The sequence below is a fragment of the Chanodichthys erythropterus genome, chromosome 20 (genome assembly GCF_024489055.1).
Source record: "Chanodichthys erythropterus isolate Z2021 chromosome 20, ASM2448905v1, whole genome shotgun sequence".
In the NCBI taxonomy this organism is placed as follows: Eukaryota; Metazoa; Chordata; class Actinopteri; order Cypriniformes; family Xenocyprididae; genus Chanodichthys; species Chanodichthys erythropterus.
Genome location: NC_090240.1, coordinates 18,070,283 through 18,142,371, shown reverse-complemented (window position 1 = coordinate 18,142,371; position 72,089 = coordinate 18,070,283). Strand labels below are relative to the sequence as shown.

The window sequence follows — 72,089 nt, the reverse complement described above, 5'->3', positions numbered from 1 at the left end:
AGGTGCAGATGCAGTGAGAGGTGCAGGAGCAGTGAGAGGTGCAGGGCCAAGGAGAGGGCAAGGTAGAGGTGTAAGAGGTGTAAGAAGGGCTGCAAGAACAGTAGTCAGTGATGAAATTCGTGCCACTATCATTGACCATGTAATCAACCATGGTCTTTCACTAAGAGAGGCTGGTGAAAGAGTGCAGCCCAATTTGAGGCGGTCAACGGTTGCCTCCATTATACGCATCTTTCAACAAACCAACAGGTAAGTATTGCATTTTACATGGATTGTTTCTATTCTCACTTGACATGTCAATAGGGTCATACAGTAATGCATATGTCAAATTTTTTGTCCCTCTAAAGAATGCAACGTCTTCCACCCTCTGGGGGAAGAGGAAAGCTCCTAAATAATGATCAAGAGCTTGCCATTGTAGAAATGGTTGTTGCAAATAATGCAATAAAACTGCATGAAATTCAAACTAGAATTGTAGAGGACCATGAGATATTTGACAATATCGATAGCATCAGCCTCACAACGATTACGCGGACATTGTCCAAACACAGAGTGCGGATGAAGCAGCTCTACACTGTTCCCTTTGAGAAGAACAGTGAGAGAGTCAAGGAGCTACGACAACAATATGTCCAGGTATAGTGTATATTCAATTCAATGTCCAGTTCTATAAGCTTTGCACTTTGCAAGTAGGTAACCTATACAGTAATAGGCTACAGTACAGTATGGTATATAGTAATGACATGATTTACATAAACTTTGTTTCAGAGAGTTATGGAATTGGAGGCCAACCAGGCCCCTCATGAATTCATATACATAGATGAGGCAGGATTCAATCTGGCCAAAAGGCGTCGACGTGGATGAAATGTAATTGGAAAAAGGGCCACAGTTGATGTGCCAGGACAGAGAGGGGCAAACATTACCATGTGTGCAGCAATTGCAAATGCAGGATTACTCCTTCACAGATGTCAGGTTGGACCCTATAATACCGAGCGCCTCCTTGCCTTTCTCAATGATCTCCACCAGCGCCTGGTTCCAGAGCAGGATCAGGAGGGTGAAAACATGAGGACCTTTGTAATTACCTGGGACAATGTGGCTTTCCATCATTCGCAAGCAATAACAACATGGTTTGAAGTCCACCCAAGACTGATATGTGTCTTCCTTCCACCCTATTCACCTTTCCTCAACCCCATAGAGGAGTTCTTTTCTTCATGGAGGTGGAAGGTTTATGACTATCAGCCACATGACCAGATGTCCCTCCTTGAAGCCATGGATGCTGGCTGCAGGGACATCACCGTTCATGATTGCCAAGGGTGGATCCGACATACCAAGCGGTTTTATCCCAGGTGCATCGCCTTGGATAATATCAGATGTGATGTTGATGAAAACATGTGGCCTAACCCTGAAGATCGCAGAGATTAGATACAGTAATTTTGTGATTTATTATTATTATTTTTTTTAGTTCCCCCCTTTTTATCTGGGCTTTTTGCTGTTGTTTTTTTGTGCAGAATGCTCTTATGTGTTTCATGGATATTTTGTTCACTGTAAGCAATACTGTAAAACTTTTTCTGTTCTATCATACCGTGTTTCTACTGTACCTCCTGTAGTAAACAGTAAAGGAATAAAAACTGATTTGCTTTTTACTGGAATGCTTATGAATGTGAACAGTACTGTACATGTGGACATACAGTTCCCAACCAAGAATTTAGTGTAAAACGGTGGATGTTTTGCATGCAAATACCTGTAAAACTGAAACCTAAAAGTCTATGCAGTTTTTGTAATGTCAACAATAGCCAGTATTTTGAAACCTGGTGTACTTTGATTGACTGCATGTACCTTGTGAGGTGAAAACAAGTGTTATTCTTTGACAGAATAATTTAATTTTGAGTCAGATTTCCAGTGTTTTGGTAAAGTTAGTGTGTGCAGAGAAAGATGTGTTCTATTTTGAAATGAAGATTTAGTATATATTTAACAAAATGTATTTTTGAGAAGAAAATTATCCATTTGGCCAATTGTGTTTTGTAGGTGTGAGTCTGTGTTAAGAGTTTAGAAAAAGTATCTGATGTATGGTTTAGTGTTTATTAGCGATTGAAAAAAAATGTAATATATATATATATATATATATATATATATAGCTTTTCGGAAAAAATAAAAAGTAAAAAAATACAAAAGTTACAGTTTTTTACAGACGCTAGGACACATTTCTCAATACTTAGGTCACTTTTGCAAAACTCTTCACACAGTTCTCCTAACCAACTTTCAGTTTGGCAAAGCAGTTCATTTCACATTCAAAATGCACTACAACTACCAAAACACTTTATTCAGATCTCAAATCAACTCATTCTTCCAGAACACTAGCAAACGTTGACAGCCGACAAACACACTTTGTCACCCACAAAACAATGACCTAAAAAACACTAACAACATGTAGCATTATATTATACAATGTTTTCTTATGTAAAACAAGGACACATTTCTGTTTATAATTCACTGCAATATATGTTACTGGAATGAATCAGACATGATGCAGAAATTGTCAATATTTTATGTTGTTTATTTATTTATTTATTTTTTTGTACTGAGTAATTCCAAAATACAAGAATTTGTATACACTGATACAGATACAATTCAGTTGTTTTTATAGCATTTAATTTTAAGATTTAAAATATATTTTATTAAAATATTACTGTAGGTATTTAACAAATTGCTGTCTTATTCAGTTTTTTATTAGGTTATTGTTTTGAACATAAGTTTAACAGTTTTGAAAACAGTATGTAAGCATGTTCAAATTGGCCTGTACGTACAAAGAGTTTTGGCAGTTGTTGTGTCTGAGTGAGAAAAGAATTCATGAAATTTGAGAGATGTAGTCATTGAATGCATTTTGTGTCAACGCAATGATAACTGATCCTCAGTTTAGCCCACAGAGACTTCTGTTGCGCTCACTGTGTGAAGAGTTTTGCAAAAGTGACCTAAGTATTGAGAAATGTGTCCTAGCGTCTGTAAAAAACTGTAAATATTACTTAAATTTTTTTAATTGTATTTACAGTTTTTTTTTCAGTTGCTAACAAGCATTGTTCAATACCGAAACCACATTTTCAACACTCTTCACACAGTCTGCATTACCAGCATGAATGTTGGCCAAACACTTCATCTCACCTACAAAACTCACTCAGACCAACATAACACTCATTCAGAAAACACACATTTCATTCACAACACACTGACCTAAAAAACACTAACAACAGGAAGCATTACATCATTGATGAACTTTTCTTTTTTAAAGTTTCAATAATTTTCCACATAAATCAGTTCTTCATATAGAATACTGTTCTTCATTATTGAAAGCATTTGTAACACGAATGAATCAGAAATTAATCAAAATTTCATTTTTTTATATGAATATAGTACTTGAAAATTATAACCAAAAGGTGAAAAAAGAGGGAAAAAACTCCAGGGCTGCAATGATAACACAGTTTTTTTCGATTGCTAAATGACAGCGAGCACAACTGGAGCTACATGTGCAAAACTCTAACTACAGTCTGCACTACCAACAGTCCCCTGAGCTAAACAGTTAACACATGGCTCAAAACAGGCTCAGTGCAGCCAAACACTAACACAACCCTCACTGAGATAACACACACACTTACACACACACACACACACACACACACACACACACTGAGATACACACACTGTCACTCAGAACACACTGAGAGTAAAAACACTAAACACCAACACAGAAAATACAAACTTTTCATCTTTACAGTTTGAACAATTTCAGTGACTTCATACAAAGTAATATTGAGAGTGACATTCTTTCACATTATTTATTAAAATTTTTAGAACATAACAGTTCTTTAAGGTAAATGAAAATGAGCAGTTTGCTTCAATAGTCTTTAGTAATTTACGGAATTACAGTAATGAGAAAAAAAAGGTAGAAACTAAACGTACATACTGTAATTCGAACAAATAATTGAAGGACTAATCCTGCAAAATTGCAATCAGCAGTGTTTACAGTTTTTTCCAATTGCTAACACACAATTTTTCAAACTAGTCTGGTTTTATCAAAACACTTAACACAATTCACAAAACCACACACCCAAACTGCAAAATACCTCATATCCTGCAAAATGAAGCACTGCAACCGAAACTACACAGAGCATTATCAAAATCAAACTTTTGCATGAAATGGCACACACTTCAGTCATATTACCAGATTTTTGCCTAACCACCTACACACTGTTGGGCATAATGAAAAGCACCCCCATCTTTAGTATGCTTTGCCATAATACTAAAATATGTATCAGATTGTTCACATGCACAGAAATATTTGCAGATACACACACATGCTGTTGCAACATTTTTATTTTTTTTCCTTCACTACAGTAAACAAGTCAGTACAACATAAGCACAGCAGATATATTTACATGGGACTGAACAAAAATATTCTTACAAAAAAAGTAAACTGAAAAAGAAAATTTCTGAAAAAAATATATTACAGTAAAAAAAAAAAAAAAAAAGGCAAGAAAAATAATTAGGCAGCATCTTGCCGCACAGCCGGGTCTGGCCACAACGCCTCGTCAACATCACAGGCAATATCTTCCCTTGCCAGACATCGAGGGAAGAAGCGCCTTGAGTGCCTTATCCATCCCTGAATTGCACCCACATCAATCTCATCACATGCCTCTTCCATGGCCTGCACAAGAGGCATGCGCACAAAGGGCTGCCGGTCGTATACCTTCCACCGCCATGCCGAAAAGAATTCTTCTATGGGGTTCAGAAATGGTGAGTATGGTGGGAGGTATTGCACGAGAAATGTTGGGTGGTCAGCAAACCAGTTTTGGACTGGGGCTGCACGATGAAAGCTCACGTTGTCCCATACTACAACGTACCGGTTTCTTTGATGGTCTGCATCATTCATACGCTCTGGTGGTATGAGAATGTTGTGAAGTCTGTCCAGAAATGTGAGAATATGGGCTGTGTTGTATGGTCCAAGTTTGGCATGACGGTGGAGGACACCATGCATATTGGAGATGGCAGCGCACATTGTGATGTTCCCACCACGTTGGCCAGGAACATCTATAATGGCTCTGTGGCCAATGAGGTTTCTCCCTCTTCTTCTGGTCTTTGCTAGGTTGAACCCAGCCTCATCTATAAAGATGAACTCATGTGGGATTGCATGAGCATCCATTTCCAGTACTCCCTGAAAACAAAGAACAAAAATCACTCAATATGGTGTTATCCAGTACACTGGGAAACAATGTTGTGTGTAGTGTACTGCAGTCAATATAGTACTTACATCCACATATGCTCGTCTGAACTCTTTGTTTCTTTGAGAGTTTCTCTCAAACGGCACCTTATAAAGTTGTTTCATTCTGATTTGCTTTCGCTTGAGAATGCGAGCCAATGTGGACAGACTAACTCGTTGAATGTTGTTGAATAAGGTGTTGTCTTGGATGATGTGGCTTTGAATTTCTCGTAATCTGATTTCATTATTTTCCAAAACCAAGTTTACAATGGCAGCTTCCTGTACCCCGGTGAACATTTGGCCCCTTCCTCCACCATGGTGTCGTCTCTCAGTCCTTTAGAAAAAATAAAATAAAAATATATATAGGGCTTGGACAATGCAGCCTAAATATTTTCCCCCACAGTAGAGTACATTGTACAGGAAACTTGTACAGTTCATGAATGGCTGATGTCATACACTAAGTAAACAGGTGTCACCCAACTGATACACTATGACATGGGGTATACTACATGTGTACTACATGAAATTTTGGTTACATACCTGTTCTCCAGTCTAAAGGTCCGGATGACAGAGGCGACAGTAAAACGGCTCAAGTTTGGCTGCACTCTCTGTCCAGCCTCACGCATTGTCAACCCATGGTTGATGACATGATCTACTAAGGTTGCTCTGATTTCATTTGAAAGTGTTTGTCTTCTTTGGCCATGAACTCCTCTACCTGCTCTACCCCTACCTCTCACTCTTCCTCCCCCTCTTATTCTCAACCTCCCTCTTCCTCTTCCTCTTCCTCTTCCTCTCTCTGCAATGTCTTCCATTGTTGTTGTAAAAAAAAAAGGTTCTCACCTGTGGTCTTTTCATAGTGCTTACATCCTGATTGAAGTGTTAACAATTAACCACTGAGGCGTTTGGCCAGGTGGCACATGTAATTGGCCAATTAGCTCATGTAGTGTCATTTTGAATGGCAGTGTTTTGAAATGGCAAACATGTGACTTTATGTCAGATTGTTGTGTCTTATGCAGAGAACTGTATTTAGTGAATTTAAAAAGTGCTATTTTGAAATGCAAAATGTGTGTAAAACAGAAAAGGTGTTTAGACTTTTGGAGACTTGAGAAGAAGTTTTGCTCTCTGTGTGTCAGTTTAAATAATTGTGCTGTGCATGTCATTTTAGTGTGTTAGCAATTGGAAAAAACTGTAAAAAGGCACAAGGCTGAAATCTATTCTGTTTTGAATGTGTGGTTCACAGTTTTGACAGCAGTGTGTTAGCATTTGAACAAAGTGCTGTAAATCCACAGTGTTGTGCAGGTTGTGGTTAAAGTCATGGGATAAGTGTGTAGAGTTTTGAAAACTGTGTTCAAGCAATGAAAAACGAACTAGAGTTTGGTCCACATGAACCAAACAGACTGTAGTTAGAGTTTTGCACATGAGACTCCAGTTGTGCCCACTGTCGTTTAGCAATCGAAAAAAAACTGTAAAAAAAAGTATAAATAAAATACATTCGACACATTACTGTAACAACATGTGTAGTTGTTCATTATAGTAAATTACAGTGATGGTTCTAGTCTGCTCTCTCTTGCTTTGGAGTGGGTGGAATTTCAGCTAAAATTGCAATTAGCTTGTAATGATTATTTTTAATTTTTTGGCTATAAAATTGAGAATATTTTAAAATAATTACTGTATAAATGCTTGGAATTTTCTGTTTTGAATGTGTTTTTAATCATTTTGAATGCAGTGTTAGCATTAGAAAAATGTGCTGAAAATACATAGTATTTTGCATGTTGTGGAGTACGAATGGGAGAAGAGTTCCTGAATTTTGAAAAGTGTGGTCACTGAATGCATTTTGTTTGAAAGCAATGAAAAACGACACAGTTTGGTCTGCATTGACTTCTGTTTCGCAGACTGTGTGAAGAGTTTTGAAAATGTGGTTTCAGTATTGAACAATGCTTGTTAGCAACTGAAAAAAACTGTAAATAATACATATAAAAATAAATGTATAAATATAAAATAATGTTAGAAATATAAAATATAAATTATATTTTCCAACAAGATTATAAAACAGATTAATTACAATAAGGATTTATATTTAACATTTTTATTTATTTAACACGTTTTTGCTTTGAAAAACGCTAACACGGGCAGTGGAATGGGGGAAACCAAGGTCTCGAGACGTTTTTTAAAACTTTTTTTTTAACTGATTTTAACTTAGCCAAACTGATTCATGGCTTTAGAACGCCATGTCATGCGCGAGATGCTGCAAGACGCGAGCGCAACGGTTCTGCACGTCCTTCTAGCGCATGCTTACATAGAAAAACAAAGTAGCGCATTGGGATGGAAAAACGCGTTCTGTGTGAACAGCCCCAAAGAAAACAATGTGTCTGAATTTTAAAGACGTGGTGCGGCGCTGTGCTTCTCGACCAATGTGCGACCCTTCACCCACTGAACCCTGCAGTCGTCAGTAGTCCAATAAAAATACAAATCATACAAAAATACAGTTTCTGAAAACGTTCAATGAGGTACTGTACTTAAAATGTTGAAATTAACAATGAACAATACTTTTTTAACCTTATAGATGGAATCTTATTATAAAGTGTCATTTCATATAAATCCAAACAGTCATGCTTAAAGATGACCATCTTTAAATATCTACACAAAGGCCATAGCATTGACATTAGATATTGTATATATGTATACGTTATTTGCTTCCATTTTAGAACACTGATTATTATTTAAATAAGATTTGTATTGTATTACAGTGATGATAAAAGAGAACTGAAATCAAATGCATTTCTGATTTGTTTCTATATGTCTGCTGCATGACGATACAGTTTGCTTTCTCATGACACTAGTTTTAATTATGCAACTTTGCTGCATAACGAATCGATAAAAGCGACCGGCTGGATATAAACTAATACAAATACTAATGGTACTAATGGCAACAATCATGACATTAAACATTTGGGTCGAACTTGCGTGTGTTTTTGTCACATTGTTTTAAAGACCAAAGTGCAGGATAAAAAAGTCATTTTTGCCTTAAAGAATGAATTGATTCTGAACTGCCGAAAAGAGTCTTCAGCAATTCACTTCCTGTTACAGACTTACATAACAATGTAAAAATCTGTGTAATGGCAGCCGGTAGCTCACGGACAACATCTATTTTGACCTGCCTTCAAAAACTGAGACTGGAAGAGTTTAGTTTGTGTTGTTGACATGACATCTTTACGATATGAAAGCAAATCCACTTGCATGCAGTTCCAACAGACAAGGACTCGCGCTGGAATTGATACGGTAAAACTGACGCCTTTGTTACTGTTCGAATCTGCATCTCATTTCAGAGGCTGCGTCCTCCGGAGCTCGCATTTGAAGGCTGCATGCATCATTAAGGATGTCTTATTTAAGAAAAGTAACCATAATAAAATTGATGGTTATTCCTCGTGAGGTGCAAAATGCTGTTTTTTTTTTTTTTTTTTCTTACTTTGCAATCCAACGGTTGTTTTTCTTAAATGAGCCAGCCTCAATGACGTATACAGCCTTCAAATGCGACCTCCGGAGGATGCAGCCTTCGAAATGAGTAGCCTGTACAAATAGTTCAGACTATGTGCCAATATGTAGTTCATGCAGTGATATTTATATTTTATAACAGACCTATAGGTTCGGATGTTTTGGTAATGGCATTTATTCATGCAAAATAAAAGGCTGATAACTTTCACTTTGTGATTAAGAAGATTGAGTGAATGTAGGTAATAGTTCTGGTGGATGAAGGGCCCCCTCAAGAGGCAAAGCCCAGGGGCCCCTTGTAGTCGTGCAGCCCTGAACACGTGACACAAAAGATTTTACAGCAACATTTCAATTTCTAACAGGTGTTTGAAACCAACATACAAAATCTGCAAGAGAAAAACAAGATTTTACTCAATTGATCATTTGACTCTAAACCTGAGATCTTTATGAAAACTTTCTTGTTTGAAAACCTGCCCCATCTCCCCAATTAAGTGAACTGACAGTTGTGCTAAGATGCTTATGAGCAGGGTTGGGGAGTAACGAAATACATGTAACTTAGTTACGTATTTAAAACACAAAAATTGAGTAACTGTATTTCAATAGTTACATTTTAAATGTGTGGTAATCAAATTACAGTTACATCAGAAAAGTATTTTAGATTGCCAAAGTGATTACTTTGAATTTTAATGTCATTTAAACATCAATGTAAACTGTGGCAGGCAATTAATGTAAACAGCAATTGGTGATTCTCCGACTCTGACAGTCTGCAAAAGCATCCTAAGCTATAGTTCTGCTTAAAGGCTTCTTACCCCTTGCAGAATATGTAACATTTTAACAAAATAAGAGGGATCATAAAAATTGCATGTTATTTTTATTTAGTCCTGTCTTGAATAAGCTATTTCTGTTACAATAGCTGGTTGTGAGCATTAACACGCACAACAAGGAGAACAGAAGTACAACTCTCTTTAACAAATCCACAAAGAAGGTAATCCACAGACAGGTAAAACAAGGAGACAACCACACTACACATGAACGATACCAGACAACACTGGACTGAAAACACAGGGCTTATCAGGCACGTGCACAGGTAGGGCTCAACCTGTGCAGTGCACATGCCCTTTTTGTCCTTACACTCCGAAGTGCCCTTTTTTGGAGGCGTTTTATTTTATTTATTTATTTTCTTCAATAAATCAATGATATCGGTCACCCTTTACGTCTGTCTGTCTGATTTGTAAATATATTTAGCCTAATAAAGGTATTAAAAAGAGCTTGTGACAAAATGGTTTTGGTTCCGCTCAAACTGTCAGTCAAACCTCTTAACTCCGCCCCCTGGATGCAGCGAACTGAAGTTCCACAGCGGAGCAGCTGAATGTCTTGCAATGGTAAATAAATATCTTGTTTTTTTGAATAAGTACAACGTTTTCTTTATGAAAGAAACACTAGTATGTCTATAAAGTTTTATATTTTATGCATTTGAGGCCTGAGACGGGCGGCGGAGAGAGAGGGGGGGCTCGCATTTGCCATCTAAGTTAGTCATAGCCAATACCAATAGCCTTAAATAGCCTGTGCCTGTCCCTTTTTCAGTTTCAGCACATGCCCCTCAAAAGGTTGAACACAGCTGGAGGTGATAATGAGGTGATCAGTAACTATGGGAACAAACTAGTGGTGGGAAATGGCACAACACAAGTCCAAAACAGAGTGCACATGTAACAATTTCCCTTAACAGATGTTTACATTCACTCAAGACAAAATAACTGAATTTATAAAAATTGCCCCATTCAAAAATGTACATACTCTTGAATCTTGACTGTCCTGTCATTACTGGATAACCCATGACTGTTTTCATGTTTTGCAGTAGTATTTTGTGAGTCCCTTGTAATTGTAAAAAAGGTAACTGTGACTTTTTATCTCACAATTCTGGCTTTTTTTCTCAAAATTGAGATAAACTCACAACTGCAAATTATAAAGTCAGAATTGCATGATTTAAAACTTGCAAGTCCTACTTATTTCTCACAATTGCGAGTTTAAATCTCATAATTATGACTTCTTTTCTTGCAATTCAGAATTTTTCTGAAAAATTACGAGTTTATCTCACAATTATGACTTTCTCAAAATTGATTTTATATATCAGAATTCTTATATTAGACTTTTCTCAATATTGTGAGTTTATATCTCACATTTCTGACTTTACAACTCGCAATTGCAACTTTATAACACACAATTCTGAGAAAAAAGTCAGAATTGTGAGATAAAAATTTTTATGTTACATATTTATTAGTATTCCAAAGTATTCTAAAGTATTTAGATTAAGTTACAGATCTTGGGTAATCTAACGAAATACGTTACAAATTACTTTTTAAAGCATGTATTTTGTAATCTGTATGAAATACATTTTACAAGTAACCTACCCAGCCCTGCATATGAGCAATATAGCACTGTATTATAGTTAGATTATAAATACCTACCTTACATCCAGTGCTCATATTTGGTGTCATTTCATTAAATTCATGCATCACATTAGTTGCCCATATAAACTCATTAAAGCATTTCAAGTTGAATTTGCATGCTTATGTAACCGGTCCTCTGCTGACCGCCGTTACCACTATCTGCGTTGTGTGTAAGAAGACTCAGGACACTTCTGATGTCGTTCACCAAAAAGGGATTTAATGTCAGCCAGAGCCAGCATTAACTTCACTCCATCTGTTGATTAATATGAATAAAGTTCATATCTCTCTCTCTTGTGGGTGTTTCATAAGACAAACCTCTCCCCAGCATAACCAATGTGAACTCATTTTGTGTTACAATAGAAAAAATAAACATTAACATTGGAACATTACAGTATTAACACAGTACAAAAGAATAAAAGGACATCAAAAGACAATAAAGTGAAATACCTGTTGATTAATATGAATAAAGTTCATATCTCTCTCTCTTGTGGGTGTTTCATAAGACAAACCTGTATAATATAACATTTGTTAGCTGATTGATAACTCTAAACCATGCAAATAGATATCATACGGCCCACACGATATAACTTTATATTCTCAATTCACTCACATATAAAACATACATCAGAACACTGCAAATAGTCTCAGTACTATTTACAATAAGATATTTGGTCGATTTATAAACTTAGTCAACTTATTTCACTCGTAAAATGCAGAGCTCAGAAAAACGCTTACCTCTCCCCAGCATAACCAATGTGAACTGGCGAGAGGCGCGGAGTCACTCGAAAATGGCGTCAGCAAAGCGCCAGAAGACAATATCAAAATAAAAGTCTCAAAATAGTGAACAGTAGAATCAACATATTACTCAAAGAAAACGGGAATAAATAAATATAAAATACATTAGAAAGATTTTAGTGAAAAGCAATGTGTAACATTCAAATTGTATTTACTTTAACTCGTTACACTTACTGCAAATCTCTCTGGCCGCTTCCTCTGAGATGCTCATTTCGGCTTTTCCTTCATGAAGCTGGAAGAGTCACAAGCTCATTGCCCTTACAGAATGTGTAATTAAGCACATGTGCATATAAAGATATGATGATGTCTTTCTGTTTGGGCAGAGTTGGGAAATGCCGGGGGGTCTGAATTATTGGCTACTCGCGCCTCTTAATTTGCACTGGCTCGCGTTCCCGATAGCAATGAATCTTAGCTGTTAAGAACTTCTCTACGTGGTGCAATCATTCATAACTTTTTTTTTATGACATTTTAATAAACCAATACGTACAATATATATTTCCAGTTTTCATGCATGGCAGCTAGTCATTGACATGTTTTTATTAGCATTCACATTTCCCCCTCAAATATAACATCTCCACTTCCTCTTTCCTCTTCCTCTTAATTTCTGTCATTAATTACTCACTCTCATTACTTGTCTTCTTCTACACCTGTAAGACCTTATTTCATCTTCACAACACAAAGTAGGATATTTTTGATGAAATCCAGTACTAAAGACATTGTTAAAACCATCATGTGACTACAGTGGTTCAACCTTAATTTTACAAAGTGGCGAGAGTACTTTTTGTGTGCAAAAACAAAACAAAAATCCCTTCATAACATTAAGGTTGAAACACTGCAGTCATGTCGACTGTTTTAACGATGTCTTTAGTTCCTTTCTGGACCTTGAAAGTGTTGATTGTATTGCTGTCTATGGACGAGTCATATACCTCTCGGATTTCATCAAAAATATCTTAATTTGTGTTCTGAAGATGAATGAAGGTCTTGCGGGTGTGGAACGACATGAGGGTGAATAATTAATGACTGAATTTTCATTTTTGGGTGAACTAACCTTTTAATATGTCTACTTTTTTCATTTATTTATTCATAGATGTATTGTAATATTACAGTCATTATTAAGTTTAGATGTAATTTTGCAGTTGTCATTTAGTTGACTGCACGTGTATCTGTCTCCTTGCAATGCACTTTTGCACACATTACTCCAGAGTACCCGTAGATCTATAACAATATTCTAAGATGATTTGTACGACCTTTTTTACGATCTACTTAGGCCTGCAATGCTTTTGGGAAACGCGGCTCTAGCCTTTCTATTATCTTCGAGTCCAGTATCATCCAGTTCCCCACTGGGGTCAATTTGACCCCAGCAATTAAAAACCTCCAGAATATGATTTTATTTTCAAAATTTTATCTATCAGGTACTTTATGTTTCTTCATTGAATACTCAAATAGCTCTTTAAATAAAAGCAAATGAAAGTTGTTTGAAGATTATAAAATTGCATTTTATAATGACCTTAGTATTATCCAAAACAAATATGTGTAAAATTTTGATATTTCTAATATCTTTTATACAGATAAATGAGCCTGGGGTCACCGATGTGTATAGGACTGTGTACAGGACACTGAAAATATGTCATCGTGAAAAATTTATGTTTACCTAGTTGTCCCCGTTAAATGACGAAAATGTCAGGTATGGAAGGACGAGGACTCAATAATGCAGGGAAGGAAGGGCTTTTTATTTATAATAAAAATAAAAACAAAAACACAACAGAAACAACCCCGTGGGGGAAAACAGACAAGAATAAGACTTGACTAGACTGGGACTTGACTTGACTTGACACACAAGGGAAAATACGACATTAAATGACAAATTACGACAACGAACCAGCACAGGACTGCAAACACAAGGAGAATAAATAGGAGAGCAAACAAGGCAGGTAATGAGGGAGGACAGGTGGGGCAAATCAACCAATAATGAGGTAACAAGGTGGGCGGGGTCAAGACAATAGACATGAGAGCACATGGCACAAAGAAACACATGACAAGCCATGTGCTCACACCAAAACAAAACAAAGACACAAGCACATGGCCAATGAAGACAAAATCACAAGCCATGTGCTTACACAAGACGAGACATGAACACGTGACTATGAAAACTCATAAGCCACGTGTTCACACAAAACAAGACAACATGAGAGCACGAAGCCCGTGAAACACAGACTGCGTGCTAACACAACACAAGACAAAAACATGAAAGCACGCGGCAGGTGGAAATAACCGCGTGCTACACAAAACATGAGACAAGAGCGCACGGCAAGTGAACATACACACAAACCGTGCGCTCACAATAAAGACAGGACTGGGAGCGCGAGTGTCCGAATCCCGACACGAAACCGAAACCAAACTAGACACGAGTGCCGGGATCCGAACGCCACGCTCCCAACATGAAACAAGGCACGCAGACAAGAGAGCACACAGCCCCGAGAACACTCGAGACCGTACGCTCACACAAAAACACGACAAGAACGGGAGTGTCAGAGCTCTGTCACAAAACCAAGAAATAAACAAGACCGAAGTGACAGAACCCTGACAGAAAAGTCATCAAATATGAAGCAAAAAAAAAAGTCAACCATATTTTTAGAGGCGTTAAACATTGCGTGGGGTCAGATAGACCCCAAAGATAATACGAGGGCTAGTCATTAAAGAAACAAATTGTCATCCTCAAATGTGCCTTTAGTAGTTATTATTAATGTACAGTGAATCTTCGGGCTATTTCTCTTTCTGCTCAGAGTTTTCTTGTTTTTATTAATTATGTAGTTGCAGGGAGTATCATTACAGTGGTGAAACTGTGCCAGTGTAAACTGTGAACAATAATAAGGTTTCATGGGATGCAAATGTCAGAGAAAAAGTCTGATGTGTCTTTGAATGTGAGAAACGTTTTCCCTGGCTCACTCTGTGCCCTAGGCAGCATAAACAAAGAAAAATACACTTAAAACAACAATTTTTATTTTATACAATTTTAACTAAAACAGTTTTACATGTCCAAGGTAAAAGATTAATAGATGCTTTGAATGTGTTAAGATACCTAAGCACAGGGGCGCCGCTAGCAATTTTGGGCCCTATGAAAGAAAATGAGGTTGGGCTCCTTACCTCACCCATTCCGCACCAAACATACAAGCCAACCAAACGTCTTTGTCTACATTTACTAATACTAATTGTAAAAACTGTAAAATACTAAAACTATTACTGTTGCTTTTTTGGTTTTTAGTCAGAGACCTACACTGGCTCTTGCTAGCAGATAAAGAAAATTATTAAAATGTAAATGTATTTAGACAAATACAATACAGATATTCATAGAAAATTTAACATTCTTAAACAATGGTTAAACATACATTATATTAAACATGAACAAAGTGCAATATGAAATACACTGAAACAGTGACTTGTAATAATCAATTAGACACTATAGTGCTAACATTACAGCAAAGGAAGCTTTCTCTCTCTCTCTCTCTCTCGTGCGCATGCGTGGGCTTTTGCTGAGTGAGTGCGAAGAGTGTGTGGTGAGTTTGAATGATTTTTCTGCCCGCTGTGGCTCTTTCCCTTTACTTTTTTTTCTTGTATGAATATTGCTTTTTCTGACGTTTAATCTGCATTGAGTAGATAAAACATTGTATTGTTTTGGGCGTCTTTTTCGCCAGTGTTTTCACTGGAGGCATGGCGGCCCAAAGTGTTGACTCGTTCGGTTCATTAACGCGGCGCCATGGAGTTAAAGTAGTGGCTGCTGCAAGTGTGGAAGATTGTATTTTGGCGATCGGAGAGGTTGTTGGACATAAAAGTGTTTTAGCGGCATCAAGGATGAGTAATGCAGTTGTTTGTTTTTTGAACACTGTAGAAAATGCCAATGATGTGGTAGAAAGAGGAGTTGTAATTCGTGGCCTTTTTACACCTGTGCTTCCTCTTTCAACCCCTGCGAAAAAAGTTATTCTGTCAAATATCCCACCTTTCATTAAAGATGAGGTTTTGGTTAAAGAATTGTCACGTTTTGGAAAATTGGTTTCTCCAGTGAAAAAGATCACGATTGGAAGCAAATCTGAGTTGATCAAACATGTGGTGTCTTTTAGGAGATTCACATATATGATTTTGAGTGAAAACAGATCAGAACTGAATTTAAATCTGAAGTTCAGATTTGAAGACTTCGACTATACTGTATATGTTTCTACTGACACAATGAAGTGTTTTGGATGTGGCAAAACCGGACATTTGGCTCGTGCCTGTCCTGAGAATGGGGGTACACACGCGAAGCCAAACGTGATTAATGAGAGAGTGGTGCAAGATGAGGAAAGCGCTGCTGGTACATCTGTGTCGGTACCCACGAGTCCAGTTCAGAGTGTAAAGTGCACAACGAGCAAGGTGCCTTGTGAGCAAAGTGTTGAAACTGGTGAAGCCATGGTTGAAATCATGGATAGTTCGGTTGGTGAAGATCAAGCAAGATCAAAAGTAAGCTTGATTAAAGAATCTGTTGTTACAGAATTGGAGACACGAAACAGTTCAATGAGCTGTTTATCTGACATAGAGTCTACATCAGATAATGTAAATTTGTGTGAAGTAGACATGGATCAAGCTGTGTTTAAAACTCCTCTTAAAAGGAAAAAGAAAAACAGGGAAGAAGGATTAAAACAAGCAAGAAAAGAACAAAAGAATGATACAGATAATATTGAAAGTGAAAGTGACTTTTCTGACTCTAGTACTTCAAGTTGTTCACAAAGTGAATGGAAATGTGAGGATTACAGTGCTGATGAAATTAAGAAGTTTTTAAAAGTGACAAAAAATCAGCGAGGAGTACAGATTGCTGATTTCTTCCCAGACCTGAAACGGTTTGTGGAAAGCACTAAGAGTCTAATGAGTGAAGGTTGCTTTCTGGATAAAGAAGTCTATCGACTGAAAAAATTTGTTTCAAAAATCCAAAACCAGCTGAATAACAATGATAACCAAGTGGCATAATTCTTTTATCCTTAATGGTTGTGTGTCTCTATATGGCTTAATTTTTCTTTACTCATGGCAAATATCCGTATTGCATCTTTAAATGTAAACGGAGCCAGGGATGATGTAAAGAGGATGCAAGTGTACGAAATAATGAAACAAAAACAACTTGATGTTCTTTTATTACAAGAAACACATAGTGATAATAAAAATATTACAGATTGGATAAAAGAATGGAATGGTCATATTTTTCTAAGTCATAAAACTTCACGTAGTGGAGGAGTAGCTATTCTGTTTGCCAAAAATTTTATTCCATGCTCTTTTAAAATAGAGGAAATTGTGAAGGGGAGACTTTTGAAGATTCAAGCCCTTTTTGAAAAATATGTTTTGGTTTTTATTTGTGTATATGCTCCCACTTTACCAATTGAAAGATTAGCTTTTTTGGATATTTTATGCTCAGCGCTAGCTAAATGCAATAGCGAAGAATATCTATTTCTTGGTGGAGATTTTAATTGTGTTGAGCAAAATATTGATCGCAATCATATAGAACCACATATGCCTTCTCGAAAGCGACTTTGTGAAATAATTGAAAGAAATGACCTATGTGATGTCTGGAGAAATTTAAATGGAAATTTAAGACAATATACATGGACTCATGCCCATGAGAATTTATTGTCTTTAGCAAGACTGGACAGATTTTATAGTTTCAGACACCAACAGAATGTTTTTAAGAGTTGTATAATAAATCCAGTTGGTTTTTCTGACCATAGTTTAATTATATGCAATGTTTTTTTCAATTCTGTGTCACCAAGGAGTGTGTATTGGCACTTTAACACTGCTTTGTTAAATGATGCTTTTTTTAAAGAGACTTTTATATTTTTTTGGGAAAGGTTTCGAAATGAAAAGAAATATTTTTCTTCCCTGCAGAGTTGGTGGGATTTTGGCAAGATTCAAATCAAGCTTTTTTGTCAACAGTATACTCAAAATATCACAAGAGAGACAGTTAAGTCTATAAGAGTTTTAGAAACTGAAATTTTGAAACTTCAAGATATGGCACAATTAAGTGGAAATCAAGCTTATATTGACTCTCTTTTTTTAAAGAAAACTGCATTGTCTGACTTGCAAGAGATGAAGGCACAGGGTGCACTGGTCAGATCACGTTTTAAGACTGTAGAACAGATGGATGTACCTTCAAAAAATTTTTTCAGTTTGGAAAAGAAGAATGGCCAAAAACGTTTTATCCATTCATTATTTTCTGAGTCTGGATCTTTGTTGTCAGATTCTAAAGAAATAAGAGAAAGGGCAGTTAGGTTTTATGAAAAACTTTATAAGTCTGAGTATAAAGAAGATAAAAATGTAGAGCAGTTCTTCTTTGAAAAGTTACCTAAAGTGTCAAACAAAGCAAATGTGACGCTCTCAAAACCTATTGGTCTGGGAGAATTGTTTAAAGCTCTTCAAGGCATGGAAAATGGCAAAGTTCCCGGAATAGACGGAATCCCGGTTGAATTTTACAGAACTTTTTGGTCTGTTATAGGTGAAGATTTATTGGTTGTTCTGAATGATAGTTTAACTAATGGTCTTTTACCAATGAGCTGTAGAAGAGCTGTTTTGACCCTTTTGCCTAAGAAAGGTAATTTGAGTGATATAAAAAATTGGAGACCTGTGTCTTTATTGTGTTGTGATTATAAACTAAAGTACTGGCTACCCGCTTGGGTGAAGTTTTAGATGAAGTTGTCCATCCTGACCAGTCATATTGTGTGCCAGGTAGGTCAATTTTTGATAACATTCATTTAATTAGAGATTTGTTTGATGTATCTAACTTGTTTGGTCTTGACATAGGCTTGATTTCCTTAGATCAAGAAAAAGCCTTTGATCTCGTTGAACACAATTTTTTGTGGAAAACTCTTCAGGCTTTTGGTTTTAACTCTAAATTTTTAACTTACATTAAAGTCCTATATTGTGATATTGAGAGTATTCTGAAGATTAATGGTGGCTTATGTGCTCCTTTTAAAGTGTGTCGTGGGGTAAGACAAGGTTGTTCTTTGTCAGGGTTACTATATACTCTTGCGATAGAACCACTTTTAAGTGTTTTAAGGAGAGTTTTAGAAGGGGTGTCATTACCAAATTGTAATACTACTTTATGCCTGTCTGCATATGCAGATGATGTTATTATAATGATCAATAAGCAGAATGATGTAGACTTATTACTAAAGACTGTGAAAGATTTTGGTTTAATTTCCTCTGCAAAAATTAATTGGAATAAAAGTGAAGCAGTCTTAACAAGAGAATGGAAAAGTAGAGTACCCAACCTTCCAGATGGGTTATGTTGGTCAAGAGATGGCTTGAAATATTTGGGAGTATACTTGGGTAATGAGACAACAGCTCAAAAAAATTGGATGGGAACCGTTGAAAAGCTTAAGGGCCGACTTGAAAAATGGAAATGGGTTGTACCAAATTTATCATATAGAGGACGTACTTTGGTTATTAACAATTTAGTGGCTTCCTCTTTGTGGCACCGGATGGCTTGCATTGATCCACCAGCTTATTTACTTGGAAAAATCCAGTCTGTTTTACTAGACTTTTTTTGGGACAAGTTACATTGGATACCACATAACATTTTGTATTTAAAGAAAGAAGAAGGAGGCCAAGGACTTATCCATGTGCAAAGTAGGACTGCGGCCTTTCGGTTACAATTCATTCAACGTTTTCTCACCAGTTCAGAGAACTTTGCTTGGAAATCGGTGGCCTGTGCAATTCTTAAATCTGTTGATGAACTCTGTTTAGATAAGCAGTTATTTTTGATGGATCCGAAAAGAATTAATACATCAAGGCTTCCTGTTTTTTATAAAAATTTGTTTAAAGTATGGGACCTTTTTAAAGTGAAAAGATTTGAGAGTATGGATTCTCTTTTTTGGTTATTGGAAGAACCCATGATTAATGGTGCCCGTCTGGATTGTTTAGATACATGTGGATTATCAAATGATATCTTTATTAAATCCAAGCTTGTAACATTGGGGCGTTTAATTAATGTGTCTGGTTCAAATTTTAAAAATATAGAAATTGTGGCTGGTTCATTAGGTATTAAATCAGTTCGAATTGTTGAAAAATTTCTTCAGAATTTGCAAGCTGTGTTTACAGTAAAAGAAATTAACATGCTTGATGATTTTTTTGTTGAAAAACATTTGCCTGATGATAAAGATACTTTTCCAAAGTGTTTTTTTGTCCCCAAATATAGGGGAGCACTCTGGGGTGTTTTTAGAAAATGTACCTGATATGGATTTGTATGAAGTTGGTGGGAAGAAAATGTACAATGCTTGTGTGAAAGCTTTCAACAAAAAAGGTTTACATAAAAGAATTGATTCGCCCTGGCGTACAATCCTTGGTTTCCATGAGGATGTAAAACCAGAGTGGAGGGCACTTTATAAGCCACCATTAACAAAAAGAATTGGAGACTTACAGTGGAGAATTGTACATGGCATAGTTGCTGTTAATTCTTTTATTTCTATTCTAAATCCAAATGTTAGACAAGAATGTCCTTTTTGTTCTCAAAGAGAGACTATTTTTCATGTGTTTATGATTTGTGCAAGACTCAAGCCTTTATTTGACTTGTTGAAAGATATATTTATGTGTTTTGATGAAAAGTTTACTGTTTCTGTGTTTATTTTTGGTTTTAAATATATCCGAAGAAGACAATATGAATGTCAATTGATAAATTTTATTATAGGCATGGCAAAAATGGCAATATATGTTAGCAGAAAGAAAAAAATTGAACAAAAAGGTGATTATAATGTTGTAATGATGTTTACAGCTATGATTAAATCGAGACTTGTAATCGATTTTTATTTCTATAAAGCTACAAACTGTTTAGAAGTGTTTGAAAATATATGGTGTCATAGAGGGGCATTATGTTATGTTGCTGAAAATGAAATGTATTTTTCACAAATTCTATAAATATTATGTTTGATATTTTAATGTTTTAATTTTTTAATTTTCTGTAATAAATGTTTTTTGAAAAATCAAAATCTCTCTATCTCTCTATCTTTCACTCTCTCTCTGCCCTCGTAACCTCTCTTTTCATTTTTGACAACCTTCGTCGAACTTGAAGACATCTCTAATTTGACAGTTTACCATCTTATCTACAAATTAACTCTATTCCAGTGTCTCCCAACACCACTATTAAAATAAAACAAAACTGCACAAACATGCATTGCTACAAAATGCATATACAACTATTATATTAAAAGTAGTACTCACATTTAATGCGAGTAATGATGAACACAAAAAGTAATTATTGAACACAATAATGATGTTAGTGATAAAAAGAAAAATGTACATATCATTGCTTTAAATTTACACTTTGTATTTAATTAAACTGTCATCGAAGTTGGTATTGTGGCTTTATATAGCTATTATATAGCAGACTTGCACGTCATATAATATTAACATTTTATGAAAATCAAGCTGAAATTGAGTTACGAGTTTTTTGATCAGATATTTTGTCTCTCACTGAAACAGTCACATCAGAGGTGGTGCATCGCATTATATTTTCATCATCGTACAGTATATAAAGTTTATTGTGGAGCTAATCTTGTTGAAATCTCATGATTAAAATCTCATGATATGATGAAGTGCTGTGCACAGGACAAAATGCTTCAACTAGACCACAAAGACATACAAAATACAAAACAAAAAAACACTATCCTTTATGTTTCTTGAGTAAAGAAAACACTGTACTTATGTAAACATCAGCTCTGTATTTACCCTCGCACTGCAAAGAAGCAGAGATCTCCGACTCCAAACTATGCGCGGGCGTGGCGTGGCGTGGCGGAGTTATATGAGATTTGACTGACAGTTTGAGGGGCCAATGGAGTTATGAGGTTTAGTCACAACCTCTTTTAAATGCTTTTTATTGGTTAAATATTTGTAAAACCCACATACAGACATAAACGATGACCATAGCATTAATTTTATAAAACAATGAAGAAATAAAGAGATACAAGGTTTTGTCCGGACAACGCGATGATTCTTATTTGTAGCATTTATTTTTAGGAATTTTATCATTTTCCATGGCACAGTTGACAAGCTGTCACGGCACGGTGCAGTGGATGGGTTGGGAAACACTGCTCTAGACTAGGTAGGACAAAACCATGCAGTGAATGGGGGGATCATTTTGCCGGAAAATGCAGAAATAAGACGTAATTTTGTTTTATTTGTAATTATTTGGTAGATTATACATTTATAATTTCTATTAAATGACTAATAATACTATTACTACTAAAACCAATCTCTGGGGGCCCCAAAAGTGCGTGGGCCCTTAGAATCGTCCTATCTTAGCGGTGCCCCTGCCTAAGCATTAACTAATGTTAACAAATTAAAACTAATTGTTAAGTGTTTTCCACAAAACATTGATGATTGAAGTATCTTTCACATGCGAAAAATAGGATAAAAACTAATGAACTGGTCTTAGAGCATCCTTGAATTCTCCTGATTGTGATTGTCAATTTGAACGGTTTAGAAAGTCAGAGGTTTATTTTTATCATGTTGTGAGGATCCCCCCAGCTTCAGAAGTGATTGAACAGCCCAATTATGTTTGACTGCTTCTCAGACTGTGGGATCCAATCACCTCAACAATCACATCCATCACAGAGCTTAGACAGCCTCCAGACTGGGCAGTGCCTGAGGACAGTCTGATAAGGTCAGACACATTAGCCATTTGTTTGCGTGTTTGTGTGATTTGGGACAGACACCAGTGAATTGCAAAGTGTCTCATATTTTGTGTATCTGTAATGCCTCTGTAATTTATTTTAAAATGATTATTTTTTTACCCAGAAATGTATCATGAATAATACACTGAGATTTATTACTTCTTTTAATGATGTGAGTAATGAGTCACAAGAGAAGCATAATTCCATTTTTATTCAATTATTTGCAAAACAAACTCATTAAATTTTAGTGGATTGCCAGAAATCCATTATTAAACATTACAAGCTTGATAAACAATTAAACTATGATGCAGAAGAAAAGCTTTTTGGACAATTTATTATTCAGAATTGTTCTCCCAAATGAATAAAAATGTGACTTTCAGTCTTGATTTAGGAAATAATGACAAGACAAATCAACATCAATACATATACACTATTCAAACCCAGAATTAACTGCAGTACTAACATATTTAATTTTCCCCCACAGAACGTCACGTATACCACAAACAGAGTAAACATCAAGTGTGGAATTTAGATTGTATTGATTCAGATGGATTTTGAATGCATTGATTGATGACACTATGAGCATGACGGCACAGTCTAAACTGCGATTTGATTACTACTGATCTAAAACACTGTAAAGTCAGTTTAGCGCCATAAAAATTTGTTATAGCGTAGCCTGATTTCAGGTGCACATATAGAGAAAGGTATCGATTTGAAGGCAACAACAATAAAATTACAATAAAAAAGTCATAACGACAAATGTCTAGATCATCTAAAACAAAATGAGTTAAACATACCAGACCACATGGCTGTTATTTCTCAGGATACCCCAGAGAGCCATCAAGTAAACATTTTAACCTTTCTTACTGTGTTGGCCTTGTTTTCTCCACAGCCTCAGCAGGTGGTCTGTCATGGCGTTCACTTTCTCCTTTTCTTCTTTGTATTTGGCTCGCTCTGCCCTTACAGCCCTGGCCATCATACCCACATGTTATGCACTTTTTCCCATTCAACATACAGGTCTACAACTCCGAGTGCTCAAGTGCTCAGCTTCTTCCCTGCTGTGAATATCCACCCTGTTCTCTAGAATTCGCTCACGGTGGTTTATATAGATGAATTTCAACCAGACTGTACCAAAATGCGGTCCATATATATTCACACATCAAGAATCCAGTAATATAAGGAGCCTAACAAAAGTTTTATTTTACATGTGTTGAGATCACATGACCAGCCGAATATCACTTATTTTATCTTGGAAACAGCCCTGTTATTGGACACTTTCACTTGTGAAATAAATGAACAGTGACTGCAAATAGGCTAACGGCATCAGCAACTGAAAATGACTACTTTTGCTATAAGTTCAGCACAATGCTGGCCATTCACAAGCTAGAAACATGAAACAAATGGTCTACCCTTCCTCATTTCCACCTTCATATTTATATTATAATCTTATTTTTTGTGTGTGATTTTGTATCTACATCAGTTTATGGAAAATCAGCTACCTGCGCTGCACCATGAACTAGAGAGCTCCCTCATCTTACTCATCCTCACTTCTAAGGCACAAGGAAAAAAGCAGTGCAGACTATCCCATTTTCATTTTTTCCCCCTCTGGCTTTCCTTTAGTTTTATCACTCTCCATTATCCACATCGTCACAGGCCTTCTATCTACTATTCTAGCCCACTCCTCTCTCTCTAAATGGTTCCCTGTGACTGATGGGTGTGTTTGATGTGAAGCTCAGCTGAACACTGTCCACAAGTTTCTGGCCAAAGTTTTTAAGAGATGAGCTCTAATACTTCTACTTCTTTTTCTTTCAGCAACCATATTCTCAACCCAGGCTTATTGGAAAAACATGGTACCCACTGCAGAGCCAAATGGGTGGAGCTTGATCTAGTCCAATTAACCTAATTAAGTTTAGGGATAGGGTTAATGTTACATGAGCTAAGGTCCAGATAGGGGCAGCTGCATGACAAGCTCTACCCATTGGCTCTGCAGTGAACAACCTCTCACATTTCTGTAAAATTATATTATGTTGCTTCTCATTTTGTGGCCCTTTCAAAGTGAAATGTCCAGTGAGTGGCACTAAAATCATGTTCAGTTTTCTTAGATACAGATGAACATGAATGTGGCAGCATTTTATTACATTGATTATTGTATGAATTGTGGCAGTTTGATTATGTTCAACTGTGAACATCAAATGTCCTATAAGTGGTGCTGAAAGGTTAAAGCTCTCTCTCTCTTTTGAAAATAATGTATTACCTAATCCAGGTACTTTGATACCAAGTCGATACTTCAACTTTAAAAAGTAATGATACCAGGCTTTCTGCAGGGACAATTCAGTACCCGCTTGTTGACAGCTACTTTCAACCACTCCCATGCGTATTTATGTGAGCACTCTGTGAAGAGTGTCAAAGGTTTCTATTTACAACATGTTTTTGCACTGTTTGTAGCCAAACAGAAATGTTAGTTGCGAGAATGAACACAATGGCCAATCAGAGGCATAAATAAGAGATCCATTGTGCAGTATAGACAGCATTTTTGATTATAACGGTTTCACTCAGACAGTGAGCTCATGCTGTGGCTGAACTGAAATGAAACCAGCTTCAGTGATTATAAAGGGAGGGCAACCCATTCATAATTTTTTTTAACCCATTAATTTTATTTTTTAATGCTGCTGCACACTGCAAAGTTTCAGGAGTAACAACTGAATTAAAAAGCAGAACTGAATTTGAAATTTCAGTGTTTTACACTGTGATAACCATAGCAATGGACGATACAAAGAAAAATCTGATGTCAAACTATATCTGTGCTTTAAGTCTTGCAGTGCAAGTGCAATAGACATGCCACTTGTTCTGTTACCTACAATGTGTTTCTTTGTTTTTCATCTGATTTTAATGCAATGTTTACTCAACTGAACAATATTTGGAAGCTGTCAAATAATTTATAATTGACTTATTTCATTTATTTAATCTTTTTATTTTAAATAGTAAAAGATAAAACCTACCTGTGGGAACATTTTTGCGAGTCCCAAAATACGTACCAATACGTACGTATCACTGCAGTTTTTATGTGAAATGTCCACTGAGTGGCGCTAAAAGCGTGTTCATTTTTTATTTTTATTTTTTTTGCCGGAACAGATAAACGTGAATATGCTACTTTTTTATGACATTGGTTTTTACATGAATCACCGCAGTTCTGATTTGAAATTTGCACTCCAATGCATTTTAAAAAAACGTCCCACCAACACTACACCTAAAGCTACCCGATAGTGTTAACGAAAGCAAATATGACATAAGCATCTGTGTCAGCTTGTTTAGATCTCTCTTTGTGACTCGCCTTTCGCTAGATTCATACCCAGAGATTCCTCATCTTAAGTACAACTCTGTATCAGCTGAGCTGCCGAGCAAGCTTGTTATGTCAGAAAAGCGAAACATATGGAGCCGGTTAAGTGATGCAAAGTCCAAAATATATTATTTTACAAATTGTGCACTTTAGTCAAAAAGCATTTTAAAGTCATAACATAATATTGTGCAAGGAGACGGAAACGAGTCTTTATCAATCCATAATCTGACCCTGTAATCGCAGCTGTATGAAAACGATCAAAAGCGCTTGCCGTTTTACTGCCTCTTGTGTTCGTTTCTGTTGGAAACTGCAGTGATACGAACGCATTGGTACATATTTTGGTGACTTGCGAAAACGTTCCCACAGGTACGTCTTTCCTATGAGACCGGGTTGGTTTTTGCTATCGTGCAAACTGGTATCAAAAACCATTAAATTTTACTGTCATTTGTACCGACTACTGAAATTTGGGTACCGAGACAACACAACACTGAACTTAACTAATGTGGTTAACAAAAGCAAACATGCCATTTTAGTTTGCTTTTTCGAGCCTTTGAGCTCTTTTATCATGACTTGTGATCACATTGCAAGTGCAGTGCTGCACCAGGTGAGCTACAGGGCAATTTTGCTATGGCAGAAAAGCCATGCATATATGATGTGATGGAATGTAAAAATGTATTAGTTTTTTGAGGTTATAACATAGTATTGTGCAAGGAACTAAACATAATGGGCCCTATCTTGCACCCAGCGCAATTGACTCTGTACACCGACGCATGTGTCATTCCTATTTTGCACCCGCGCAAAGCGCGCTTTTCCCTCCACAGAAGCACGTCGCTAAACTAGTGAATGAACTTGCGCTCCCTGGGCGGTTCAGCGCAAAAAAGGAGGCGTGTTCCGGCGCAAACAATCCCTGGTGCTATTTTGCTGTTCCATTAAACAGTTGCGCCACTGACCAGAAAAAACCTAGTCTAAAGTCAGTGGCGCGTTGCGCATTGTTCATTATGCTATTTTAAGGGCGCATGCTTGACCATAATGTATAGCTGCACAACGCGCATACACTTTGCTCATGTAATCTACACAGATGCAACAGTTATTTTTGCAAATCATATGTTACACTAAAAAAATATTAACACATGAGATGACGGAAATCATTGTGGTGTGCCACGAAGATGTGAAAAAACCTGTTTAACCGACGCTATTTTGGGTGGGTTTCTCCCATCCCCATACAACACAACTTCTCTGTCTTTCACTGCTCTTACAAGAACATCAGTCTCCTCGGCTGTGAACCGCTCCTGGCGTGCGCCTGGTAAATACGCCATAATAATAGCAATCCATAATGGAACTTGCGCACCTGCTTTTAAAGGGAATGTTGGATGACGCTCTGATTGGTTTATTTCACGTTACGCCCAAACCACACCTATGAATAATGAAGCTACTTCAGACCAACCCATTTTAGATTTGCGCCGGGCGCAAGAGCCATTTATCCCGCCGGGAAAATAGCAACAGCGCCGAGACCCGCCCACAAAGTTTCTTGCGCTTTGCGCTTCACTTGCGTTTCAGATCGTTAAAATAGGGCCCCAAGTCTTTATTAATTGACAATCTGCCCTTGTAACAATAATTTGTGTAAAAAGGACTAAAAGTTGTTGGTGTTTTACTGCTACCAGTGTTCATTTCTGCTGGAAACTGAAGCCCATTGTATGTATAGGTACGCTTTAACACGTTTTCCCAATGAGCCCATGTTGCTCTCTCTCTCTCTCTCTCTCTCTCTCTCTCTCTCTCTCTCTCTTTCTCTCTGCAAATTGCAGATCAAGGCAGTGAAGCTGCTTTAGAATGAGAGAATCAATTATACCCGTCATCCTGTGGTATAGAGCATTCGTCTTCGGTTTTCACACAAGAGCACTGCTCTCTTTGTACGTAGACTGTTGCTAAGGCTACGGGATGGTGACAGTGTCTCGGTGTGTTGCGAGCAAGAGTCACTTCTTTGACAATGCAGCAGCCTCCACTTTGAATATCCCTGTTGAGTGCCAGTGAATAAAATAAAATTCAAAGTGGTGTATGTCCTTGTGTTCACAGTTATTCCAGTGTTGGTAAATTACTTCAGCTGGATATAAGGACTCTGTGTACACAACAGCAACTGTCTGCAGTCCATTCCCTTCATAATATTTGTTTCTCTTTTCACTCATTTAGCTGCACAACATCATTATATATCATCATATATATATATATATAATATATGTGTGTGTGTATGTGTGTGTGTGCATTTGTATTTACACTGTTTTGGCTCATTATTCATCGTTTTTGGTGTGTATTTTGCGCTACATTTCCTCCCATAAACACGGTAAGTGTCTCTGGTGCCAGTTCTGCAATGCACAAAAGCTCCATATGGCGATTCAGTAGCACGAATATAATAAATTCTTGTAATAATAACTCAATATGAAAACATGCTTTGCTTCAGTGGTTTCTCCTTGGCTGGGTGAAATAGAGGAATGGAATGACTGAATCTTGACAGTGTTCAGTAAATGGTTTCTTTGATGACATTGGTGGAGAAGGTCTGGTTGCTGCAGATGCTGATAGAGTGTCTGGTGAGAACGCGCTTCTGCTTATTATGGCGGCACGGCAAGATTAGGTAGCGAAGCGTGGAAAAAAAAATCTGGCGGTAGTTTGCAGAGACGAGGTTGTAGAGAATGGGGTTGATGGCCGAGCTGACGTAGAAGAGCACATTGGTGACCATGTAGAAGTAGTGGTAGAAATCGAAGAGAGCACTGTGGAAGAGAAAAAAATGTATACTGAGAGAGATGTTGGTGCAGCATGTGAAACATTTTAATCTGAACCAGAATCAGAATTTCATAATAAATAATAAAAATGTTACCAAATATATTATTGCAACCAATTTTAAAGGATTAGTTCATTTTCAAATAAAATTTTCCTGATAATTTACTCACCCCCATGTCATTCAAGATGTTCATGTCTTTCTTTCAACTTACGGAACGAACGCAGCGGCAGTTACATTTGTTCCATAAGTAGAATAGGGAAGGCGTAGGACATTCAGCGTACGCTTTTTGAAGAATACAAAAGTGTGGTTTTGGCGGAAGCACATGTTTAATTCATGTTTAATTCATATCTATTTTAGCTTTCCTTCAAAAACATGCTTTTTCTTTCTCTTTCAATTTCCCCACACCATCAGAAATCTATATTTACAGTAATGTATTTTTAAAGAAATTAATACTCTTCTGAATAAATACTTTTAGTCAGCAAGGATGCATTAAATTGATCAAAAGTTACAGTAAAGACATTTATAATGTTACAAAAGATTTCTATTTCAAATAAATGCTGTTCTTTTGAACTTTTTATTCCTAAAAAAAACAATGTCACAGTTAACACAAAATATTAAGCAGCACAACTGTTTTCAGCATTGATAATAATAATCATAATGTTTCTTGAGCAGCAAATCATCATATTAGAATGATTTCTGAAGGATCATGTGACACTGAAGACTGGAGTAATGATGCTGAAAATTCAGCTTTGATCACAGGAATAAATTATATTTTAAAAATATATTAAAATACAAAACAGTTATTTTAAATTGTAATAATATTTATGTATTTTTGATCAAATAAATGCAGCCTTTGTGACCATGTGTGGACATTTAGAGAGAATGAGCATGTTTATAACATAAATAAAATACATAATATCAATTTTTATGTATTTGCTATATGGCTGATTTAATTTTAAATCTGCTGGACTTTAATGCACTATATTCAATGATTTGTTGTTCTGGAGCATTTTTGTTTCCAAGAGTGTATGAGAGAGAAAGAGGGACAGTTTTGCATAGTGATTTGAGTGTGTGGGTGTAATATTAATGTCAAATGCTTCAAATGAAGGCGGTGTTTGACCCACCCCGGTGCAATCTCATGAATAATTGTATATCCCTTGGGTTCATGTCTCGTCATCGCATTAAAAAAAAAAAAAAAAAGGAAATTGGGTTTTGACTACACTGGGCAGACGTCATATTCATAATCCATTATCCCTGTGATATTTGATCACATCAGGATTATATGAAGCATATCCACAGAAGACAGAACCAGTATGAATCAGCTCAGCGAGAGTATTGGCATTCAATGCAACAATCCTTGCAAAGTTTGACAAACTATTTCTTCATTGGAAGTGCTCATTGTTGTAGTCTGGGAACTTGTAAACAAAACTATCCCTGAAAATTTATTAAAAACCGGTGCTCCCGGAAATTGTGCCAAGTCACCCAATCAGATTAGAGCTTGCTGTTTTCAAAAAGCTCTTACAATTTTTGTGAGCAGTATACATCAGGTATATAATAACTGTCTGTGGACTTTCTTTCTGAGCCTGTAACAATGCCTTATGCATATTGGTAGCGTACCATAAACTTGAATGCCTTAACATCTGCCTGTTCATATGCAAACAAAATGCACAACCTATATTTCTGAAACCTTCAGAGGAAAGAAAAAAGTACACCAAACACCCATCTGCTTTGTAGGCAAATGGACTAAACCATCAGAAAAAATACTTAAGCGACTGGTGTCCCACTGCCCTGTAGCTCTCCAAATATACATTTTGCACCTTTATTTAAAATGTAATGTTTTTTATGACGATTTCAGTCCTCATGCTACACTTCTCAACTGTATTTAAAATCTATTTAATCTTTCAGCTTGAATACCTTTAAAGTATGAATAATGAGTATAATGATTCATATGCAATGTATCTTTAAAGCAGTTAATTTTGGTCATCTGGGTGAAGCTTCTAATGTTCTCCCTAAGGCAACATTGTTTATGAGCCCTGCATGATAAAAAGCTAAACAGCACTGAGAAGAATCATTAATCTGAAAGACAGATTCCTTTCTTTTCTTTTCACTATTTTAATGAATGATGAATGAATTCAGTGGCTGTATAGGCATTTGAGGATATTATACAGCAACCAGGGCATTTATGCAGCAGTTTAATCAATCATATTTAAATGTATACATGCAAGAATCACTTGTCCTGAGTCTCCTCTCAGATTAAATGAAAAGACCTTCAATCGATAAAAGTAAAATGTCAGACTGGCATTACGAGTCTGGTATTAATCCATATTGTCCATATTTGTATTTTGACAATAATCATGTTGATTCACTTGACAACTACTCAATCGTAAAGTCCTTTTTTTTGTCGCCATATAGCTTCTTCATCAAAACCTTAATGCTGCCTTTCCATAATATCTGCCTTTCATATGTTCACTCCTCATCTTTTGATTCTTTCTGCTTTACTAAAACATCAAACATACTACAACATCAAGTACTGCCTCAGCTCACTGGCACATATTAAAGGACTTGCGCTAAGAAAAACAACAACCTTGCAGCTAAAATGCCTAACCACTTGGAAACACAATATCAACCACATAACAACAAACTAAAAACCACCCTGAACATCCTGGAACTGCATAACAACACACAACTACCCCTCAGAACAACACTGCAACCGCATATCAACACACATAAAACAACAAAGAACACCACAGCAAACTCTTAGAAAGACACAAATCCACTTAGAACACCACATTAAAACCACACCACCCTAACTGATGCAGAGCAACACAAAACACCATATAAACTGCATAACGACACACTAAAAACTGCCCTGAACACTCAACTGACAATGACCACTCCGAAGACCATCACGACTATAGATATGTGTACGTAGATTCCACATTCTGCACGTCGAAGCATCCGCCATCTCGAAAACACTAACACTAGCAAATCAATTACATTTCATAGAAAATATCACAGCATAAAGACCACAAGCTATAAATTCCAGACAAAATGGAATAACCTTTAAGAGTTGAGAATGTGCTGCTTTGTGTTTTACAGGTTTTCACAATTGGTAACACACATTTCTTGAAAGCTTCACCCATTTTCTCACAACATTAAACACAAAAGCAAATCTTCAAACTACATTTGCAAAACCACTGACTCTTCTGGCAAAATCAGCCACTAATGAGGCATCTACGTATATACGTATATATCTGTGATCGCAACCACATACCAAGACAACAACCACTTAGCAACTGCATAGCAACACACTGTAGCTTTTATGGGCAAGTACCACTCATATTTCTAAATCTAATTGAAATGACTGTCAAAATACCTTTTTGAGCAAGGATTCAAACATCATGCTTTTCTGGATATTGGGGTGATCTGTGCATCGAATCATAAAAATGTCCCATCACTCATCAGCATATGGTTGAGGAAGTTCACGCAAGCTATGCATGACAACCACAACATAAATCTGTGTGCAGTCAGCCACTGATAAAAATCACATGTACAAGCTCACCTGTTCAGAAGAGTTTGCACCGTGTATGTGCTGCTCTGTGTGAATTATAAGCTGAGTTTAAGAGCATATGGCATAGATTTATCGATCCACCCCCTAAATCATAGAAGAAAACTCCCAGAAATCACTACCACCAGATGCATCATGATTTACGTGCAGTGCTGTTGGTGGGCGCTGCCCAGAACAAAGAATTGATTGTTTAGAGAATTGAGGCTATAACTTTATTTTTTTGTGTGCCTTTCTATGTAATTTATAAGCTTCTTTGTATGTTATTAATAAGCAGCTTGTGGACTTCAGCAACAAAAACAGAGGAATTTGATATTAGTCGGGAATTACAGTTACACTTTTTGTGCATTTATAGAGTGCAACAGTCGGGTTCCAGAAGTTAAAACTTCATTCATTTTCTCCATAGGGAAACGGTAACTTATAAACCTTTAAAGACAGCCTTATTGTAAGCTGTTAATCAATAGCATTTGCTTCTCTTGAAGCCCTCAGCCTGCATTATTTCAACTTAGTTTTAAAATAATTGTTTTAACAATGGAATTCCTGGTGAATAACTACATTACCCATGATGCTGTACAACAATTTCACCAATCAAAGAGTCAAAATGCGCCAAAAGATCTCTTTAGCCGCGCCCGCTCCCACGAGACTGTGAATGATGTAATTGAGTCGGTCTCCTTACACACCCAGATTGGGGAGTATTTGCCCATTCTTCCTTGCAGAATTGCTCAAGTTCTGTGGTGAGCAGCAATGGACTGCTCTCTTCACGTCCATCCACAAATTTTATATTGGATTGTATGACAGGGCTTTGACTTGGCCACTCAAGGAGATTCATCTTCCTTAAGCCATTGCATTGTTCTTTTGGCTGTATGTGTTTTGGAAATTTTCCTCAAGGTTTTCCTCAAGAATTTGGATGTACTTGGCAGCATCCATTTTCTCTTCAATCCTGACCAATCGCCCAGTCCTCGCTGAGAAATACCCCCACAACATAATGCTGCCACCACCATGCTTCGCTGCAGGTGTGGTGTGTTGTGGGTGTTGTGCTGTGTTTGCTTTTCGCCAAATATGACAGTCCAAAAAGGTCAATTTTGGTCTCATCAGACCATAGCACCTTCTGCCAGATGGCATCAGTCTTCCAGGTTTGTTTTTGCATAGCGCAAACAAGACTGAGTGTGGCACTTTTTCTGGAAAAAAAGCTTCTTCCTTGCCATCCTGCCATACAGGCCAGCTTTGTGTAAAGCTTGTGAGGTAGTTGTCACATGCACAGACTGACCAGTCCCAGCCATAAAGCCTTGTAAGTCCTTGAAAGTTGTCTTTTGTCTCTTGGTAGATTTTCTGATCAATGTCCTCCTGGCTCGGTCATCAAGTTTGGACGGATGGCCTGATCTTGGCAATGTGTTGGTGGTGCCATACACTTTCCACTTCTTAACGATGCTCTGAACAGTGCTCAGAAGGATAGCTGATGCTGGTGTTCGATCTAGAAGTTGATTGGTTGCCAAGTATAATGGTATACTTTAAGGGGCTGATCACTTTACCAAACCAGGAATTTAAATAATTTATATTTATATATATATATATATATATATATATATATATATATATATATATATATATATATTTATACAACAGTTCTGTCTGGTTCTCGAATCTGATTGGCTGATAGCCATGCGATATTTCAGTGATAACAGCACTCCTACTGCCTTTTCACCGTTTGTATCACTCCGCTTGAAGTGACCGTCATGGCGGCCGATCAAATCAACCGTAATTTTTACAAATACTACTCCTTGTACCACGAACTGTAGTTTTAATAGCTTTTTAGGCGAGAATGTAGTTGTTTAGACCTGAAATATGTGACTCATATTTAATTACACCGCCTATTTTAAAATTTGTTTTGACGTTTTCGGAGATGCGATCTCGAGTGCGTCAGCGGGCGTTCAGTGCTTCTGTAACCGCCGAGAACAGCTTCATCTCGGCCAGTGACTCGGGGATTTGCCGCTGGCTCTTATAGTGGTTAAACACGAGACATAATTCAATTTGGGTACATAGAACGGGCAATCTTTGGTCTTATTAATCTATTATTTGTTCCAGAGCAAGTCGAATTGTGCTATATTAAATTTGATAATAATAAACGTTACGTTACATCCTTATATAGCACATTGACTACAACTAGACGGGACATATCAGACTCTTCTCCGCTCTTTAAATACGTAAAGCATTAAACTTTATAAACATATGGTTTTTTGAGTAAAGAAAACGCTTTACTATTTTTTTTTTCAAACATCAGATCTTTATTTACCTTTGCATTGCATAGAGGAGATGTCCAAACTGTGTGCACACTTCATTCAGAGGGGAGGCGGATTGATGAGGTTTGATTGACAGTTTGAGGATCCAATGGAGTTAGGAGGATTTGTCACACGCTCTTTAAAATCCTTTTCATTCGTTAAATATTTGTAAAACCCACATTCCAGCGTAAATGGTGACCTTTTTTTTTTTTTAATAGCTAGTGCTTTATGTTTGTTTGACTGAACTGTACAGTTGTGCTTATATGTTGTTCAATAAATATTATTTTATATAAATATGTCCATTAAGTAATATGGATTGAGTGAACATTACATTAATAATCCATTAGATGGCGGCAACACTTTACAGGAGAATTAGTCAGGGAGTCACAAGAGATTTTTAAATTGAAAGGAACTTTGCAAAAGGAAGTTTTTTTTTAGCGCTGTGGTGTTATGGAAAATTCCCAAAGCTGAAAAAAAGAAAAATACAAAGATCGCTTACCTCAGCGGACATTCAAACGGACTTGTATAAAGGATGTAATATTATGGACATGGACTTGATGAATGAATGTAATGCAATATACCAGACACAGGTAATAGCCTACTCTCTCTCTCTCTCTCTCTCTCTCTCTCTCTCTAATACTGTAGAAAATTCAATGTGTTTCAATGAAGCAACTCAACGTTCCTTCGTTACTAGTTCTGAAGTGACGTTTTAGAGTTAGTAACGGCGGCTTGGTCCAACTGTCAAATTGAGATTTTAATCCGTGGCGGAAGGAAGTAGTGCTGCACAAAAGAGGGTTTTAAAGACACTCCGTTGTTGTTCTTATTTATTTACACACTCGTGCCGTCGAACTGTTGTATAAACGCGATATCACACGAGTAGCCGTGCGATATGGCTGTATATCAGCACGCTGTGATTCATCCGTAGGCCTGATATACAGCCATATCGCACGCCTACTCGTGTGATATTGCTCATATATATATAAAATCAACATTTTTAAATATGTAGTTTTAGATTTATCCAATGTTGATTATGGTGTTCGCCATTCCTTAAAGGGATTGTAATTCTTTCCCTAACTAAAGCTGTTAAGTGCACAAGTAACTTGGTATTTTAAGTACCTTTGTATTTTTGTCTGATTTTCAAATACTTCTTTTGCTTCAAACTAAAGTTTGTAAAGTTATGATTCACTTCATAGCTGGTTGACTTAGTTCATTGCTTTTAACTCTATAGCTAAGACTTTTTTGAAATCCCTATGGGAAAAAATACTTCCGGAACCAACGCCACAGAAAAAGTGGGCCGGCACTCTATATTCTCAGTATGTGTGCATTGTCCAATAGAAAGTGCAAATCAAAGATTTGACAGAATGTTTTATATTTGAAGTTTCATTTGATTTTTATTGTATTATGATTTTTTTTAAAACTGAAACTCACTGTGTCCATTCAGTGACATAGCAGTACATTAGTCTTCGAGCATGGTACGGCAACCAGCACACCACAAAAGCAATGACCACGGCACCTGTGGAGAATGAAATAAAAGAGAAATAATAGGTAAAACAGTCATAATGTGCAGTAAATGAACAGTTTTTAAGAGCACTGCTGGTGGATTCAGCATGTAATAGTCACATTTGGTAGGAACAGATGACTAATTTGTTTCCTGACAGAAATTAATTTTGTATCTGACATTTTTTTCTTATCTGTCTCACTCTATTCTTTTACCAATACCATTTCAATTCATCCACCCCTTCAGGTCTGATCCAAGTCGAGCACTAATCTCTGTTGTATCTTTGTATGAGACTCTTGACTAGAGGCACAAGGCTATTGATCTCTCATAAGCTTGAGCATAGGGCGTAGCGTAAGCTTTGTGAACTGCGAGAGTTTTACACTCTCTTCGTAAGTTGAATACAGAAGGCGGTCTGGTGGAAGCTAGATAATTTACTTCATAACTTGCTAAATATGGATTTTTTTTTTTTTTTTTTTACACAAACACTTTGCATTGCTTCAGAAGGACTTTATTAACCCCCGGAGCCATGTGGAGTATGTTTATGATGGTTGGAGACTCTTTCTTCAGCTTCATAACCGTTGGTCCCGTTCATTGCCATTATAAAGTTGGATCCTGGATGCGTCAGGATATTTATTAATATTCTCAGATTTTGTTCATCAGAAAGAAGAAATATACACCTAGGATAGCTTGAGGGTGAGTAAAGCTTGGGCTAATCTATATTTCAAAGTGAACTAATCCTTTAAAGGGAACCACTGGTATTAACTTGTATGGCTTAATTTAACATAAATGATGTCTGTTACTGAAATATGTAGTAGAAAACCCATGAAAGATTGACGTTATTCAAAAAGCACAGTGCGTTCTATGTTGATGACATCAAATGGTTGCTCTCACTGAGCTTCTGACACTGTCCTATTGCTATTTTTACCGCAACACACAGTATATATACGGAATATACTGTAATATACGATGCCACATTGTGCAGCTTTTGGTTGTCATTTTCAGTCAATGAGCCACAAGAGAAGCGATGTAAGTCTTCACTGCTCTACTAGTGAGGGAAAACAGGAGCGGCATTTGGTTAAAGCACACACTTATATCCATCGCCAACTGTAGCTCTTTCAGCTGTGGTCTTCTAAAAGCCTCAAAGTCATCAGGGCTAAAGTGAAGAGAACAAAGACGCGGTTCTTTAGGAAGTTTCATTCTTCACAACTTCCCATTCTTTTCTCCTCTTATCACTAGTAAAGCAGTGAAGACTTACATCGCTTCTCTTGTGATGAATTACAACCAAAAGCGTTGTATATTATATTCAGAGTTGTGTTGCATTAAAAATAGCCATAGAGTAATGTAAGTAGCTGACAGAGAGCAACCATTTGACGTCATCAACATAGAACACACACAGCGCCCATTGTCCAAAACGGTTCAAATATGTCATGGATTTTTTAAATAATGTAAATCTTTCATGAGTTTTCTACTAGATATTTCAGTTAGAGACATCATTTACGTTATATTAAGCCATGCAAGTCTTAACACCAGGGGTTCCCTTTAAGATGGCTTCAACATTATGGGCGTTATTCATGAAACACAAGCAGAATTAATGTAAATTGTTTGTACAACCATTCATATGCAAGTGGTCATACTGTCACACAGTTGAATGTGACAATTTACACATGGATGGCTTCATGATCTGTTTGCATAGCAATTTGTTTTGTCTAACTGCAGTAAAGCTGTTTCGAAAAGGGAATGAAATGTGGAATAATTTTCTAATCTGCCCATTGACATGAACCTTCTGAACGAACCAATTCACTACAATCAACCATTGAGGACAAACTGACTCTCTAGAATGTTTCTGATTTAACACTGCGACATATGAGCACAGTCACGTTACTGAAAATATATAAGTTATTAGCGTCAGCATCAAACTTTTATTGGAAGTGTGCAGCACAATAGCAAATCATTTGTTGTGACTGTATTTACCAGAACTATGGAGAATATTGGCTTTGTAGGTGATTTCAAATCAGTTTCACTAGTCAAGCACCAATTCACCTCAAACAAATCCAATCAGCTCCATGTATATCTCTCTGTGCCAAAACAGAGAAGTGCTAAAACATAGCCATTTAATTTTTTCTGGATCAAACTAGTCGCCCATTTGTCACACAGATGGTGATTTAAATGGCTGTGCGTGTATAAGTGTGTGTTTGTCTGAAGGAGAGAGATTTATGGAGGTATTCCTCTTCCCTTTGAAATGTCAGCAGAAATGCTGACTCATATAACCTCCGCTTTTGTGAATTATATCAACAAGAGACCTTCTGTTTTGATCTGCTTTTCCTGAAGGATTAAATCTCGCTCATGGTATTCTAGTTACCCACATCGAATTTGTATTTCTTTATATGAGGCTAGAAGCAATTAAAAGATAAAGCCCCAGAGAGGGAAGCTGGAGACAGATAAATGTTGGTCTGAGTTTGTTTCTTTTGAAAATGGAAATCTGTCTCAGTTATCAGGGGTTTCCCCAGCAGCAATCACTTTAGAGTCTAAGTGTTGTCCTTGCTTTTGATCATTTATTCAGTGACATGAAAATACTGAACAGTAAAATAATTGCAAAAGCAAAAATTGCTTATCAGAGGTCTCTGCCCCCAGTGCTAACATTAGAATAAAAGCTTTTTCCTTTGATAACATAACATTATTGTAAATGTTCCTCTTCTCGATTCAGCAATGCCGACTGCTTTAGACATTTTGGCTGTAACGCTTTGCCTGCGGTTAATTCAAATCCTTCAGTGCCACTCCAAATGATCTTGTTTTCTTTGATGAATTTCATTTTCTCCTCATTCCACCTGTCTATCTCCTTATCTTATCACTAATGGAGCAGTGAATGAGTAAGTCACCCTATATCTGAAATGTTAATGTGTCAGGACAATGTTGGCACACAGCCATGGATGAGTTTTTTGAAATTCAGTCATGGACACACATTTGTCTGATTAGCTTTGAAATGAAAAGCTGAATGAAGTCATTTGAATACTTACAGGTGTGATATATATGTGTGTTTTTCAATAGTCTTTATTCTCAAAGTCTAGCTGATCCCACTCCTCCCAATAGCTTTGGATTTATAAAGAAACATAAATACAGATCAGCGACAGATCTCACAGAAGAGGATTATGTTTCTACACAGCAGCACCGTCGACATACATAAATGTGTACAGCATACAAACACGTTGCCTACACAATAATGCTGTATTTTCAGTGAGTCTCAGGAGCTGAGTGAAGAAATAAATAAGCTTTTCTATTCCATGTCTTTGTATCAGTATGTGTAGTTTTCATTTGAAATCAGTAGATGCATAAAAACATTCACAAATGGCAAAAATCTTGCCCAGTGCCATGCTTTGATAAGACCTAATTAGTTCTATTATTTTTGGTTGTGAATATGGTAATTAGGCAGAGCTATTGAGTATTTTGTCCATTAAATTGTGCCCCCAACCCACCTTCGTTCTTAGTTTCATTTAGCAGATTAAGACTCATTAACTAAATGCAAAAAGTTGAATTATTCATAGAGCTTGTGTAAAGCATATTTGTGAGAGAAATTGCAAATGAAACAAAATGGTGTGTAATATCTTGTGCAAAGTAATTATTAGCATCTGAAAAGGACCAGAGATGGAACTTCCTCTTTTCAGTCAGAGTGACGCTTCCTGCCACAGTTCCTGCACAGGGTCAAGATGAGCACATAATCACATTGCAAGCCAATGAGAATAGATCTCCCTCTCTCTCTTTCACTCTCTCTTACAAAAGAGAGTCCATATCTACTGTCTGTCTGTCTTGTTGTTTGACTTTGTGTCTCCTAAATGCTGTCCTACAGTCAGATCCCATCCTTCAGGACATTTGTATTTCTTAAATACAAGTCACTGAGATGATATGGCAAGAGATATGCCCTCAACGGTGAAATGTCCTTAAAAAGTATTGGAAAAAATGCAATGGTGGCTTAACAACATTAAATATAACTTGACATCAAGAAGAATGAGCCGAAACCAAGCAACTTTATGGGCCCTATTTTAACGAAGTGTAAAGCGCACGGCGCAGGTGCACTCAGGGAGTGTCCAAATCCACTTTTGCTATTTTAACGACGGTCCATGCGCCGGGGCGCATTTTTGAAATGGGTTGTCCCTATTCTCTTAATGAGAAATGGGCGTAACGTTCAATAAACCAATCAGAGTGTCATCTCCCATTCCCTTTAAGAGCGAGATGCACTCGCGCCATGGCGGATTGATATTTACATGGCCTACACGCGATGAGTCAGTTAATATATATGTGAGTGTATTGGCACGATTGTTCAATTAATTAGCCAATTTCGTTCATCATTATAAGTAGTAATAGGCTGAATTGAATTCTAATACACGCAATGACTATTCATCATTACATTTTTATATTTATGTAGCCTACACAATAATATTCTTTTACACTGTAATCCTTTTGTTTTTAATATTTGGCATGTTTGTGTGATGCGCATTGTGTGTAATAAGCAAAGTCGACATGCACTGTGGACGCGCCCAGAGGCGCAGTTTCTACCAACGCGCTCTAACAAAAAAATATTGAGCCATTGACTTTAGACTTTAGACCAGGTTTGAGTTGGTCTATGGCACAGTCTATTTTCAGCTCCTTAAAATAGCAATGCGCCTGAACACACCTCTTTTTTAGACCAGCACGCCCATGGGCGCACTAACTGGTGCAAATGCATTTACTAATGTAAGGATGTGGCGCTGAACGGGAAAACGCGAACGCAAACTAGCAAACACACTTGCGCTGCGCCTTGCGTCGCATTGCACCGGGTGTATTATAGGGCCCTATATGTGAAACATACTTCTTCATGGTTACTTATACTTCTATGTTACAATTTATATGGCCATCATCATATTTGACATATTTGATAGAGTATTTACTGATAGTTTTTAACTTTTATATACAGCTATGGAAAAAATTAAGAGACCACTTAACATTGATTTCTGAACTTGGAGTGGTCTCTTAATTTTTTCCATAGCTGTATATATATTTTTATGTATAGCTTTAATTCATTTTTATTTGAGATTTACTAATTTTAGTACTACAACCTCAACTTATTTATTTCAGTTAGTTGCCAAGACAACATTTTTAATTTTCTTTTTTAATAAGTTTTTGTTATCTAATATTTTATTGTATTTCATTTTATTTCAGCTTTTTTTTTTTTTTTCAATTGACAAATTTTTTTGATAGATTTAGTTTTAGTTAACAATAACAACACTGATGAGCACATATAACACTAATATGGAGTTTTGTAATGAAGATGCAGTGGTTCTGTGGCCCTTTCTCTCTTTCATTAGAGAATGCAGAACATCACCATAACTTTGAATAACTTGACTTCTTTGGATGTCTCACTAAGTGCCTGCTTTGGATCCAGTTCAAGAATGAAAGTGAGCAATTCTGTTTCTGAATTTCCCTCCATACGAATTCATATTCATTTGATGTAGAAGTGAGTGGAGCCGACATTAGATAAATTGAGAAGAATGGATAAAAGTGCTGCCAACACTCTCTGACCCTGTACGAACCTGCCGGGTCCTCTGCAGTTTGCTTTAATTAGAGTCTTTTAGTTAGCAATTTGCATGCTCTTACATCAACTATGGATCACCTCACCCACTCACGCTGTCACAGTGACAGATGAAGTGTTTTAGGGGCAAATTACTTGATTCCTAGCAAACTCTGCTAGATCTATCAGTGCATGATCGGAAATGGTGAGGTTAGAAGGTGAACAACATATGGAAATGATTGTTTAAAGTTAGGTCAAGTGTGAGAGAACACGCATTTCAGAGGGAAAACAAACTCTTAAATGCATGGATCCACAGACAATATTTCATAACTGAGCTTTTACACATATACTCGCACACAGAGGTGTGATTCATTTGTTGTTTTTTGAGGGGGCACTAATGGCAGGATGACATGAACACCTGCTTATATATTTATTTATTTACATTCACCTATAATAGTAATACGCCATGCATTACGTAATCACGTTGGAAAGGTCACGCGGTAGGGTGAAAAACTCTAATTTTTCTCATTTTCTCCATCTCATTTTCTCCTCCAACTTTGAAGACTATACATTTAATTGACACTAATAACTTTAGTCTTTTTGTGTTGCAGTGTAACTGCATTTTGCATGAAATACTTCATTTCATGTCATGTGATCCCCTCAGTTCATTAAATGATTCAGGTTACACTTGGTGCCCTTAAGGTGCTTCTGACACATTAACATTCACATCACATTCACATCAAACACTCTTATGATGCAGCAAATTAAATGAACAATGGGTTTTACAAATGATTGTCTCCCCCATGGTGCTGAAAGCTGGTGTGAGAGCAGTCAACAGTCTTACACCGGTACAATGACCCTTTAATGGAAGCTGCAGTCAACTGGCAAAACAAACTGCATTGTTCCCTGTAGAGTACATATCTCAACTGCACCTCTAATGGAAAAATGCATGTTCTTCCTGTTTATTATAAGTCCAAAGTGACTTGAATGGCTTTGTAAATTAAATTGAATAGCTCTGGCAGTACATATTTTAGCTCCCGTCTATCAAATCATCCCCTTGTTAGACCAATACAAAACATTTTCTAAATCCAAACTCCCATAAAAATCACAGAAAGTGGTGTGGGAGTAAACATAATTTTCACTGCACATACAGTATGTTTTCATGTTTTCAAATAGAGCTGTTTATAGAAGCAAATAAGGCAGTATACAGAGCCTGTGCAGTGTATTCTGAGCTTTATAATAGATGTTGTTTGTGATAAACATGTATGTTACTCAGACTTGTCCCTGTATTTTCTATCAGGATATAAATGTTTTTCATTGTGAAGAGTTTATGGCCATATTCACCTAAAGAGAGACTGCACTGGGTTAAATGAGAGAACCAAGCTCTTATTAACATTCTGTTCATTGATCAACAGAAAGCTACTAAAGACATATTTAAAACAATTCATGTGACTACAGTGGTTCAACCTTAATGTTATGAAGCGACGAGAATACTTGAACCACTGTAGTCACATGATCTGTTTTAAATATGTCTTTAGCAGCTTTCTGGGCATTGAAAGTGTTAATTATCTTGCTGTCAATGGAGGCCTCACTGAGCCATCAGATTTCATTAAAAATATCTTAATTTGTGTTCTGAAGATGAATGAAGGTCTTACGGGTGTGAAACAACATGAGGTTGGGTGAACTAACCCTTCAATGCTTTTGATAGCATCTCTATAATAAGGGTAAATTAAAGCTGTTGCTCATAGACAGAGAAGACTGTTTGTCCTGTAGGTGTGTGCGTTTTTGTTGTAATCTGTGGAGGTTTCCAGTTGAACTGAATGCCAGATTCCTACCAAAATCCCCACCACTAATACATAGACTGACCACCTGATGCAAAGCACATTGCATTGAACATTCATTTTTGTCAAGGGACCATGGTAATGATATAATTTTCTCATCAAGGCTGCATTTATTTGATCAAAAATACAGTAAAAGCAGTAATATTGTGAAATGTTATTTCAGTTTAAAATAACTTTTCTATTTGAATATATTTTTGTCATGTATTCCTGTCATGGAAAAGCATCAGAAATCATTCTATTATGACTGGCTTTGTGGTCCAGGGTCCATAAGTCACACGGGTATATTTGTAGCAATAGCCAACAATACATTGTATGGGTCAAAATTATCAAATTTTTTTAATGCCAAAAATCACTAGGATATTAAGTAAATATCTGTCGCGGAGTCACAACCATCACAAACACCAATCAACCCATCATCACCAGATCCGCCCACTCGTTCACTTTCCCCAGAGTTCTGATTCGTCTCACCTGCACTTCCTCATCAAATCACCCCATATAGAGGGTATGCATCGACATCACTTTCCCGCTGGACACTCTCCCTCAGCTGGACTGAGTGGCAAAAGAACCTGCTGCATGACTGGATTTAACAGGGGAAACTGCGAAAATTCGAGTAAAACAAACGATTACACTAAAGATTGGACTCGAAAGTGTTCCTTGCAACTTGTCAAATAAACCTAATCCATGGATATTGACATGCAGCCAGGAGTCGTGTTTCCTGACATTTACGTTATATGCCTGTTATCGATGCCGGGAAATACATAAAGCAAATCTGCCTGTGAATATTTTATATAACTACAATATAGGTAACGTTAGGTTTAAATCCGCGTAATCACTTATATCAATGTTATATCGTCATATTGTCCAGCCCTAAAACATATATAGTTTTATAGTTTTTGTCAGTTTATTTAAAAACACCCAATTATGCAGAATATAAGATGGAAAATATCTAACTGATGAGTAGAGTAAACCCTGCCTTCAGAACTGTCTAGAAGCTGTCATTAGATCCTCAGTCCCTCGCTCTTCCTTCCGGTCCGATCCTGTCAAACCTGCTGTTCCTCTGTGAGTAAGGTGAAGATTCCTTCTGAATATAGGGTGTTCTAGGATGCCTTCAGCAAACGGTTGGCTACTAAATTACCACCACATCAAGCTTGGGACCATATTGACCTGCTACCTGGGGCTACTCTGCCTAAGGCAGACTTTACCCATTGTCCATCCTGGAACAGAAGGCAGAGCTGATGCCTTATCTCAACTTCATCAACCTGAATCTGAATCTCCGGAGCCCATTTTCCATCCAGCCATGATCGTCAGTCCCATTCAGTGGTCCATCGACGCCCAGATCATGCAGGCCACCCACTCCAAGCCTGCTCTGCCGGGAGGTCCTGAGGGGCTTCTCTACGTTCCATCAGCACTTCATCAGCCGCTCATGGACTTGGCTCATTCCTCTCCGTGAACTGGACATCAGGGTAGTAATTGTACCCTCTCGCTCTTACGTCATTGTTACTGGTGGCCCTCCATGACCCAGGACATCTTGACATTTGTCAAGAGCTGCTGAGTCTGTGCCATCTCCAATACACCACACAGTCTTCCAGAAGGTAAGCTTGTTCCACTGCCTGTCCCACAACGACCATGGTCTTAACTGACCTCCCCCCTTCTGACCAAAACACATGCGTGTTTGTCATTGTCATTGTCGCTTCTCCAAAGCCTGTAAACTTATACCGCAGAGAGGCCTACCTACTGCCTTCGAAGCACTCTTCCAGAATGTATTCTATCATTTTGGTTTACCTGAAGACATCGTATCCAACTGAGGTCCACAATTCATCTCCAGAGTGTGGAAAGCATTCTTCAAGCTTCTTGGAGTATCTGTCAGCCTCACCTCGGGTTACAATTCCCAAACCAATGGCCAGACGGAGCGGAAGATCCAGGAAATCAGGAGGTATCTGCGGTCCTACTGCCACCAGAACCAAGACAGCTGGAGCCGATTCCTCCCCTGGGTGTGTGAATATGCCCAAAATTCCCTCAGGCAATCCCCCACCGAACTCGCACCGTTCCAGTTTATGCTCGGATACAAACCTCCTCAGTTCCCCTGGTCCAGTGAACCATCGAAGGTTCCAGCTGACAATCATTGGTTCCAACAGAGCGAGTGGATGTGGGACTCTGCACACGTGCATCTCCAACAGGCAGTGCGGAGACACGAGACATGCTGATGCCCGCCAGACACCTACTCCGTCATACCAACCTGGCCAGAAAGTATGGTTATCCACCCGCGACATCTGTCTCCGTCTGCCCTGCTGTAAGCTGAGTCCCCGTTACGTAGGTACATTCACAATACAGAGGCAGATCAACGAAGTTACCTTCCAACTCAACTTACCACCACACTACAGAATCTCACCTTCATTTCACATCTCCCTGTTAAATCCCTTCACTGAACCCTTGTCTTTTCCCCTCTCAGGATCTGGTGATGCTGAGGTACCTCCTCCTCCGGAGCTGGCCGACAAGGAGGTCATCTACCGGGTCCGCTCCATCCTCGACTCACGGGCCAATCGACTGGAGTACCTCATAGACTGGGAGGGTTACAGCCCTGAGGAACGATCCTGGGTTGCCCGTGATGATGTTTTGGATCCATCTCTTCTCACCCAGTTCCATAATGACCATCCTGATCGTCCAGCACCTAGAGGCCAATGTAGGCCCTGTCGTCAGGAGCCGCCCATGGAGGTGGGGGTACTGTCACGGAGTCACAACCATCACAAACACCAACTAACCCATCATCACCAGATCCGCCCACTCGTTCACTTTCCCAAGAGTTCTGATTCGTCACACCTGCACTTCATCAAATCACCCCATATAAGCCGTAACATCCTGCAGTCCATTGTCTGGTCTCATCGTTTAGAAGTACAGACCCCTTATCTGCTACTCTTCTGAGTACTTAGCTGATCCTCCGTGTCCCGTCTTCAGTCATCCGTCTTCTGTCGTCTGCTCCAAGCCTGCTGTGTGTCCATTCTCTGCCAGTGTGCACCAGCAAGGACATTTCTGTTAATTGCCAGCTAAGTTACCAGTTGATTTTCATATGCAACTGGTATATGAAATATGACACCCTTGATGAATAGAAAGTTAAAAAGAAAAGTATTTATTTGAAATATAAATCTTTTGTAACATTATAACATCTTTACTGCAACTTTTAATCAATTTATTGTATCCTTACTGAATTAAACTATTAAAAAAACTTACTGACCCCAAATGTTTGGTAGTGTAAGATCACTTTTAAACTACTTAAAACTGCAGACAGTCACACACTGGCTAGAAATTATAAACCACAAAAGATGCTTGACACAGAAGAACGATGAAAACACATTTAATAAACACCAGGAATGTTACAGAGAGAGAGAGAAAACAGCACAAAACTTCAACACAGTACAGACAAAGATGGAGGGTTCAAATATACAAGATGAGTACCAGGTGAAACACTAATCAATGAAACAATGAATAACTATGGAAACTAATTAAACAGAAACTAAACAAACAGGAACTGAATACAGGCAAAACAAGACAAAAGAATATCAAAATAAGAGTCCTTGAAAACAGAGACATAGGCTGCATCCGAAATTGCATTCTTACTATATAGTAGGTGAAAAACCTACTATATAGTATTGAGGCCACAGGAGAGAGGATTTGTGAATGGCAGTGAAGCAACGCAACTGACTCTGTAATGTCACATGATAAAGACAACATGGCAAATGTAGTACGTTCATACTTTATAGAACATACTGTTTTAGCAGTATGAAGTAATTACTAATTCAAAATAAGTACCTACTCAAGTGAGTATGCGATTTCGGATGCAGCCGCTGGGAATCGTGACAGTACCACTGTTGGAAGTCCACCACCTCAAAAGAGTTTGACTCTTCTGTACTACTGATTGTAAGCATACATTGTATATTAATTGATGATGTTATATTTTACACTTGAAAAAAACATAAAGGTACTCACGCAGCACCATGACTCCATGGCGCATTGACTGGGCACGGTTGGGTTCAACAGCGACGCTAAGCATAGTAGCATTGCCTCCGATGATACAGATGCGATTGTCCTGGGCAGATTCCCGAAACATGCGCAGCAGCTGACTGGCTATGACTCCATTTAATGCAGAGATCAGTGCCATGGGAACCACAAAGGACAGGAAGGCATTCACCTTGAGGAGTTATAGGGAACAAAGGAAAAAGTGAGAATGAATAGGCAAAGGGCTTTGAATTTTATGATGCTTTTTTGTTTGATGGAATGACTCTCTCTTTTTTGGCTGTCACATTGTTTATAGCATGCAGTTTTTTGGTTTATTTTGAGACATGTGTAGACCCTGAAGAACTGCACAATTCTATCTCCATTTGACAGGACCTGCCAGGGAAATGTGTATGATAAATGTCAGGAAGTCAGTTGGATTGAATTTTAATTATGTGTATGGCAAATGCATTTATCCAAAGCAACACTGATTTTTTTTTCATTGCATTCAAGGTATTCAGTACATTTTATCATTTCAAGCATTTCCTGGGAGTCGAACTTTAGAATAATTATTACTGCAAGGTATGTGGGTCTCCTAGGTTATCTTGAGCTGTCACATTCCTAGATCTGTCCTTAAACTAGACTTTTGTTCCTTTCCAGTTTTTTTGCTGTTGCCAAAGGAAATTAATCTCATGCGATCTGACATCTGCACTGCATGAAAAAAACTGAGATTAAGCCAAGACTATTGAAATACTTCTCAGCACTAATTTAGAAGAACTTAGTGTTAGTTTAGGCAGTCATGTTAAATTGGTGTTGAACAGATGACTGGAGTTTAAGAGTCCCGCACGGTGCCTTCCAGACTGAGAAACATAAAAGAGATCAAAAACCCACTGAAGGGAAATAAGATGAGAATATTTAGAGTCTTTAATGAGGAAGGTCAGAGATGTTAAAACTGAACATGAAAAAAAAAAAAGCTCTTTTTTGCTTGTTACTGCAAGGTTGAACCAGAGATATTAATTAAAACAGGTAAAAAGGGTTAGAGGACTTTAAAAAAAAACAACAAAAAAACCCCATTGCTTTAGTAGTTCACTGGTGAGAGGATTCGGGTGCTAACATAACTGAAGGAAACATAGGAACAAAATATAATATTTATTTATGTATTTTGCAGCTGCCTAACCATGACTGGTTACTGGTTCTACGTTCTTCACAGGTATAAAGCGAGACGAGACCAGTGTAATGCAATTATCATGACAATGGATAACATAATAGTTAGGACACATACAATATATTCAAATCACTTTTATTCATTTTAATAAATAACAAGTTATGTCCACATCCTGTCACACAATGAAGAAGAAAACTGTAGAACGCAGATACAAAATAGAAACACAAGGTTTAATTCAACAAACTGGCAGAAGCGTAACAGTGTGTAACACACAAACAATAACTGACAAAGGACTGAACAGAACAGGGAGTATAAACACACAGTAAATGAGGGAACTGAGCAGGAACAGCTGGATGCAGATTAACTAATCGGACACGAGAGCAACTAATGAGAACTAATGCAGACATGACAGAAAGTGAACTGAACTGAACAGATCATACACGTGACACATCCAAAGATTCCTACTAACATATATAGGCGAAAAGCATTACACAAAGAGTATATGTCTGATTCATATGCTGCATCCATACCTCATCATCTTTAAACACTTTTATATAAGCATTTTTTATTTCTGTTCTAATACATTGTGTGGCTTTAAGAACCTTAATTGGGATAATTATTTATGTATTATGTAACTGCATGCTGCCTCACTAATCATGTTTGTAAGATCTGTACTCACACTGAGCAAAAATGAGAATGCAGAGAAGAATCCTTTGTGTGTTTATGAACTCAAACACAAGCAAAATCAAGATTTTGGTCTGCATTAAGGAGCCTATGGGCATATTGGCAAACAAATGTAATTTCTTTAGGGACTTTGGCTGAGTTCAGTAAGATGCAAAGGCCAGACTCACTATTATTGATGTTTTGAAGAAATTAGAGAACTTTCAAACACATGCAAATCAAAAATTAACCTATTATTCTGTCGTGGCAAAAAGACAAAAAGCACAAAAGTCACAAAAAGCATAGATGAAATGTTATGTTGTGATTTCACAGACTTCTTCTTTAAACTCACCTGCAAAGACCCTATCTCCATGGGAACTACAGAGGCTATTTAAAAGCGTTCAGACACCTTATTAAATTGACAATTGTGTTTTGAGACAATTCAAATTTATAATGGGGTATAATGGGATAATACTGGACTTATTTGCAATTGCACCTACAGGTATATGTGCAGAAGTTTCTCATAGAAGGATATTATATGCTTGATGTTGCGATTCATGCATAATTATTAATAAAATATTCCCTCATTGTTGCCTGAGGTCAGTCTGCTCTGCATATGAATTCAAGCTGTGTCGAAGAATGCCCAGGAAAATGACATTCTAGTATTATTTCTCCATCAAAGCTTTCCAGCAGGTATGTCTCACTTAGGCAACAGTGCACATGCACCCACGAATACGCAAACAAATCATGTGGCAAATCAAATTCCACTCAAGTGTTTGCTTGTCAAGGACCTGCAGTCCTGTGTGGATTATCTACACCTTGACTGAAGATGCTCACTACATTTGTGTTTCATCTGGACACTGAAGCAGAGGTACAGCATGATCTTGGCTGTCTTAATGTTCCAGACATAAGAGTGTTTTATAAAAACATATTTAGAAAAATAAAATAATTAGGGCTGTAGATCAATAGAAAAAAAGAATCACATTTCTAATTCAGGTCAGTTTTTTTCTGAGCAACTGCAATTTAAAAAAAAAACAAAAAAACAATTTCAATGCACTGTAAAGGGCTGGGGAAGTACAAAAATCCAATTCAAATTTTATTTCCAATACAGTTGGAATTAGTCATTTTTTATAGACTTGTTTTTGGCATTTTGCTGTCATTGGGACAGTATAGAGTAGACAGGAAGTGAAGTGGGGGGAATCGGGAAAGGTCCTCGAGCCTGACGTGCAACCATACTACATGTTGGAGAGCTATACCCATGAGTCTACATCGGCTATGACAGAACTGTAATGAAAAAAGAATGAAAATTTTGGTTACCTTACCATACATGTATTTTGTATATATATATATATATATATGTACACTACCGCTAAAAAAGTTTGGGATCGGTAACATTTTTAATATTTTATAAAGAAGTTTCGTCTGCTCACCAAGGCTACATTTATTAAATTAAAAATACAGTAAAATCAGTAATATTGTGAAATATTATTACAATTTAAAATAACTGTTTTCTATTGGAATATAATATAAAATGTAATTTATTCCTGTGATTAAAGCTGAATTTTCAGCATCATTACTCCAGTCTTCAGTGTCACATGATCCTTCAGAAATCATTCTGATATGATGATTTGATGATCAAGAAACATTTAATGTGTACAATTGTACAAAATATTTGTGTAAAAATGCTTTTATTCTTTGATGAATAGAAAGTTCAAACGAAAATTCAGCTTTGATCACAGGAATAAATTACATTTTATATTATATTCCAATAGAAAACAGTTATTTTACATTGTAATAATATTTCACAATATTACTGTTTGTACTGTAATAAATGCAATCTTGGTGAGCAGACAAAACTTCTTTTAAAAATATAAAAAATCTTACCGATCCCAAACTTTTGAATGGTAGTGTATATATATATATATATATATATAATAGTGTTCAGTTGAATGTGGTAGTTCACTATTAGCTAATCAATAACTACAATTTTTCATACCTCCCAGAGGAATACTAAGAAGTACAGGTTCGCAATTAATGTGAATAATGCATAATTAATTCTAAAGTGAAGATCATGGTAACCCACTAGTAATGACTGAAGTATTACTAAATACTTAAGAAAGAATTACTAATTATTTGGATCACTATTCTAAAGTGAAAAGCTGTTTGTTTGTTTTGTTTTGTGAATGTTTTTCCTCCCTTGTTTGTTAGATGGTAATTTCACATTTATAATACCGGCAGTTTTTGTGTCCAGTGTGAGACCACCTGAGCAGAGCTCATAATTAATGTTTCTCTTTATTCAGCGCAGCACCTTTAAAACGGCTGCAAATGCATTTTGAGGTGCTAAACAGATCAGCTGCCTGTTTTATTTGTTTGATTTTTGTTTTTTCCATCAAAAGATTTCTCTAAGCTACCTCACTCAACACAGCTACTGATCCCAACAGGCAACAACATCAAACTAAAAACCTCACAGATGGAAATACAGCAGAGAGAGAGAGGTTCTTATGAAACAGATGATAAACAGACTAATGGAGCATCATGCACAGTAGTGTGTGTTGATAAAACACAGTTGTAGCACTGTAATAATAGTTATTCAAATGAGCTCTTTGTGCCTTGTACACATTTGTTTAAGTCGAGCCCTGCACCGTTTGATTTAACCAATTAATGACCCTTAGAAGCTCTAATGAGGTAATTAGCTAAATCTTGGGCCGTGTTGTGTAGCCGCAACCTGCGAGTGTGGCCCTTAAGAGTTATGAGCGATGCTAATTCATATTTGTTCACTTCAAATAGCAGCAAATGTCCAGTGTGTGTGTTAAAGCTGAGGCTGGATTAGTGAGGTTTCTATGGTTACTGTGAGCACACTGTTTGTGTGTTTGTTTGTATAGTCTTCTGTCTCTTGCAATGTTCTTCCCATAATCTTCATTTTCTCACAAATGAGCCAGAGTTTCTGTATTTAAAAAAAGGGTGGTTTTAGGATTTATCGTTCAACATGTTTACGGTCTTCTGACATGTCGCTGGCTTTATTGGTTTGAACAGTACATTGCTTCAAAGAAAACTGTCTTTGTAATTTTGCATCATAATAATAACTTGTCTACTCCTCTGAAGTGACTTTAGCTGCTGTCATTCAGGCTATTTTTTTGTCAGCATTCATGGCATCATATCTTAACGAGAGTTTTAAAATTGAAACATGTCTCAAGCACATTCTGCTTCATGTCGAGAGCTACCTCTGTCAATTATTTGGGTCTTACTGCATCTGGATAGACCAAAGTCAACGCAGTTTCCTCTCATTTATTCAGTGCTGAGCAAAACAAAATGCTGAAACAAGCTTTCACTTGTGGCAGAATTAATATTTACCAGACTATATGCAAGGAATAATTGAGGATGGGCTGTTGAATTATTAGAAAATATTGCACACCCGAGGTAGTAATACGGCCACGAGACGAAGTAGTGTGTGCATTACTTTCTAATAATTCAACATACCAGAGTCAATTATTCCACTTATACTACTTATACTATGTGTCACAGACACGCCAGGCTCCACCTCACCACAGTACCCACGCACTCAATCACCAGCTTATTAATCACCGCCACCTGCACCTCATTCACTCTGCAATCACCAGCACTACAAAGCCACCACTCTCACACACACTCACTGTCCGGTCTCGTTTGCACTACGCCATGTATATGCTTACCTTAAGGACTCCCCTTCAACATACTTACCTGCTCCAGCGATCTCCTTCATCTCCTTCGTCTCCTGGTCCCTTCGTGTGCTTACCCATCTGTGTGTGTGAGTGTCTCCAACGTCTCCCTCCATCTCAGCTCAACTCCTGGATCCACAAACCACACAAGGACAGTATTACTTTATATTCATCTCTCAAGAACCTGATAACAGCCATTACCACTCTGTGTTCCACATATTGTTCCAATAAACTCACCTGGATTGCTTTTATCTCTGCCTCCGTGTCTATATCATAACAGAAGACCGGACCTTAACAACTAACGGCATGAGTACAAACGATCCATTCCAGGAACTCGTGGACGTGCTGCGTCGAGCACTCACACCACAGCCCTCGACATCGTCATCCCACAACACGGCTGTCTCCGCACCCACCAGCACCACTCCTTCACCTGCATTCACCGCCAGTCCCATGGCCAAACCGGCGCCCTACTCTGGATCGGCGGAGGAATGCAGCGGATTTCTTCTCCAATGTGAGCTGGTCCTGGAGATGCAGCCGCACCTCTACACCACAGACACGGCTAAAATAGCGTTCATTATTTCACAACTGCAAGGGAAGGCTCTGCAATGGGCAGATTCGTTGTGGACCCAGAAAGGCCCAGTCGTCCAATCCTATTCGGCGTTCGTCTCCCACTTCCGGGAAGTATTCGGGAAACCTCTGACTGATTCCTCGACTGGTGAGAAACTTTATAATCTAAAGCAAAGAAACCTATCTGTTAACGAATATGCCTTGCAGTTTCGAACGCTAGCCGCCACCAGCGGATGGAACGAGCAAGCCCTCATCACCACGTTCCGTCAGGGGCTGGAACCCTCCGTGCGGCTGCATCTCGCTGCATACGAGGACTCCATGGGATTAGAACGCTTCATCCAACTCGCCATCCGCGTGGGGTCCCGTATGCAGTCGTGCATTCAAGAACACCAGGGCCAGTCATCCACCACTAATCTCCTCCGTCGGTCCGAACCCGTCAGCTCCCCAGAACCAGCCAACGAACCCATGCAAATTGATCACTCTCGTCTCACCCCTAACGAAAGACAAAGAAGGCTGGCCCTGAATCTCTGTCTCTATTGCGGAACAATGGGGCATAATCTCTCCACATGCCCAATCCGTCCTCCTCGACCCGTGGTGAGTGCAATATTTCCCTCCATTCAGAAAATGAAACCACTCACCACAACTGTAACTCTTACTGCTGCTAACATCTCTGTTCCAGTGGTGGCGCTCCTTGATTCAGGGTCAGCCGGAAACTTCATCTCAGGCACCCTCTGTAGACAACTCAACCTTAAGATCTCTCCTTCACCGACGAGCTATCAAATCCACTCCATCACGGGCAAACCCCTAAGCCGCAGACACATCCGTCACTGCGCGGGCCCACTACAACTCAGCATCGGTATCCTGCACACTGAACACATCCATTTGCTGGTTCTGGAGGAATCCACCGCTGACGTGGTTCTAGGGCGCCCGTGGCTGGAACAACACAACCCCAACATCTCCTGGCGCACGGGCGAAGTCCTGAAGTGGGGCGATCACTGCTTCCCAGACTGCTTCCCAGCGCTTCCTGTTCCAAAACCTCCACTCTCCAAGTCTCTTCTCGTGAATGCCACGTCCATCGAGAGCCCTGTTGAGAAGCGCTCCGTGGATGTTCCCCCTGACTACGCCCCCTTCAGCGACGTCTTCTGCCCGCAACGCGCCTCCAAGCTTCCTCCACACCGGCCATGGGACTGCGCCATCGATCTGCTGCCGGGTGAACCAGTGCCCAGGGGACGCATATACCCCCTGTCCATACCGGAGGAGAAGGCCATGGAGGAATACATCAAGGAGGCACTCGAACAAGGTTACATCCGCCCGTCTACTTCCCCTGCTGCTTCAAGCTTCTTCTTCGTGGCAAAGAAGGACGGAGGCTTGAGGCCATGCATCGATTACCGTGCACTCAACAAGATCACCATCAAGTTCCGATACCCACTTCCCCTCGTCCCAGCGGCCCTGGAACATCTCCGCGGTGCCACTGTGTTCACCAAGTTGGACCTCCGCAGCGCGTATAACCTCATCCGGATACGTGAGGGGGACGAGTGGAAGACCGCCTTCGTCACGCCCACTGGACACTACGAGTACCTCGTGATGCCGTATGGCCTGGTCAACGCCCCCTCCGTATTCCAGGATTTCATCCACGAGGTGCTCCGGGAGTTTCTCCATAAGTCCGTTCTGGTTTATATAGATGACATCCTCATCTACTCCCGGAGCTTGGCCGAACATCGCCACCACGTTGCGGAGGTCCTCCAGCGCTTACGGCAGTTCCATCTCTTCCTCAAGGCTGAAAAATGCTCATTCCACCAACCCTCCGTCCAGTTCCTGGGGTACGTGATTGATCACAGTGGCATCCGGATGGACGAGGGGAAGGTCTCCGCCATACAGTCCTGGCCCACTCCTACCACCATCAAAGAACTCCAAAGATTCCTAGGTTTCTCCAATTTCTATCGCCGGTTCATCAAAAACTACAGCACAATCGTCAGTCCACTCACCAACCTCCTCCGTCACCAGCCCAAGTCTCTGTCCTGGTCTCCATTAGCCACCGACGCCTTTGAGACCCTGAAGAAGGCCTTCACCACCGCTCCCCTCCTCGTCCACCCTAACCCGGACCTCCCGTTCATAGTAGAGGTGGACGCATCTACCACCGGAGTGGGAGCGGTCCTTTCACAGCAGCAGGGGACACCAAGTAGACTCCATCCATGCGCCTTCTTCTCCCGCAAGCTCAACCCGGCGGAGGTCAACTACGACATCGGTGACCGCGAACTCCTGGAACCAGTACCTGGGTTGGGCCGAGTACGCACAAAACTCTCTCCGCCAAGCCTCAACGGGACTAACACCCTTCCAGTGCGTACTCGGCTACCAACCCCCGATGTTCCCCTGGGACGGGGAACCCTCCAACGTTCCGGCAGTCGACTACTGGTTCCGGGAGAGCGAGAGGGTGTGGGACTCAGCTCACCACCAGCTGCAGAGGGCCCTGCGCAGACGCAAGATGGCAGCCGACCTTCGACGCTCCGAGGCTCCTGTCTACCAGCCGGGGCAGAAGGTCTGGCTGTCCACCCGGGACATCAGGATGCGTCTGCCCTGCAAAAAGCTGAGTCCCCGCTTCATTGGCCCGTTCACCATCCTTCGGCAGATCAACCCCGTCACCTATCGTCTCCAACTCCCGGCACAGTATAGTAGAATCCATCCTACATTTCACGTGTCTCTACTTAAACCTCACCACCCTTCTGTTGTTCCCTCCACAGAGACTGACGTGGGAGGCGCCGAGCCCCCCTTCCACTTCTCCTAGAGGACGGCACAGCCTACGTGGTCCACGAGATCTTGGATTCCCGGCGCCGTGGTGGTAAACTCGAATACCTCGTGGACTGGGAGGACTATGGTCCCGAGGAACGCTCATGGATTCCCAGGAACGATATCCTTGATCCTCTTCTGTTACAGAACTTCCATACCAACCATCCAGACAGACCTGCCCCACGACCCAGGGGAAGACCACCACGACGTCGGGGTCCGCGGCCCTCAGGAGCGGGCCGTGGGAGGGGGGGTACTGTCACAGACACGCCAGGCTCCACCTCACCACAGTACCCACGCACTCAATCACCAGCTTATTAATCACCGCCACCTGCACCTCATTCACTCTGCAATCACCAGCACTACAAAGCCACCACTCTCACACACACTCACTGTCCGGTCTCGTTTGCACTACGCCATGTATATGCTTACCTTAAGGACTCCCCTTCAACATACTTACCTGCTCCAGCGATCTCCTTCATCTCCTTCGTCTCCTGGTCCCTTCGTGTGCTTACCCATCTGTGTGTGTGAGTGTCTCCAACGTCTCCCTCCATCTCAGCTCAACTCCTGGATCCACAAACCACACAAGGACAGTATTACTTTATATTCATCTCTCAAGAACCTGATAACAGCCATTACCACTCTGTGTTCCACATATTGTTCCAATAAACTCACCTGGATTGCTTTTATCTCTGCCTCCGTGTCTATATCATAACACTATGGTTATGGCACTTGTTTTTTGTTGTGCACCTGTATACATCACCAAAGGACTGTCTATTTTTAGCACTGTCATTAAATTTCACCGTGCATGAAAGTGTTGTTGTGGAGTGAGCCATCATTTTTTTAAATTTTTCATGAACACTCGTTATATCCCTAAGTGAGCTGGTGGTGCTGCTTTGTTGCACATACATAATAAAATGTAATTTTGTGGCAAAACATGGAAATAATCTGTAATTTTTATCATATTGTTTACTATATTTATTTGCTTGGTCAGTTTCCTTGTGGGTTTTGGTTCTTTTGCTGCTGTAAGGACCTTTGAAATAACTGAAATCATTTATGGACAGTCAAGAACTACTTTAGCCGAGTGTTTACCTGAAAATAATTGCACACCTTAGAACTTTCGCCAGCCACTCAGATTCAAGCATTCAACAACCTGTAGTATAAAGTAAAAATAATCAAAAATGTGACTTGCAGCACTATATCATGATTATAGAACAGTTCTGCGGCTCTGGGTGATGTTAATTGTGACAAAAATGACGAGACATGAAAAAGACAAGCTGATAAATCACAGTCAGAGCTTTAAAGACATTCAGGGCTAGTGCCACCCATGATGGAAGGTAAGAAAAAGATTAAACTTGTCAACACTCCATCTCTTTCTGTCTTATTTACTGACTGAAAGTTATCATCTTGAAAGTTATCATTCCCCCTCTTTCTTTTGGCCTCAATTCCATCTCTCCATCTCTCTTCTCCTCGAAGTCTTGGCTGAGGTTTCTTTTATCTGCCAGACATCTCTCAGTATGTCAGTATCTGCTGCCCTGATGTCTGTGAAGGTGTCTGGAGTAAAGAGTTGATTGCTTTGAAGTACTCTGTGTAATTCACACTTTGGACAGATGTTGGACAAAAGTAACAGCATGCCTTACATTTTACAGGTTCACAGAAAGTATAGTTTATTATTGTTTCACTTTTGCTCCCACCACAACTTCAGTCCTCTTCTCAAGCACACAGGCTGCCAAACGCTGTGTTTTCCAGACAGTAAATATCCCTGGCAGATCTATATAAGGGACACAGATGCTTCACAACATGTAATTATAGCTTCGTGAATGAACTGTTGGGCAGAGGAAACAGTTAGTTTTTTTTTTTTCTATTAGTGTTTTTTAAATGCTCTACATTCATTTATACAGGTTTTTTTCCCATTAAACTTTTCCTAGCATACATGTAACCGTCCCGACCTTCACTTGCCTGGAGTCCACATATCAAATCCTTCCAAAAACTGCCCCAAAGCTCCCGTCTTACACACAAACAGTGTGTTGCTCTCTCTCAGCAGCAGATATACCCGTCAGTACACTGAGAACAGAGACATCACGTCATCTCTATCTTTGCTGATTCCAGTTCTCACTGACATGTGTCATCTTACATTTATTTCCATTTGTGCTAAAGAGCAAATATATATTTTTAGGTGGGCAGGCTGGGCAAGTTTTGAAATGATTTTTGTTGAGACAATTGCATAAGACAATTGAATTTATTATCTGTCTCAAATAAATAATAAATAATACTTAAATAATAAATTAATTTTATTCAAAAAACAGTTTTAAAGTGGATGCTTTCTTACATCCACTAGTGATCAAGACAAAGGGAACAGTGGCAAGGGAGACTGTCGAAGCATGTTCCCCATTGAAAAATCCAGCATCCAGGTATGTTTTGCATGCTGGTTGCTGGTTTACTGATTACCAGCATGAGAAGCGATAGTTGACTAGCCAAACCAACTCAGTTTTGTTTGAGAGCATATAGTGATCCACCAGCTCTACCAGCACTATAATTGTCATACCTTGTTTGTGTTCCTGTATAAGTTGTACCCTTGCCTTCCTCTGTCTGATCTCTGTCAACAGGTCAAAGTTTAAACTAAACTGTCATATTCAATATGCTAGTGCAAGTATATAACAATTAGTTCAAACTTTGACCTGAGGAGGGCAGTAATACACTTAGCAGTGTCTACACTGCCGGAGTTCAAATAGAGAAGAAGAGAGCTATGAGCATTTATGGTTAAAACGTATATAATTTTTTATTTTATTTCTTTTAGAAAATGACCGATGGTTTCTCTAGATAAGACTCTTATTCCTCGTCTGGTATCGTTTAAAGCTTTCTGAAGCTGCACTGAAACTGACATTTGGACCTTCAACCGTTTGGAGTCCAGTGAAGTCCACTATATGGAGAATAATCCTCAAAAACCTTAATTTCTTTTCCACTGAAGAAAGAAAGACATGAACATCTTGGATAACATGGGGGTGAGTAAATTATCAGGAAATTTTAATTTGAAAGTGAACTAATCCTTTAAGTTGTGTTTGCACTGCCTGTCTACATGCCTTTTAGAATTGATCAGTAAAGGTTGTTTGGAATATTATTCTTCTGCCTTCGTCTTCTTGCCTGCATACAACCGTGACAATACTAGCATAAACCAGTCTGGACCAACATGCTGCTCTATGATGGATATTTCAGCTTAGTTGGAAGAACAAAGAGATTACATTTATTTTCATAACACTACATTTGGTTTTTATTTCTTACTGTTAAACGCTAGGGGCCCTATTTTAACGATCTAAACGCAAAGTGTAAAGCGCACGGCACAGGTGCACTCAGGGCGTGTCCAAATCCACTTTTGCTATTTTGGGCAAAACTACTGTGGGCGCACTAACTGGCGCAAATGCATTTACTAATTTAAAGATGTGGCGCTGAATGGGAAAACGCGAACGGCGCCGGATGCAAACTAGCAAACACACTTGCGCTGCGCCTTGCGCCGGGTGTATTATAGGGCCCTAGGGCTCTCAATAGAATAATGACTTCTGGTCAGCGTTTAGAAAGCTGAAAAAATAATACAATAATATGTAAATTCAATAAATGTTTTAAAAATGATACATATTTAATTAATGTTAAGTTAATGCATTGACTTTGACAGACCTAAAATAATATACACTTCCGGCCAAACGTTTGGAATCATTAATGTTTAAAAAAAAAGAAAAAAGAAAAAGAAAAAGAGTGTTTTATTGCTTTTGCTAACTGAGGCTGCAATTATTTGATCAAAAACGTAAAAAAAAAATATATAAAATTATAATAATATTATTACAAGAACTGTTTTCTATTTTAATATATTTTAAAATTGAATTTATTCCAGTGATCAAAGCTGAATTTTCAGCATCATTACTCCAGTCTTCAGTGTCACATGATCCTTCAGAAATCATTCTGATATGATGCTTTGATGCTGAAGAAACATTTATTATTATAATCAAAAGTGAAAAAAAGTTTTTGCTGCTCAATATTTTTGTGGAAACAGTGATACATTTTTTTCTATTTTAAATTTCCAATAAATTTGCTTGTGCAAAGTGTTTCAGCAGAGCTCCGCTCAGTATGATCTATGATCTCCCTCTCTGCAGTAAAATATATATTTGTGACTTTCATGTGTTGCAGGTGTCCTGTTCTGTTGGATCCAGAAAGCTGTGCTTTATGAATGGTGTTGTTGAATGAAGGGGTGAAATGTCAAAACCTAAAAACGTCGGCTCAACCGTCCCAGAACACAGTGCCAGTCCAATCTCAGCTCAGCCACTTATCCTCACCAACATCACTGCCTGCTGCTATATATATATGTTGGTCTCATTTTATTTGTATATTTGTATCCACGTACTTTCAAGTGCAGTACTGGATTATTTTCAGGTGCAGACTGCAATAGAAAGATCAGGATAACAAACAGAAGAGAATGAACCATTAGAAAGGCACCAGTATAGATGCTCATATTCAAGAAACCATTCCCAAACGGAAAGATGCAGTAACATACATATTTATGTCAGTTTACACTTTATGTGGCAAGGTTATACCACATCTCAAAAAGCAATAAAAGACCATTTATGTTTTCTTTCTGCAATCATCTTGTGTCCCACAGAGCACTAGAATTTCTCTAGCAATATATGATACTGGATTGTATTTTTCATATTGTGAAACCTTCTGTATATGAAAGAGGACATCTTGGGGTTTTCTGTGGTAACCAATTTACCAAGACTGAAACATGATAAACAGTTTGTCCTGTAGCAAACAGCTGCTATTGCAACTATCATTCTTTTGACTGGAAGATCTCAGGATGACACACACACACACACACACACACACACACACACACACACACACTCAGCAATGACTGATGGAATTGGATGGTCAGAACTAATTCATCCTGTATTCATTTGCTCGTTATTCACTCTGCTGTGAGTTTTAATTATACACAGGCATTTCAAGGACTGAATGCTGTAATATTATGCCATATAAAATTAAGGATCATTTTAATATACTATTTTACTTCTCATGCTACTCCACTTGTTTTCAGTCTCACTGTTGTTGTTGTTTGTTTGTTTGTTTTCAAATGTAGAAAGATGGTAAGATGAGTGTTTAAAGCAGGAGACCTCCTGTCCTTGTAAAAGGATTGTGTTCCTGACTAATGTAGATTCACTGGTGTAATAGAAAAGAATAAGGCAGGCACAAGGTTTAGGTCTGCAAGGACAATTTTACAAGAATCGAAGCATAATGTCTCCATTTCCAGGCAATTAAAATTTACTTTAGGGAACTGCAAGTGCATTTCATTTTCGTGAGCAAATCCTTGTTTTTGAGCAAATCCTGCCACTTGTTACTCAAACTAACATACAGAAAACGCAATAAGAGTCATATTGGTTGTGGTAGACTTATCATATTTTAAAGAAACAGAGTAGTTAAATTCATTTGAATCACTGATTTATTTTGATGTTCATGACCATCAGTGCTCACAGCAGAAGCAATATGGTCCCTGCTGCTCCTCATTTTAATGTGTTTGAATAATCAAGACATCAACATTTAATTTGCAATTCCAAAAGAATCAAAGGGGCATAATACATATTAATTTACCGCTGCTCCGCTGCTGTTTTCATTTCAACTTGAGTTAATCCACTGCTTTATCCACAGCATGTTTGGACTTGCTGACATTGTCAACTTGGAGTCAAATTGTATGTTTGACTGCTTGTTTGGACATTTAATTTTCCCTCACACACATTTGATTTGAAGTGTCTGGTGGATCGTACACATGATCCATAGCATCATTTTAGGCAATGCTGTTTACTCAGGTATGGTTGTTGTGTTTTGTCTGTAGTATGCACATTGTGTGTCATACACACACACACACACACACACACACACACACACACACACACACACACACACACACACACACACACACACACACACACACACACACACACACACACACACACACACACACACAAAAACACTCAACCACTCACAAAGTACAAAAACCACATTAATAGCAATTGGTTTTTAATTTCCAGTGCTTTCTAAACTACACTTTCATGCATATGTTTATGTATATTCTAACCATATCACTAATAATGTAGAGGATGTTAATACATTTAATGGTTACACTTTGTTTTGAAGATCCACTTTAGACATTCTAATAAGTATAAGTAGCTTTGCAACTTTACATGTCATGTAAATCTCATTAGAGTAGAGTATTAGTAGAGTCATTCTACAGAAATGTCCACGTTTGGTATGGTAAGATGTCTTAAAATGTATTAATTTTTCTAACATTTAAACTTAGACCACGTTATACATTCAGGTGTGCAGACAAAGAGGATCGTGGGAACTGGAGTCTGGGAAGGCAGTTACCCTCTGACTTTATGAATACACATAAATGACAGCTTAATGATTTAAAAAAAATAATAATAATAATAAAACTTGTGCCTTTATTTAAAGACCGCATGTACTATTTTTTGTCACTGGTGTTACCTTACTTCTTTGGCAATATTAAAGGTTTTTATGAAATATTATTTCTCATTTTTTCAGCACATGCAGTCAGAGTTACAGGAAAATAATGATTTAAATTAAAAAAAGAGAAGCACCCTCTTGATAAATGTGACATTGATAACACTGTAGTCGATAGGATTTTCACCTGGGACGTGATGCTATCGTGTGCCTTATCTCCTGCTCCCTCATTACTGCTTAATCAGCTAATCATTCATATTCCTGAATCTGTATTAAACTTGAGGAATGCGACTGATCTCCATTAAGTTTAGCCTGTTTCCACTGAAACACAATCACAAAAACTACACCTTGTGTTTGAGTGACTGACATGGCTATTTTGTGATATTTAAACAGATAAAGGTCCTCATAAGGTGAATCTGCAGCTTTAAAGAAATTTTCAGCCACATTTTGAAAACCTGAACCATTGGACCACTTGTATTTATGACACAAGACATCTGAAAGTAATGCTGTTTTAAAGGGTGTAATGCGTTTTGTCATTGATTGTGTTAAACTGTCAAATAAAAGAATCTGACTCAATTGTTGGAAAGGTGTCATTTATGCTTTAAAAGGTTTTCCCAAAACATTGAAATGTTCAGTAATTTGTTGACGTACCATTGAAGTGTAGCTGAAATATTAATATTGTTCAGAACATTGTTTTATGTTGACATTTTCGTTGTTTTCAAAGTTTCAACAAAAGGGATTTAGAATCAACATCACATTAACAAACAATATTACTTATGATTATTTTTGTTCATTTCAATATTGATTCAACTGCAGTGATGTAGAATCAATCATAGTGTAATGTTGATTCAATAGCGTTATTATTGATTTTTTGTTCACCATTGTTTCAACATTAAATGCGGGTGCAAACATGATAGTGAACTAATATCACTTCATAATGTTGATTCAATGATATTATCATTGATTTATTGTTGAAATCTCATCATTGTTTCAACATTAACTGAGGGTGCAAGAGTGACACTGAAGCAACATCACTTTGTAACGTTAATTCAATGCAATTAACGTTGACGCATCAACACTGACTCAACATTATTTCAGTGATTACATGCTATCATAAACAACATTTTAAAAATGTCTGGAAAATATGCTGTCTGTAAAGTCGCTGCTTCTCAGCTGCACTCAATTTATGAATAGCTTTGAAATCTATAAATGGGAGTCACTGGTGTTACCTTTTTATGGGTAACACCAGTAAAGATCAGTAACAACAGTGACTCTATTTATAGGAGTCATTCCAGGAAACCGGTGCGATTTGGACTTAGACATTTTTAGATTTTTTTACCAAAATGTTTTACTTTTCTGAACACCCCACAACATTAATGACATATTTAACTTCCAGAAAAACATATTTTCCCATCTCAGGCATCAAATCCCTATTATTATTGGTCATTATTTTAAGTTATGGACACTATGGGAGCTCTCTGAATATTATTATAAAATGCATTTGTGATAAAAATCAATATTTTTCTATTAATTAGATGTCCCTCACACTAATTCAGTAATTGCAAATATAAAAGTTACATAAAATCTCACACTTTTGCTACTAAAGCCTGAAATTGACACTTTTTGTGACAGAAACCTCATCATTTTTGATCAAAGGCTTAACTTCAGAATGTGAACTGAAATCAGTATTCTTGTGATTGATCTGAACATTTCAGACAGAATTCAACTAACTTTAAATTACTTTTCCATAAACTTAACAAAAATAATAATAATAATAATAATAATAATAATAAAAATGTAGGTGTGACGGGGTTTCGATTTTTTGGCCACTGCTCTAGAATAAATGGAGAACGCATGACATGCATGATATTAAGAAATCATGAATAATGTTGAAATAACAAAGATAATTTTCACAAGTAATAGTTTTCTATCTTAAATTGATGTAACAGGGTCGTTAACCTCGACAAACACAATTTCACAACATAATTTAGTTATAATTATTAAACAAGGTGGTAACTTGCTCACAATGTTGTTCAGAAGACTTCTATGATGTCACTTCCTATTAATGATGTCACACAAGTATCAGTTCATTAAGGTTTGTGTAACAGGGTTTAGAGGTTACTGAGGTATGGAACTAAATGATGTCATTTTAATGAATAATCATGAAAACATTACCAGCAAAAAAAGCACAGATGGATATTTATGGGAATGGCAAACTGAATGGACTTTTTTCTCATTTTATTATTTATTTCCCAAGTACACTTTCATAGATGGTCTTGAGGGACGTGACAAAATAGGTGGTGTCAACTGAAAAAAGAAAACTAAATAATTTCTAATATGAAGATAAAATGTGTGTCAGGTTTTTAACCCTTAAATGCATACCTCGGGTCTTTAGTGACCCGGGACGTCATTCACTACCCTCCTCCTCGTTCATTTTTTAAAGTTAGACATCAACCTTCTTGGTATTCCTCAATCAATTCATTATAAAGAATATAAAAAGAAAAAAATAATAAAATTATAAAACAATGCCTATTTTTGTACTAATTTTTTTGTAAAAATTGTTTAGGGTCACTAACGACCCGAGGTGTGTATGAGTGTACCTGTATTTTTTCTGCACAACAATTATTGAATCTTAGATGACGGAATAAGTGCAATTCACCTTTATTCCACAAGGTGGCAATGTCTGATACACAATGCTGAAGTGACGACTCATTCAGACAGAAAACGAAATAATAAGAAAAACATGAAATGGCTCAGCGATTTACTGCAGAGCGAGTACTGAACGCAATCAAATATGACTGTCACTGTTACTGGATGGATCTGGTGAAGCTGTGAGCGATCAAAATATTGATTTTGAAGATGTTGAAAATTGTTGAGATCGTGAATGGGTTCACGTTCGTGACCTCAAATATAAAACTAGCCTATTATTTGCTGAATGTACTGGGAAATGAGCTCTGACGAGGAAAGTGGTGATGGCATAAAACATCTGCTCAAACAGAGCCCTTTCAAGCTCCAAAAGGTAACAAAAGGAGTTGTATAATATCGCGACAGGGAGAGATCCTTCCGTGTTAGATGTAGATCCAGGTCGATAAAGACCCGAATATATAAGAATGATTGGCGAAACAGTCATGCATTTAAGAGTTAAACATTATTAAAGGAGAGATTTCAATTAATACAAAAAGCTTTTACAAGTATATTTTGGTGACCCAATAGATAAAATACATTGAAAAAGGTCAGAGGGACTCAAATCGTACAGGTCTCGTGGAATGACTCATAGATAAACTTTATTTAAAACTATTCATTTAGTTCTTTTGCATAAAATAGCACTAAGATTTTGTGATTCTAACTTTTCTTTCTCATTGTTAATCCTCCTTTGGGCAGGTATGTGGATAAATTGAGTGCAGCTGAGAAGCAGCAACTTCACAGACAGTGTATTTTACAGACATTTTTAAAATGGCTGCTGCAAGGTATCAAAACAATCAATCATGGTATACTCACTAAATTATGTAGTTTAATCCATTTGTATTCTAGTTTTTTAAAATTCCCTAACAATAAAGTAGGTCATACCAGAGAGTTAAACTAAAAGATTCATATAAAACATGAGATCATTTTCATAATATATTTGATAGTTATGCTAGCATACATTATTGTATTTGAAATGGTAGAAAAACCTGTTTCTGAGCTCAGAATACTTTCCCTCTGTACATGACTGTGGGGATGAGCACTTCTGTGGCGCTTGGAATTCTTATAATTAATTAAAAAACAAATATTGCCACATTAATGGCTCAAGAAGGTGTAATTGTTCAAATAACATATTGTTTCAGTTTAAAATATAAAGAAATTGTAATCCTAAAGTGTTTTTCAAGTGTAATATTTCAGTAAAGGCTAGGGACAGAAAAATGGATGTTTCTGTAGAATGACCCAGTAGTATATTTATATATGTCTCACACACAGATATATAATGTATTTATTGTGTAAACAAACTTTTATGTTAGATGATCCACTTTAGACATTCTGCTAACTATAAGTAACTTTGCAACTACATGTCAACTAAATCTCATCAAGTGTTTGTGGTAGACTGTAGGGGTAGGTGTTAGGGTTCGGGTTAGTAGAATAAGTTGACATGTAGTTGAACTATAAGTTACTTATAGTCAGTAGAATATCTGTTGAGGAGCATCAAAATAAAGTTCTGCAGATATTAAGCAGACAGTACTAGTACTCCAATACTCTAATGAGAGTTATTTTACATGCAAAGTTGTTGCAAAGTTGTATAATATAATGCTTTGTAGTAAACTGCCTTGACACCTGTCTGAAAGCAACATATAAATCTATCTATCATCATCCTCATCATCATCATCATCATCATCTTTTTTTTTTTATATTAGTCATGATGCTGCTGGTCACATGATCTCGCCCACACCCGTTCCCTGAAGAATTAAACTTTTTTTTTTTTTTTTTTTTTTTGTACATATATGAATTGGGTCTTCATCTCTTGTGAGCCTACATTAATCAAAAGTATTTATATTAGTAAAAGCATTTCTGAGGGCACACTTTTTTACAATGTTGAACTGCCATTACTACTTAAATTCAGCCAAATATTTCACGTGGAAATTCGTGTTGGATGTTGACAATTTTCGTTTAAAAATGATTAGCTATTGACCAGCAACGCTACTCAACAGGTTGTTGCTTATGATAAGACACTTATGCGACTCATGCATGAGACTAAATAAATACAAGACAAAGCAAACTACAACCAAAGCATATAAGGACATACTCCGCTCGTCGCAAGGAGAGCTGTGCGCGCTCACCTGTAGAACGGTTTTAGCAGTTATCGAGGACACGATGGTGGTGCATATGAATTCATCCTGCGTCAGTCGCTGTCCCATGGTGAAAAGCATCGGAGCGGCCAGGAGAAAAGACGCGACCCACATGGCGCTGATGAGTTTCTTGGTGCGGCTCCGCGACATGATGCTCTTCGCCTTGAACGGGTGGCAGATGGCCATGAAGCGCTCCACGCTCAGGCTGGCGATATTGAACGCCGTGGCATACGAGCAGCCGTCCCGCAGGAAGTAGTACCCTTTACAAACAGCCTCCCCAAAAGCCCACGGGTGATGAACCCAGATGAAGTTGTATAACTCGATGGGCATGCAGAGGATCAAGATGAGCAGGTCGGATATGGCCAGACTCGCCAGGTGATAGTGCACCGTACTCTGGAGGTTTTGGAGAGATTTTTTCGTGAGAAGTGTGTACAGGGTAATCGAGTTCCCCAAACACCCAATTACAAACAACAGCACATAAATCACAGTGACGAAAACTTTAGAATAGATGTCTGTATTCACGTCCAAATCCTCTTCGGAGACGAGCTCCGTATCATTGTCCAGGATTTGCTGGGACCGGTTCGCCGAAGAGAGAAGTTTCTGCGTTAGGATGCGCAAGTCTATGAAGTTGCGCCCTGATAGCGTAGTATTAACCTCCATGGTAGTCGTTAAATATCAACACATAATAACGAATGACAAATGAATAGCGCGTTGCTTGTAAAGTGTTTCACATTTGTACATTAGGTGAGCTATGCGTACAGCTAGTGAAATACTGGCCACTGCTCTGAACTGCTCTCTCAGGTCTGTGAACGCGAGACGCCCAGACGCTTTTATATGATGAGGAGGCGTGCGAGCGCAAACCTTGAGCAATGACGCAGCGCCATGTAGCCATTGGTGTATTTTTACTGTGAGCTGCCTTGAACATGTAAGAGGCTCAGTTCTGAGTGCTTTATTGAAATGTCCTGAATTTAAGCATAAACCAACTTGCAACAATAATGATTTCTACTCCACTTTACGAGTTTTCAGTGTTTTCTTCATCAGTAACTGAATTATAAATAGTCAAAAAATTCAATATTCTGTACTCATCACTGCTGGTTGTCAATTTTTTTTTATACTTTACTACTTTATTCTGTGATAGTGACCAGCTGCCCGCACATTATAGCTTATTATATCTATTTAAAAAGAAATATACTGTAAGGAAATTGAATGTTGAACTGAGTTTGAAAATTATGAGTTTATTATTGAAATTATTTTGGTAGCATGGGTGCACTAATATGCATTAATTCATGCTTAAAGGATTAATTCACTTAATGAAAATTAGCCCAAGCTTTACTCAAGCCATCCTCGGTGTATATGACTTTCTTCTTTCTGATGAACACAATCTGAGAAATATTAATAAATATCCTGACACACCCGAGCTTTATAATGGCAGTAAGTGTTACCAAATGAGTATGAGCTGAAGAAAGTGTCTCCATCCATCATAAACATAATCCACATGGCTATTAAAGGCCTTCTGAAGCGAAGTGATGCGTTTGCTTAAAAAATATATCTGTATTTAATAAGTTATTAAGTAAAATATGTAGCTTCCGCCAGACCACCTTCTGTATGTGTAAAATGTGTAAACTGGCGTCGCATCAATTAAGCTTTTTCTGTCAGTTGAATATTTTACTTAAATATTCCGGAAGCTACATACTTTACTTAGTAACTTATTAAATATGGATATATTTTTTTACACAAACGCATCGCTTCAGAAGGACTTTATGAACCCCCCGGAGCCGTGTGGAGTATGTTTATGATGGATGGAGACACTTTCTTCAGCTCATATTTGTTGGTCCCCATCACTGCCATTATAAAGCTCGGATGCGTCAGGATATTTATTAATATTTCTCAGATTGTGTTCATCTGAAAGAAGAAAGTCATATACACAGAGGATGGCTTGAGGGTGAGTAAAGCTTAGGCTAATTTTCATTTGAAAGTGAACTAATCAAACTAAACTAATGATGATTAACTAATTGTTAAGTATATGTCATCATGGTTTTGACATCGACACTTCAATTTCCAACCATCTACAGCCGTGATTCCACTGTACCAGATGAACTGCTGCATCCAGAACCTTGTTGTTCATGGCACAGGATTATGTCAGCATAAGCTTGAGGTCAAGGATTCAAAGGCAGAACACAGAGAACATACGTCCGGACACTGCTATTTCATGACACAGTGTCAAGACCGGATGAAGAGAATAGAACCCTTTATAATCAGTGATAGTGATGCTACACTGGATGCGAACACAACAAAACGCTGTTTCTGTTATGAAAGACAAATGGACTTGCAGTAGTCATGTCCAGTGCAAACTGGTGTTGCAGCATGACTTGATAATGGTCACATCCAGTTTAAACACAGTGTAACAGAGGTCAGAGGTTCAGATGGTGTGTGCAGCCCATCATACCAGTCAGATTGTAGTATACACATATAGATTGTGTTCTGGGTGGCTAATTTTACAATTGTGTGGGCTTTTCTCATGACACCATGACTGGTGTGTTTGGCAAGTCTAGATGACATCTGAATACTATTTGGATATACATAATGTAGGCATATTAATTTATTAATCTGACTTCTGTCAGCAAGTGCTAGCATGACCCACACATGCACAGTGAAAATGTTCAAAGGTGCCATTTATATATACAATAACTTTCTATTATTGTGAAATGACGTTTAATGAAGATAATGTTTTTATGGAATCAGGAGGATAGATGGTGATGGGTGGGACATCTGACTCTTCTCAGTGTTGTAATCTCTTTCGTCAGCTCCGTCTCTTGTCTCCAGAGTAATGGTCTCTGGATGTCCTTTGATTAATAAATCTCTTCACCACCTGCCCCTAATTCTGCCTGTCACAAGGAGGATGAAGAAGCCCCTTCCTAATCCTGCATCTTCATTAGATGACGTTATGTAAATCATGTTTTTATGTATACCCTTTTTTCACAATGCTATTGCACATCACAGCAGTTTATTGGAAACGTTTTGAAATGAATGCTTCACTTATTCAGAACATTTGAGTTAAAGCTAAGTGATGTTCTGAGGAATGCACATTAATATTACAAAATAACAAAACTGAAAATAGCATCATAAATCAATATAATCTATCTTTTCCCAGTTGTATATAATGTAACACTCAGGATACACAAATAAAGTTTATCATTTTCCCTCCTAAAATTGTGTTTGAATGAGTGCAAACACAATAAATAACCACAAAAAAATGAAGAATAAATACCAACCCAACGTGTGTTATACAAGAAGATGTTATGCCTGAGAATAAACGGAGAAATAATCACGAGATGATGAGATTGATGGCATACGTGCACCTCTCGCGATCTCGAGACCCGTATGGAGAAACTCTCGCCATACAGTATGAGAAAGCGAGACATGAGCAATGGATCTACTGCAAACATTGCTATCAAAGAACTTATGTTAGGCTACTATAGATAGAGAATCGAGACTAACGGATCTATTAAAAACATTACAAAATAAAACAATGAAACGATTAATTAATTGACTATTTCCCCATTCCATTTTCATCTCTTTTAACCACAAACAATGTTAAAATGAAAGTTACTTTGTATATTGAACAAAACTATGACTGTATTAACTGTTCCAATGTCTACTGTATAGTGATGAATACCATGAATACTATCCATTATAAAGACATAGAAAAAACAAAAACATATCGTCGGCCCGTTGGGCCATCTGACCATTCTGATTGGCTGTTCAGCTACTGCCACCTGCGGGTTCAGAAAGGCATTTAATCTCACGCAGGCGCAGAACTGACGTGCTGCTTGGCCATTGGGTGTCAAGCGTCAGTTTGGTGTGTCTGAACAACTTTGGACCCAGACCAGGGGCACGTTCAAGCTCAAACCAGTGCGCAACGTTTTGCTACGGTTTCCCTGTTGAACGACATGTTTCCTGGAAACGGTGTGCAACAGGTTTGAGATACGCTTTCAACAGCTCTGGTTTTCTCTGGTTTGGTGGGTGTCAAAAATGTCAGCCCAATCAGCATCAACATACATATAAACCACGCGGTATTAAAGAAACAGCTCGTAAATGTAATTAACTTCAAAATAAATTCACAAGAGCAAGTATATTGTTTGCATATGTTTATTTACATTAATAGCAAAATAACTTAAATAGCCTAATAAGAGCACAGATCTGGAACTTATTTAAGTCTGTCTTAAGTTTTTAATCCTGTTAATACCACTTTAAAACATATAGCGCGCGTGTTGCCACGTGACTCCGCCCTGTCCAGTCAACACAGAGACGGCGCGCGAGCGGTGAGCCTTGCATCTTCACTAAACTTTGTCAGTTGTAGTATTTTCGGTTTGCCACTTTGGACATTCAAGCGATTAGACGATCGGATGTGTATTATATCACAAACAGTTGCTGCATAAAA

The 72,089-nt window shown here is 38.0% G+C and overlaps 2 protein-coding genes across 2 annotated transcripts in view; both read right to left on the bottom strand.

Annotated features, from left to right (window-relative positions):
• The window catches only part of LOC137008783 (nascent polypeptide-associated complex subunit alpha, muscle-specific form-like), a 2,691-nt gene extending 2,472 nt beyond the window's left edge, over nucleotides 1-219 (bottom strand). Inside the window, exon 1 of the mRNA XM_067370498.1 lies at nucleotides 1-219. This exon is cut by the window's left edge and continues 2,472 nt beyond it. Coding sequence (XP_067226599.1) covers nucleotides 1-219 — 219 coding nt within the window.
• Nucleotides 220-28,495: 28,276 nt separating this feature from the next.
• Nucleotides 28,496-68,418, bottom strand: ntsr1 (neurotensin receptor 1 (high affinity)). Its single transcript, XM_067372189.1, has 4 exons — nucleotides 67,640-68,418; nucleotides 47,457-47,658; nucleotides 36,026-36,110; nucleotides 28,496-28,745 (listed from the first exon to the last, which is right to left on the bottom strand). The coding sequence occupies exons 1-4, from the start codon at nucleotides 68,306-68,308 to the stop codon at nucleotides 28,496-28,498; spliced, it is 1,206 nt and encodes a 401-aa protein (XP_067228290.1). The 5' UTR covers nucleotides 68,309-68,418.
• Between the last annotated feature and the right edge of the window lie 3,671 nt (nucleotides 68,419-72,089).

Bases quoted from the DNA above. Each gene is read 5' to 3' on its own strand.
- ntsr1 (XM_067372189.1), bottom strand. From the start codon at position 68,308: ATGGAGGTTAATACTACGCTATCAGGGCGCAACTTCATAGACTTGCGC. The intron at 47,659-67,639 runs GTGAGCGCGCAC...TAACTCCTCAAG, and splicing joins CTGCTAAAACCGTTCTACAG to GTGAATGCCTTCCTGTCCTT. The intron at 36,111-47,456 runs GTGAGTACCTTT...CATTCTCCACAG, and splicing joins CCATGGAGTCATGGTGCTGC to GTGCCGTGGTCATTGCTTTT.